This window comes from Durio zibethinus, chromosome 16, assembly GCF_047325235.1.
Source record: "Durio zibethinus cultivar Kanyao isolate XHJ-2024 chromosome 16, ASM4732523v1, whole genome shotgun sequence".
Taxonomy (NCBI): domain Eukaryota; kingdom Viridiplantae; phylum Streptophyta; class Magnoliopsida; order Malvales; family Malvaceae; genus Durio; species Durio zibethinus.
In genome coordinates this window covers 22,765,326-22,834,884 of record NC_143177.1, presented here as the reverse complement: position 1 = coordinate 22,834,884, position 69,559 = coordinate 22,765,326, and the positions used below count along the sequence as shown (strand labels likewise).

Below are 69,559 nucleotides of genomic sequence, written 5' to 3'. Positions count from 1 at the left end.
TAAAAATATGTTCTAAATAATACCAAAATAAAATAATAAAAAAAATTTAAAAGTGGAGGACATTTGGATCCAAATGAAGTATTAATTTAAGATATTTAGAATCTATTTGAATGGATGATGAAATTAAAAATAATATTTAAAATTATTTTAATTGTTATTAAAAAAATATTATTATAATTATGATTGAAAAAAATTATAAAAAAATTTATATTGAATATGAACTTTATTGATATTGATGTTTTGATTCAATTAATAATATGATGAACTCAATTGTATTATACTAAAAATATGATAAAATTCAAACCCTAATTTAATTTAAAATCTAAATGCAACCAAAAGACAAAATACAAGCTTCTCAACAATAAACTATCTCCATCTTCCCAATTAAAAAAAAATAAAAATTTTAGTTTATAAAATTTGCTTTCATTTTAAGCAACCATTCAATGAAAATTAGGAGGATGGTGGACCTAAAAAACAACCATTTATGAATATTCAAGAAATTTTTTTAGAAAGCTATGACTTATAAAATTGAGGAAACGAATCCATACATTGATTAAAATAAAGTTTATTTTTTCATAGTTGATTAGGACTTGAGTTTTGACCCCAATTTTGAAAATTACATACTTGATTTGTGGATTATTTTTTATAATAAATGTTAAACTATGAATAAAATTTTGGATGAATAAAAAAAACACTAATATATTTAATTTTTGGAATAATTGTATTTTGATTGCAAGAGAAAATGTAAGGGATAAAATTTTTTATGTTCAAAAATATGTTTAGCAACTTAAAAAAGGTTATAATTAAAAATTAAAACACGTTGAATTACACGTTTTATTTTTTTTTGTATTTTTATTCAAAATAATTAAAACTTAAATTTTAATCATTAAAATTAAAATTTTAATATAATAATAAAAAGATGACTAATACATAAAAATTTAATAAGTGAAATATCTTACCGAAGACCACAAAAATTTTGTGATAAAAGTATTTAAATAATGACGCGTTTATGATTCTAAAGTTGAAACGAAAGAACAGCCAATAAGAATCTTCCACGTAACGAAAATTTCCTTCTTCCGAGTAGCCGAGATATCCCGCAGGATAAAATGAGCAACAAAGCGCGGCGAGGGGCAAGCTCGGCAGCACAATTTTCAAGGAACTAAACTAAAAAACGCACCTCGGTCCGTCGTCATCAACGAAAATAGTATAGTAAAATACGTATAAAATCCCACAGGACTCATCCGACTCGGTCCTTCTCCCGCAAACTCACTGAGCCAAATCAACCCGATGGAGATCGCCCCTGCGGCTCCGCCTTCTCCTACCCTGGGCGGTGATAACCCTATTTCCTCCACGGATGCTGTTATTGCAGACGGCATAAAGTTGTCGCCATCAACATCGTCCACATCGTCAGAGAAGGAAGAAAAAGCGACGTCATCAACGGCGTCGTCGGTGTCGTTGGGGGAGGTGGCGGCGGCGCCGAAGTATGGTGCGGAGATGGAGGAGGAAGATGAGGAAGACGTTTGCAGGATCTGCCGGAACCCGGGAGATGCAGAGAATCCGCTTCGATACCCTTGTGCGTGTAGCGGCAGCATCAAATTTGTCCACCAGGATTGCCTTCTTCAGTGGCTTAATCACAGCAATGCTCGCCAATGCGAGGTTAGGAATTTTTTTTCTTCTTTTCTTGTAAATGATAGGTATTTTTGTTAATTAGGTTAATTTCAGTTAGGGTTTTAGGTTTTATTTTTAATTAAATTTGAATTAGGTATGATTATTGGATGATTACAAAGCTGATTAAGAAATGAATACAACTTTGGGTTTTTCTTTTAATTTTTTGGATAATTTTTATAAAAAAGAATGTGAATGAAGTTGCCAATCTTGAGAGCTTTCCTTGCCGGAGTCTCGAGAATTTGAAAATAACAACTTTTTTTGTTGAATGTGCTAAGCTATGTCTCCAATTTGATGCTATTTGTGGTCATATGGGGTGAAACACATGGCTTCTCATGGGTCCGAATGATCAGAGCCGACTCTAGCTACAACTAATTTCTTTAAGTTTGAATGAATACAGTCGACAATAATAGTTCTTGTGAACGCCGTCAAGCTTCAAATTTTTTTTTTTTTAAATGTCACTAACACATGATCAATAGGCAAACTTAATGCTGTTAGAGATTAGCCTTGAACTTTAAGTTTTGAATGCTAAAAGGTTATGTGTAAGGTACATATGTGGTTTCCATGTTAGTACGTGGCAAAGCCACTTGAATGGAGTTTATAGCTTTTGAGGTAGTTAGCAACTCTACATTAGTTTCTGTTTCCATGGTGTGAGCATGGCTTCTCATCAATTCATATTTTTGTTTGGCATTTCATTATACTGGCATGTGTCAGCAAGTCCTCTACGTCCTCTGTGTTTCTTTGTTTATGTCTGCCTCTCCCCTTCTCTCATTTTTTTCCCATTAAAATTATGCTTTAAAAGACAAATCTTCCATGCGGCTCTCTCTCTTTCTTTAATATATTTATGCTTCAAAAGGTACATTTGCTGTGTTATTTTAATGCTTTAAGTGTACTTGACTTTCTTTACAGGTTTGCAAGCATGCATTTTCTTTCTCCCCTGTGTATGCTGAGAATGCTCCAGCAAGGCTTCCTTTTCAAGAGTTTGTTGTTGGGATGGCAATGAAAGCTTGTCATGTTCTGCAGTTCTTTTTGCGCCTTAGTTTTGTACTTTCAGTTTGGCTCCTTATTATTCCTTTTATTACCTTTTGGATATGGCGGTTGGCTTTTGTCAAGAGTTTTGGTGAAGCACAGAGATTATTCTTAAGTCATATTTCAACCACGATCATTCTTACTGATTGTTTGCATGGGTTCCTACTTTCTGCTAGCATTGTGTTTATTTTTCTTGGAGCCACTTCTTTGAGGGATTATTTCCGTCATTTGCGAGAGCTTGGAGGACAAGAGGCTGAGAGAGAAGATGAAGGGGATAGAAATGGTGCCCGTGCTGCTAGGCGACCCCATGGACAAGCTAATAGGAATTTAGCTGGTGATGGTAATGGTGAAGATGCTGCTGGAGCACAGGGTATTGGTGGAGCAGGTCAAATGATCAGAAGAAATGCTGAAAATGTGGCTGCTCGGTGGGAAATGCAGGCAGCTCGTCTTGAAGCTCACGTCGAACAGATGTTTGATGGCCTGGATGATGCTGATGGTGCAGAGGATGTACCTTTTGATGAGCTTGTCGGCATGCAGGGTCCTGTTTTACATTTGGTTGAGAATGCATTCACTGTAAGTCTCTTTGTTTCAATTTTACCATCTGTGTTTAATCACGAAGTATTCTAATTGACAATCTCTTTCTGATCTTATTTAAGTGCTTGCCTTGCTTTTTTGGGGGGGGGGGGGGTGGATTTTCTTGGAAACCTTTAGGTGCTGGGACTAACTTATCAACATATCACTTTCAGAATCTGAGTGTTTAGCTCAATGGTTGGTGCCTGCTTCCCCCTGCTCAAAGAGCTCAGTACAAATCCCCAGCCCCCCGATATAAAAAAAGATGTATCACCTTGAAAAAGGAGTAATTTGTGTGCATGCTCAGTGGCATGGGCTTTGATGCTAAATTGGAATCTGATGGCAGACTTATAGTTTGAGATTTTGTTGCATGAACAAACTTGAGCAGTTTTTTTACCCTTTTCTTGGTTGGATGCTGGACAGTTGTTTGCTTCATATATATTAATGGAGGAAATATCTGCCTTGTTAATGAGTGCAATTCTTGCCTCTATTATTGCTCCCTTAAATGTTTCTACTTCCAAAATTCGGACATTAGATTGCCATGTATGGTTTTATAATTTTTGGCATTCTGGCTCTAATTATAATCTTATAATTTTGTTTTGTTGTTCCTTTATTTGGGACTACTTCAAACTGCAGGATGTTTGCTAAGGAACTTTGGATGTCCATTATGTGTAGAATTGGCTCAGTTGTCTACATATGCTAATGCTATTTTTATCTTTGAACCTTTTCTTGTTTTAGGGCTTTAAGTTGTGATGATCTGCACTAGAGTAGATACTCTGAAAAGAAACAAAATGTGAATTTATTATTTTTTCCCCTAGTTAGCACGATATTCTTTCATGACTTGATGATTGATTCTTGCAGGTTTTAGCAAGCAATTCGATATTCCTTGGTGTTGTAATTTTTGTGCCTTTTTCTCTAGGCCGCATTATTCTCTATTATGTATCTTGGCTTTTCTCTTCTGCAAGTGGTCCTGTGCTCTCAGCAGTCATGCCTCTGACAGATACTGCCCTTTCCTTGGCAAACATCACATTGAAGAATGCATTAACTGCAGTTACGAATTTGACATCTGAGGGCCAAGAAAATGGTATGCTTGGCCAGGTTGAAGAAATGTTGAAAGCAAACTCTAGTGGAATAGGTGAAGTTTCAAGCAACACTAACACATCATTTTCAGCAGATCTTTTGAAAGGAGCAACTATCGGAGCATCAAGGCTGTCTGATGTTACAACTCTTGCTATTGGATACATGTTTATATTCGCCTTAGTCTTCTTCTACCTGGGTATTGTGACTTTGATTAGGTACACTAGAGGTGAGCCTTTGACAATGGGAAGGTTCTATGGAATTGCTTCTATAGCTGAGACAATTCCGTCCCTCTTCAGGCAGTTCTTGGCAGCAATGAGGCATTTGATGACAATGATTAAAGTTGCTTTCCTGCTTGTAATTGAGCTTGGGGTGTTTCCTTTGATGTGTGGATGGTGGCTAGATGTATGTACTATAAGGATGTTTGGGAAATCAATGTCTCAAAGAGTTCAGTTCTTCTCAATTTCACCTCTAGCAAGCTCATTGGTTCATTGGGTTGTAGGAATTGTGTACATGCTACAAATAAGCATCTTTGTCAGCCTTCTTCGTGGGGTAATAATCTTATCCATCCTATGATGTGAAGTGTTTATTTCAAAATCGTTATATTGTAGCCTGAGTCTTATGCTCTCTTTCTTGTTGTGGCAGGTTTTACGTAATGGAGTTCTGTACTTCCTTCGAGACCCAGCTGATCCAAACTACAATCCCTTCCGTGATTTAATTGATGATCCAGTACACAAGCATGCACGGAGGGTCTTGTTATCAGTTGCAGTTTATGGGAGTTTGATTGTGATGCTGGTATTTTTGCCAGTCAAGCTTGCTATAAGGATGGTGCCCTCTATTTTCCCACTTGATATATCGTAAGATTGACACTTACCTTTTCCTTTTTCCTTTACTTGTGTATACTTCTTGTTGGCTTACATTTAAATGATTTGCTTGTTGCAGAGTATCTGATCCTTTTACTGAGATTCCCGCTGACATGCTTCTCTTTCAAATATGCATTCCATTTGCCATTGAGCATTTTAAATTGCGGACAACAATCAAGTCTCTTCTCCGTTATTGGTTTAGTGCAGTTGGCTGGGCATTAGGCTTAACAGATTTTTTACTTCCCAGACCTGAGAATGGTGGCCAGGAAAATGCCAATTTGGAACCAGGACGGCAGGATAGACCACAAGTTGTGCAACTAGGTGGACAGGAACAGGCCATGGTTGCACTTGCAGCTGTTGATGATCCAAATAGAGGCCTCCGTGCATCAGGGAACTCTAATGCTGTGGAGGAGTTTGATGGGGATGAACAAACTGATTCAGAGTAAGTTATATGGTGCTTTTGATTGACTTTATTACAAATAATTGGTCTGATTTACATTGTGGTGTGATAGTTATTTTATTTTATTTTTTTTGTTTGATGGTATATTTGCGTGCACCTTTGCTCTAATTTGTAGATTCATGACTGGAATTTGTAGGTTTCACTTTTTCCATTAGCATTAAAAGGATCATTTGGTCATTAATTTGCACTTACAATGAAGGTATTCTTGATGTTAGATATTGTATAGGTTCTAAATTTAAGTTCAAGAGATTTAACTACTTATTTTGTTCGGACACATTAGAACCATAAGAATTTCTTATAAACCATTTCCTAAAACATTTTTAGAATGAGTATTCAGATTGTTCTTTTATATCTGATTCATCCAAATGAAGTTTGCTTAAGTAGTTAATTGCTGAGTCGTGCTATAAAGACTGGATATCCTGTGTCTGTAAATGTGCAAAGATCAGCATTTATATTAAGTCAGTTATTTTATTATATGAATGGAGAGTAATCATAGAAGTTTTTTATGTTTTTGGTTCATGGCATCTTTTGATATTCAGCATTTAAGTCTGTTAACTATTGTAGACTTAACATAATTCTGTTTTGTTCTTTTTCATCTTCCCTTATTACATTTTGTTGAACTGGAATATTTTTCCTGGTAGCTGGCTCCACTTTATACTGGCTAATTTTATTGATGCATTCTATAGCAGGTACGGCTTTGTTCTACGCATTGTCCTCTTGCTGGTGGTCGCCTGGATGACTTTGCTTATCTTTAACTCTGCCTTGATTGTAGTACCGATATCACTTGGACGTGCACTTTTCAATGCCATTCCTCTTCTTCCAATAACTCACGGCATCAAGTGCAACGGTAATGCAGTTTGATTGTTCTTTTTTCTTGTTATGATGTTCATTTGTGATTTCAGTGCTAATTGGTTATTGTTTTGTTTCTCATTGTAGACCTTTATGCTTTCACCATTGGAAGCTATGTCATTTGGACAGCCATAGCTGGGGCTAGATACTCCATTGAGCACATTAGAACAAAGAGGGCTGCAGTTCTGTTTAGCCAAATTTTGAAGTGGAGTGCCATTGTCATCAAGAGTTCTATGCTCTTATCAATATGGGTATGTCATCTGGAGTAATCTGGTTTTCTACTTATTTCTGAGTTGCAGATATTTTAACTCATAAATTCTTATTGGCGTTGTAACGTCCAGATTTTTGTCATTCCTGTTCTTATTGGTCTGCTTTTTGAGCTGTTGGTGATTGTGCCAATGCGGGTGCCTGTAGACGAAAGCCCTGTTTTCCTCCTTTATCAGGATTGGGCGTTGGGTCTCATTTTTCTTAAGATCTGGACTAGACTGGTAAGTGTGATACCACCATTTATGATATGCAGCAGAAAGTTGTTGTGATGTGGTAATCCTTGGTATTTGCAATAAAGATGCTAAACATATAGGAAAGCTTTCGTTTCTTAGTATCTTGTAAAATGTTGATTATTCCACCACAAGGTCTAAGATTGGTTTTTCATATGCACAGGTTATGCTGGATCACATGATGCCATTGGTAGATGAAAGCTGGCGAATAAAGTTTGAAAGGGTGAGAGAAGATGGTTTCTCCAGATTGCAGGGCCTTTGGGTATTGCGGGAGATTGTATTTCCCATCATAATGAAGCTGCTGACAGCCTTATGTGTACCTTATGTTCTAGCCAGAGGGGTATTTCCTGTGCTTGGCTACCCATTAGTGGTTAACTCGGCTGTCTACCGATTCGCATGGATAGGATGCCTTAGTTTCAGCTTCTTGTGCTTTTGTGCTAAGAGATTTCATGTCTGGTTCACTAACCTCCACAATTCTATAAGGGATGACCGATATCTTATTGGTCGACGACTTCATAACTTCGGGGAAGACATAGAAGAGAAGCAAAGTGAGGCAGGGGCTTCCTCTGAAACACAGATTTCTAATCTGCAGGGCACTGGAATAATCCGGCATGGCGCTGATGTGGGGTTGAGATTCAGGCGTGCTAATTAAAATTATACTGATTAAAATATTTGTACATTGTTTTAAAGCTTGTATGAAAGCATGTTTCGACTATATTGACAAGCTGTTATACACTGTTAGACCGAGTATCTGAGTTACCGTCTTACTGCTCGTTTTTATTGTGTATAGAATACGTGTTAACTTAGCAATTAGGGGCATGTCTTAAAATGTATGCAAGTTAAAAGGAAAATAAATTTTTATTTGTTTCTCCTGTCTCTAATAGCTTTCATTCATTGAAATATACCCTTTAAGGCTGAAGGTTTTGAATGAATAGCAGAGAAGCAACATTAGACTGTAATGAAATTTACTCTACAGCCGCCATAACAGCAAAAATGACAAACTTCCAATCATTGATATAACCTTTCAAATCACGGTTCTTCTTAAAGAAAGCAACGGTTTCGACGAAATTTAATTGTAAATTAATTTAATATATATTTTTTTATACAAATTATATTTGAATTATACATAAATATAATAATTATATATATATATATATATATCAAGTTAGATCGGTGGGACCCCAACTTTTCTTCTCAAAAACTCGATTTAAAAAAATTCGATCTTATAAAATCGATCAAAAAGTGAAAGGTTCCGGTAAATTTGCCAACTCTTTTCTTCATTCTATTAAAAATCATCGTACTAATAAGGACAGAATCAGCTCAAGAATACGCCTTCTAAAGCAATGAGTACCAAAGTGATCTCAATCTCACTCAGTTAATGAGTCTGCAAAATTATTCACACAACAATTCAATTCAAAAGATAGAAGAACGCAGTGAATGCGCATATTCAGTCACAAAGCAACAAATTATCAAGCATGAAAGTGACGGTACTTAAGTACCAAAACACTCGAAATCCTGCCAACTAAGCAACTCATTTGAACTCAATAAAGGCCACACTACCATGGTATTTAAGGAGACAACTCGACAACTCTAGTATGCAGTCAAACTCAGGGGACAAGGTTGTCATTTAATGACAATGAAGCCAGCTGATCAGCAGCACCACCAGTCTGCTGCTGCTGAGCAACGTTCCTGAGAACCTCCATTGCTTCGGCAACCTTGGCTTTTAGAGCTTCCGGTGACTCCAGCAAGTGCAAAACCTCAGTCTGATCCATCTCCAGAAGCATCCCTGTAACTTTAGCTGCTGCTTCAGGCTCCAGCTGTTCAACAAGAGGATAGAGATTCTCCCCCAGCATCTACACATCCACCCAATGTAAAAATTTCAGTTAACCAGAGTAATGTAAGTTAATCATTTTCGGAAACTAGCATTGAACCTTTTTAAAAAGGATTAATCACCAAAACACCAAAGCAGTTTTTTTAGTATCACTTTAAGTAGACATTTATCCCATCCTGCTGAACATGTGTATAAGGAAATTAAATGTTACTAATAAAAGTTCACACTCGGTATGGGAACTCCCTATTTATTTTAAATATGGGGTAATTTATTAGGTATACTCTTCAACATAATTTCTGTAATTAACCCTTTTAACATTGACTAAAAGGCCTTGTATCATGCTACAAGTATAATCTAAACTTGGACAGCACAAATATACAGAACATAGAAGTAACAAATAAAAAAATCAAAGCAGTGCATACTGTTCTTTGCTGATCTGGAGTAGCATTTGCAAGTGCTGAAGCCAAGGCTCCTATTGGAATCGGCTGAGAAAGTGACGCATCACGCATTGGCATGCCAGCCATATCGTATGGAACAGAAAGCATGCCTCCAGCAACATTATGCATTGAAACATCAGGTAGGCCACGCGCAGATGGATAGCGATAGACCCGTCCTCTGGGTAGCATCTGACATTTAAGTGAACCATCAGATGAAATATTTACAGATATGTACATATGTATCAAAGATATTACAAAATCCAAAAGGTAATGAAACAAACCTGCTGCTGCATTAATGGAACTGCTTGCTGACTTGGCTGAACGGCCCCAGCCCTTCTGCCACCAGGACGCTGACCCTGATGGCCTTGCTGAACCATTGGTACGAAGAAATTTGGCATGGGAGCCCCACCAGGCCTCATACCAGGGACAAGCTGCTGCTGATATCCAAATCCAGGCTGACAGAAGAAAAATCCATAAGCAAGGCCATAAATTTCTAGAGCAGATGTATAAAATAATTACATTGATTAATTCAGGAAGTTAAAAAATACCTCATATGACTAACAATGCAAATAATTAAAATTATAACTAAATAGTTACCTGTGGAGGAAAAATAGCCGGAGGTGCTTGACCATAGAACATTTGCTGCCCAAGACCGGGACCACCAGGTGGGTACATTGTCATACGTGGTGCAACTGAAGGTGCCATTGCAAGTGGTCGCATTTGAGAAAATTGAGCCTGTAAAAAGAACAGCACATGCTTTAGCATACTAAAGAATCAAACAATCCTTATAGGCCAAAAAAAAAAAAAAAGAAACAAATAATCCTTTTGCTCCATTACAGTTTGGTCAAGGATCAAAGAAAAAATCAAGATAACATACCTGCAACCTGGCTCTCCTATCTTCCTTCCTTTGAGCTAGTGCAACATAGAGAGGTTTGCTGACAACCATTTTGCCATTCATCTCCATAAGCTGTCATAACAAGAGAAACTATTAGCTTACGGTAAGATCATGAGTTGGAGCAGCATTATCAACTTACAGCTCTAGATGCTTCTTCTGGAGTTGAAAATGCAACAAACCCTGATCCTTTACTTATTCCACTAGGGTCTCGCATAACCTGTTACATTTAAGAATAGGCTTCAGCCAACTGATTAAGAGAATTTAATCAAACTAACTATTCTAGAAAACATGCTAACAAACCTTGCATGACGTTATGGTACCATATTGAGAGAATAACTCTTTAAGTTTTTCGTCACTTATGCTGTCATCCAAATTCTTAACATACAAGTTTGCTCCTTGAAATTTATCTGCTGCCTCTTTCATTGTCTGCTCAAACCGAAGTTTCAGTTCGATCTCCCTTTCAGATTTTTTTTGAGCTTTCCCAACATACCACTCCTTATCATCAAACTGCTTTCCATTGAGGGACTCAACAGCTCTAGCAGCATCATCTGCATTCTCAAAGTTGATAAATCCAAAGCCCTTGGATTTCCCATCTGCTTCCCTCATCACCACAGCACTAGTGATAGTACCAAATTCACCAAAACTGTTCTTTAAATCTTCGTCACTTGTTGATTCTGAGAGATTCTTTACATAGACATTGTTAAATTTTGTCTTGCTTGAAGTGTCTCTTTCCTGCTTGCGAACAAAGGGGCCCACATAGACTTGCTTATCATTCAATAGCATACCATTCAACTTCTCTATTGCTTTTTGGGCAGATTCCTCATTGTCAAATTGTACAAATCCATAACCTTTTGACTGGCCAGAGGGGTCTGTGGCTATCTTGCAAGAGAGAATGTTTCCAAATGCAGAAAATGTATCATGCAAAGCTTTGTGATCGATTCCCTTATCTAAATTCTGCCAGATTCAACAAGCACGAAAAAACATACATAAAATAAACCGTATGAGATTTGTGAAGCACAGATTTTTAAAACAAAGATGAATATGAAGCCACATAATTGTCAAATTTTTATTACCTTGATAAATATATTCCCAGTGCCACTTTTACGAAGACTAGGGTCACGGTTGGAATACATAATCCGGATAGGCTTTCTATTCAGAACAGTGAAATTCAGAAGATCCAATGCCCTTGCAGCTGTAAGTAAACAGAATAGGAGATCATGCAGAATAAATAGCAAACATTTTTTTCTGGGGATCAATGGTAGAGGCAAAATATTAATAAAGTTCTTTTTAAAAATATGTACTGATATGAAAAGCCACAGCTTGAGTTGCTCTCCACCTTTCTGGTAGAGACCAACTTGGTTGACAATTTACATGGAAGCCTGAGAAGATAACAAAGAAAAATTTGGAAGTAAAGTTTATTATGCATTACTCCCTTTCCATTTGGCTATGATCCCACATTCTGGTCCTTTTTTTTAATCTTTATAAACTTTCTCCTTTTCTGCCTATTTCACAAGCACTTTTAAAATTAGATTTCCTATTTTATCTCCTGTTTATTGTTCTCCCTCACCCATTACAGTATACTAATAAAGGCCAAGATTATATTACCGTATGGATTCTATAGTTTGTTATATGAAGATACCAAAATAAGCAGGAATGACAAATCCCCAATTAAATACTCACTTATTACACCCTCAACGTTAGGTATTTATAGTTCACTTGGCTGATGAATATGGCTCACTTGGTATCAAACAAGGCTCCACGAAAAAAAGTGCTAGGATGCTTGATACATAGAAATTGAAGCCAAACTTGGACAAAATTCAATAAAAAGTCGAGTTTTCATCTAAAGAAGAAAATCATCAGTGAAAATGCATGTGAAGAACAAACATTAGAGAACACATTCAAAACTTACATCTTCATTTCCTGCCTAGATCAGCAAGGGAATATAAAATGTGCGCTTGAAAAATTTTACTGGAAAATAGGTATCAAAATATTTCTAAGGACAAACAATGTGTAAAAAATCTATATGAAATCCCTAATGTGAAAGGGACCTTACTTAACACCATACATATTCTAATCCTGCATCATCCATTTTAAATTGAACAAAATCAATCACCTTTTCTTTCCTTTTATAATTCATCCAGACTAAATGCCAAAATAAGGCTAAAACTTTAATCAATAATCAATTATGTTTATAACACCATTCAAAAAACTAATCAAACCAATATTCCATTATCAAACAAGGCAAGTAAATGAAAGTATAACAATCAAATCTACACTAAACAAAACCATCGGCAAAACGAAAAAAAAATTCAAACTAAAGTCAAAAACTGAGAAAACTGATAACTCACCATCTTGAGGGTTGCCATAGTTGACATAACCATAACCAAGAGACCTTCGGGTTGACAAATCTTTGCAAACCCGAACCGTAACGACTTGACCCACCTGGTTAAAGTACTCAAAAAGCTGAGTTTCCGTCACACTAAAATCCAAATCCCCAACATAAAGCGACGTGGTCACAAACTGGTTATTCCCTGCTCCAGCTCCATTGTTTACACTCCCGTTTTGCCCCTGAACTTGAACCTGCGCCATCTCTCCAAAACAACAGCGAAAACCCACCCCAAAAAAAACCCCTTTTTTCAAAGTTTTCTCCTTTTTTTATCTTTTTTTTGGGTTTTTTTTCTATCTTCCCTCTCCTCTTGTAACTAATCAACAAAACCTAGAGAGAAAATAAACGATATAAGCTAAAACCCAAGTGTTCTGATCAACCTTCCTAGCGAAGCAAACTTCTTTTCTTTTGTAACTTTTTTCTTTTTTTTGTTTTTTTTTTTAAGAGAGGAGAGGGAAGGGAAGGAAAAGGATATGGATACTTGCCGCCGGCTAAAGATGAAGCAGCGGCGCGTGAGAAAAAGAGGTAGAAAAAAAAAAGAGAGGTTTTGAAGGAGTAGCAGCCGCCACGGCAAATAGAACAGAAAGAGTGATGTTTACTGAAGTAAACCCTAAGGTGGATCCTAGGACGAGATCTCCGCCGTTGGATATGGTTTTGGAAATCCATTTTGTGGGCCCTCGCAAATGACGAGGTAAAAAATAATATTGGTAACGGTAGATTTTGTAGGTGGATGATGTGCAGTGAGAGGCGCGTGTATTGTCTTTTATGGTAAATTCTGATAATTATAATAAGCATAGATTTAGTGGTTTAATTTTTAACTTTTACTAAGATTCTAATAAGATCAAGGTGAAATTTATTATTGTATTAGAATTTATATTAAACTAGCTTGTAACTTGTATCATGTACGAAATATTTTTATTTTATTTAAATTTAAATAAAAAAGATAAAAATATTATTTAATTATTTATATATTTAAAAATATGTAAAATATAAATAATATAATTAAGTTATCAAATCATAATAAAAATTAATTTTTAAATTAAAAAATTGACAATTTTTAAAATATATAATAAATAATATTGAAAGAAGAAAAAAATCTAGAAGATATTATAAATAATATTATTAAGTACACTGACAAAGTATTAAAATAGAAACTAAAAGCCTATCATTTCAAATTAATTTTGTATAATTGGTATCATCTTTAGCTTCTCTTATCATTTTTATATACTTGTAAATTTATTTAATTTTAAGATAAATTTTACATATTTAAGAAAAAAATAATTTTAATGTAAAAATAATATATGTGATAATTTTCTCACACGCATATATATATATTTAAAGGGTTTTAGTAATATCATGATCTTCAACGTTTATATGACTTTTCAAATATTTATAACTTTCAGTTATTTTGAGGTTGATATCTAATGTAAAATTATGTTCTTGTAACAACTGAAATGAAATAGTTTTAAAATTTGAATAAGTAATAATATTAAACTGTAAACAATTGTTTAAGAAAATTATTAGAAAAAGATTTTAATAAAATGTGTTAAATTACTTATCTTTTGTATTTTTTAAAGTAAATATCAACTATCCTCTATATAAAATGTCTCCTGAACATGTATAATAGTCAATCTTGAACTTTCGTGAACAAAGCTATTATCATTGAGTTCTACTTCGAAGTATATGAATAATTTATTAACTCTTCCAATAATTTTTTCAGTTTAACATTTTCATCTTCATGTGAGTGAATTTTATATAAATTTATTAGTTGTCATAGGTCTCTTTGAGAATCCAATGGCTAGTAACAGCCTAGTTAACCAACTTATGAGTCAAGTAAATTAGATCTATTATGTTGTTTTAAATGGATTTGGATTATTTTCATTCATCATCATTTATGAGTGAAGAAAGAATCAAATAGACTTTACTAAATGATAACATGTTTTGAATAGGAACACAAGAAGTTAGCAATGGAAGCAATGATCAAAAGTCATATCCTTCTGAATGGTGAGTCTGCTAATAAGCCACTGTTACCCTTTTCTCAAGAAAGCAACTAACATATTAGTTGGTGGAAGTCATACTAATAACTTGGGCTATCAATGTGGAGGTTAGACCATTACATGCCAGGTTTTAGTGGCAATGATCTCATAAGTGGTACTTTTTAAATTTACACTTAAAACAACTAAAACATATATATATATTTATATAGGTTTTGTTGGCCCAAAGGTTTTGACGAATAAAATGACCCAAAAAAGCATTTAAATTTTATTATTACCTATGTTAAACTTGGTGACATGCTTGGAACTTGATAGAACAGGATATAAGAGCCATTTGATCAATTATAAAGATATCAAGCATTGAATATTTCACCATCTGAAATCAATCTAAGTGGTAACTGTCATTTGAACTATTGTGAGAATTTGCTAGTGTTATTAACAACTCTATCTCAAGGGGTTAGCTAAAATTGAAATGGATTCAGTTTGGCTGAGTTGAGTTTAATCATTATTAAAGCCTTTATTTACCATGTTTTATGGTCTCCGATATCATGGAAGAAACAATCTATCAGAAAAATGCATACCAATCTTTAATAGCTAAAGTATTATCAAATGGAAAACTTCTCTATAATGCTAACTTAGAATGATTTGATGGAATATAATCAACATAAACAGGTACCACTATGCTCTAGGTTATTAAAAATAACTTCGATTCAACCACTCAAGTTGTCTACAGTGAGAACCCTGATGCAGACTTAGTCAAGTCCAACAAATTTTCTTATGCCATTGTCATTGTGAGATAACCCTCGTATGCAAAAACAAATAGTGACAACCTGAATCTTACAATGTTTATGGGGCTATGAAATGTGTTGTTATGGTCATCTCTAGTCGACTGATTGTCATGCAAACCTATCTTTCATCAATTGTTGCATTTGTAGCTACTTGGTTTCCAATGACTGAAGGCTAAGGTGTTGCTGATGTTTTGTTTGGTGACTATGGGAAGCTTGCAAGGAGATGGTTCAAGATTGTCGACCATCTCCCTATGAATGTTGACAACCCACATTATGACCCTTTCTTTCCATTTGGATTTGGTTTTAAATTACTTAAAAATTGATTTTAAATTGAGATGAAATGATATAAAGGATAAGAATTTCATTGAAATTTACATTGATTTTTTATTTAAAATTTCAAAATTTAGATAATTCAATAAATTTTTAAATATATATTTTTTAAATAATTTAAAATTAATAAATATCTTATGTGTCATTATATAGAAAAACTTTAGGAATTTTCTTAAATGTCAAAAAATAAAGCTATCCATGTAAGTATCCATGTCAGCAAATTCTATTAACTAACTATGTATGTTGTGAAATGTGTTGTTAGGGTCATCTTTGGCTGATCGATTGTCATGCAACCATATCTCTCATCAATTGTTGCATTTGTAACTACTTGGCTTCCAGGGACCGAAGGCTAAGGTGTTGCTGATGTTCTATTTGGTGACTATAGGTTCATCAGCAAACTTGCAAGGAGATGGTTCAAGATTGTCGACCATCTCCCTATGAATGTTGGCGACTCACATTACGACCCTCTCTCTTCATTTAGATTTGGTTTTAAATTGAGATAAGATGATATAGGGGATAAAAATTTCATTGAAATTTAAATTGATTTTTTATTTAAAATTTCAAATTTTAGATAATTCAATAATTTTTGAAATATATCTTTTTTTATAAATATTTTAAAATTAATAAATATCTTATATATCATTATATAGAGAAACATTAGGAATGATCTCAAATCTCAAAAAATAAAGCTATTCACGTAAATATTCATGTCAGTAAATTCTATCAGGTAATTATATATGTTGTAATATATATATATATATATGTATATATGATATATGTGATTTTATTATTTTAATTTTATTTTATTGAATTTTAATTCTGCATTTTTAAACTTTATTGATTTTTAAATAAAAATAACAAATTAAAATATTTTACATAACATTTTGTTAATAAAAATAATAAATTCTGCAAATGTACTTTTTATTTTGTTGATGTGAAATAAAAAATCATAAAATTAAAATACTTCATGAAATATATATTATACTATAAATGCAAATAGTAAGAAAAACTTAAAATTCGTTAAAGCTTAAAGCTAATTTAGCAAAGACAGTCACGACATAAAAGGAAAGCAATAATGATGGCATTATTGATTTGCAAATTGGTTTGATAAATTAGCAAAATTCATATTATTTAATTAGATTAATGTTTTGAATAACTTTTGAATTATAGTAAAATATTTAAAATAATATTTGAAATTTTAAAATTTTTTAATATGATATTTAAATTTTTAATTTATTAATTAATATGGTATTATTCCTAAATGATTAGTTTCAATTGATAATTTATGATGAAAATTTTATTTTATAATATTAATTAATTAATTAATTCATAATTTATATATTATATTAAAATTTTTTAAAATTTAAATAACATATTAAATATTTGTTATAATTTATAGATTAATTTTAATCTTTTTAATTATATCATCAGAATGTTATCAGTGAATATTTAGAGTCACGAGGAAAAATGTTCCCAAGCTTAAAAATAAAATAACAAATAAAATAGCATTGGTTAGGGTTGATACTTTCACTTTATGAACTTGTTATTTTTATTTTGAGATTTTGATTTCAGTATATAAAAGTTTATTAAGCTTACATACATATATATACACACACATATATATATGTAGAGTTATGATTAAATTTGAAAAGAAAAGATAAATTATGATTTAATATATTTAAATTCAAAAATTATGTAAAATTTTCAATTTTTGATAGAGTTTAATTTGAATTTAAATAGTTACCCAAAATATTAAATTTATATAATTTATTAAATAAAATTATTTAATAGTAGATAAAAGTTTATTAAACATATCTATTTGGAATTATGGTTAAATTAAAAAAGAATGGTAATTTATAATTTAATATATTTAAATTTAAAATTTATGTAAAATTTTTAATATTTTATAAATTTTGATTTGACCAAATATACAAATTGAAAACATATATATAATTTAGATATCTTGTACTCATGCATAGTAAATATTCAGTTTAACTATATATATATATATATATATATATATATATATAAACATATGAACCAATTTTTGTTAGAATAAATCAAATCTAAATTTACATATCATATAATGCAAATAAACCCAAATAAAATATTTGAAGAGAGGAAAAAAATAAAAAAAGAAATAAAATATAAAAAAATAATGAACTATAACTATTACCTATTTGAAACTAATCCAAATGTACGCTCATTTTTTTTTCAGTATTGAAATAAAAAAACAAAAATCAATATTATAAAAAAAATCAAACACCATCACAAACTTATTTTTAAAACTAAAAAATAAAATAAAAGAATAATAAAGTCATAAAATAAATTTACTTGTTCATGAGTATTATGTGGTTTTCTTTTTTAAAATTTTTGTCAATTCTTGTCAAAACTCATAAACCATAATCATCAAATACAAAAAAAGTATTCTTCAATTTCTAATTCTAATAATAACAAAAAAATAACATTAGTTAGAGGATGACGCTTTCACTTTATAAGCTCTTTATTTTTATTTTGAGATTTTGATTTTAGTAAATAAAAATTTATTAAGCTTATACGTACATATATACATTATATATATATATATGTAAAGCTATGATTAAAATTGAAAAGAAAAGAAAAATTATGATTTAATATATTTAAATTCAAAATTTATGTAAAAATTTTAATTTTTGATAGAATTTGATTTGAATTTAAATAGTTACCTAAAATTATTAAATTTATATAATTTATTAAATAAAATTATTTACCAGCAAATAAAAGTTTATTAAGCTTATATATATTTACCTAGAAATTCTTTTCCAATCTGTGAGCTTATTGACTATAAAATATTGCTGAATATTGAGATACAGCTTTTATGATTATTGGGCATTAGAGAAACTATAACTGTCTATACTCACCAATATTATCCCAAAAATTTTTTAGGGTTTCAATTAGTCTTGAGACAAATCTTATTAAAATCGTATTCATCGTAACATTAGGATTATAGTTTAATTCAATAAGTCCCTATGCTAGGAACTTTTGAAATCTTGAAGACTATTTGGAAGAAAGACTATTATCAATTGTGAACACAAAAATTTTGATGTGGAAAGAGCATGTGTATGAGAAGGATGAGGTTGTTGTTGTTCAACATCCCTTGCTTCAAGGTTGTGCACTTCGGGATTATCTTCTGAAACTTCTACTGTTGGTTTTGTCATAAAAATTTAATGCAATTTTGATAGCACCAAAGTGTATATAAGTATATCCTTGGCTTAGCCATTATTGTAAAAATTCTAGAGGAATATAAAATGTAACAAAGTGCTCTTAAGATCCAGTAAGAAGAATACACTTATCAAACTTTGAGGCTTGAACTTACTTTTTTGAGGCTTGATATTTTAGTTTCAAAAGGGTTTTTATGGATCTAGAAATAGACGAAGAAGTTTTAGAAAAAGCAATATATGAATTTACAATGGGAAGATTTATTTTTTAGATTTTTTTGTTTTTTTTAAGACAATTAATTTCATACAAGAAATATAACTTAGATGAAGAAGATTTTCTAATTATAGGGGAGTGAAGATAAGGTAAAATAAATGAAGATCTAAAGGTAAAAGATTATGAACTATTAGCTTTTGATAAATCTATGAAAAAGAAGACTCATTTGGTTATCCTATCAACTCAGTATTAGAATCATAACAGAAATAGACTTTTATATAAAGTTACGCTCTAATAACAAGTAGACGAGGGTCGATTGCTTGCATCAAGGTAATACCAAACATAAGCAGTTCATAGTTCAAACATATAACCAAGGTATTATAGTCGATGTTCAAGATTTGACACCCTTTTGGTAAATTTTTAAACTAGTGGCTTGACTTTTATGAAAACATGCATTTCATTATAGTAGCCTACTTCAGTATTTTTTGGTACAATAATTTTGCTTTGTTTAAGTGAACTAATGGTCTGTTTGACAATTTTATAAAATTTTTTGATGCAAAAGATTCACAATGCTGTGGTAATTACAAAGCATACTAACTTATTTCACTGCAAATCATAATATAGAAAACTCTTTTTGATTCTAAACCTAACAACTAAAAAAGTACAAAAGAATCACCATAAGAGATAAGAGGTTTTAGAAAAACATATTTGTACAAAACTGCTTTAGGGAAAATAACTTCTAGGTAAAGGATGATCTTTCCTTATCAAAAAATGAGTTACAAATTTATGCAAGAGGAAAAGTAAACAAATAGGACCTATAATAATTATAATAGGCCCATGACTTAATATAAAAAAATCGACTAGACTTTAAGTAATTTTAATAAAGTAAAGGTAAGATTCTTTTTTCTTTATCAAAGTAGTTTTAATAAAGCAAACTCGACTGACTTGACACAAAGTACAAAGTTGCCAAAATATAAAATTGACATAAAGTTGATGTTGACGAAAACAAAGCTTGAGTTGAACTGTCAGCACCAAACTTTGTTTTATAGTTTTTGGATCAATCTACAAAGCATATTGAAATCATCACACATAATTATACATAGTTAGACTGGAATAGGAAATTTTTGACTTTAGCACCATGACTAAATTTCTGACTAGATCAACATCATTTTGGAAAATCTTCAAAGTATTGAATGGATAAACAATTGTCTATTTATGCAAATAACTTTTTTTGAAATTCTACTAAATCTTGGTTGCAGTTCTGAAATAGCTGTCTATATATTCTGGATTCAAATCTTTGTTTTATTTTTGAAACATTTTTTAAGTCCTACCAATAAGAGTTTGTTGGGAGCTGTGTTAATTTTACAAGGTTAAAAAAGTCAAAATCCACAAGTTTTTGAGATTGGTCACTCCACCAGTTGTTGAAAGAAAATTCAGGGGTCCATTTATCATGATGGGAATGTAGTTCTTAGATATATTTTGAAAGGTACCATTATCATAGTTCTCTCTTGAAAAGAAAAAATTTTCCAAGAATCTAGGAGATGCGATTAATCTTGGATAGCCTTTTGAAAATGAGTTTTTCAACTTAAAGATTGATGAAGTCATTAGGAAGGTTAAATTCATCATCAGGGTGAGGTTTTGTTGAGAGAGGAACAAATGAGTTTTTTTAAGATGAAGCTTAAGAGAAAGAAGATGAGGGTGATGGGTTTGTCATTGATATTATAGGAATAATCTTCAAAAAACTAGAAAGAGGTTTGGATAAATATATGGAAAAATATTATCCTTTCATTTTATATGTGCTATGCTTAAAAAGTACTTTGAAAACCATTAAGATCAAACTTTGAGAAAACTTATTATTTGCAAAGAAAACATTAAGAGACTTTTTATTAATCACCAATATCAATTTTTTACGAACTTATTTTGATCTTTTGTTAACATAGAATGCTTCACATGCCCATGGAGAAGAAGTTAGTTCAATTAATCCTTGACCTTGGAGTTATGAACATTCTTTAATGGCTATCTTTAAATGATTTAGATTTATTCCTGAATGACTAGTTTTTGTAAAATTGGCATTATCATCTTTCTTAAAATGAGGGAAAATGAAGAAATCAAAATTTTGTTAAATTGGATTTTTTACATTTCTAAAAAAATTCTGAATGATTGTTTGCACACAAAATTTAAATGAATTTTTGCTTGAATTCTTAGAACAAATTTGTCTAGTTTGTGAGCAAGTTTGATAGGTGTTTCTAAGGCTGAAAATAACTTTCAAACTTGATACTTTTTCTACTAAGTCTTAAACATGATATAGTAGTAATCATATCAAAACCAATAACTTGGTTTTTCTATGAAAGTGACGATCTTAAAATTATTTGGGTTACCTAACAACTTAAGAATATCTGAAGGGTTAACTAGGTTGCTGATAAAGTATGTTGAGAAAACATTCTCATCAGCGATCTTGAAAATTATTTTTTATTTTTTTTCAAAAGGTTTTAGGTGAGACAATAGGATTGGCTACAGTTTAGATAGTAACTGTGTCAAAGAAGGTTGTGACTGTTATGAAAAGAGAGTGTTTATGGCTAAAGATCTATACTGGGGCTAAAGGTACTTTTAGAGCTTGAATGGTTTAGATTTTTTAAAGTTTTTGGATTTACATGTAATCAAAACAATGATCATCTGAGTAGTCATCTGTATCTGAGTTTAAGCTATCATCATCATATTATTTGATCATAAATAATGATCACTTAGTTTGTTCATCATCAAAGGAGAAGATTGATTCAAAGTCATTATCTGAAAGATTAATATCAGAGATATTAGTAATATCTCATATCATCTTTATGAACTTTTTGTCTGACTTTAGGCTATTTTTTGCAAAATATCCTAGTTTACCATAAAAAAAACATATGTTTCCTTTCTTCTTTAGGTTTTTTTTCTTTCTACCAAATTTGAATTTTTAAAATCTTATAGGCTTTTTTGTAGCTCTGAAAAGTTTTTTATGTCCGAAAAAATAGGAGTATCTAAGGGGTCTAATCTTTTTAAAATGTTTCTTTTTCTTGTGAATGTAAATACATGAGGAATCTTTAAAAGAACATTTAATCTATGAACCTGTTAAAGAGTAAAAACATGGTTTATCTATATTTCTGGAGTTGTTCACTAAATTTACAATGTATTTATGCTCATTGTAAATCTTGTCAATAGCTCTTATCATTATCTTGTAGATATCCCTAAGATTTTTGGTTCTCAAATCAAGAGATCATAAGTTCAATTGAGTCCTGGTCTGTTGAACAAGTTCTTCTATAATAAAATTTAAAAAAAAAACTTGCTTTAGGTTGACATCTACAAATCCATCAAGAATGTAAAAATACTGAAAAAATTATTAGTAGTGTCTGTCTAGGTCTTTTGGATGAAACAAACAACATTTTAGTTTGAAAATTTATTGTCTAATATTTTTCAATCTATGAATCCATTTTTTAGTTGTGCCAAAAGGAAATTGGTCTAAAGGGGGTCTTTAGAATGGTTGTTCTGACATTGGTGTGAAAAATTGTTGGCTTTTTAAATGAGAAGGTTATCCAAGAAGGGAATGAATTGAATCTCTTCAAATTCTTTTCAAACAATGATTTTAATATAATTGAATGAAAAATTAAAATCAATATCAAAATATGATGCAAATAATAATAAATTGATTATCTTAAAGCAAATGCAAAGTAAAGAGATGGGATAGAAAAATCAAATATAAGAATTTGTAAAGGTTCGGTTCTTCTTCATAAGGCACATATGTCCTTTCTTTTTGGTTATCTACACAAAGGCTTCAATCTACTAATCTTGAATTAAAAATATAACCTTATCTTTTTATCTCTATGACTTAAGATAGAAACCTCTACCCTTTATAGTATTTTACCCAATCTCATTACAAAACTCTTAAGAGGATACCTCAACTCTTTTTTTTTTTCACCTTTATAAATTAAATGTAATTTTGCAAACAATAAAACAACCTCTCTAAGGTTAGGTGTTTGCTAAGTTTGAGTACAAGAAAATGATGAATAAACAAAAAATATGATTTTGATACAATAAATATAAAGACATATACTTTAAAGCTCTAAAACTCTTGATTTCTTTGAGAGAATAAAATATATGGCTTGTTTGATCTTGCTCTCTTGATTCATCAACTTTCTTGGTGTGTTAGAATGCTTAATATATAGAGAAAATGAGGAACTAGCTATTTGGGGATGGTTTGGAGTTGAAAATACCCGTTGAAGCTTGAAAAACTAGCATTGTGAGCATTTTTGGGCATGAAGAATCAATCCCCTTTTATGGGGGAATCGATTGGGTTAGTTAAAATTCAAACAAATTTTTGCATGAAAAAGGCACAACTAAATGATCTCTTTTTTAGGTGATTGATCCCTTAGTCTGGGTGATCAATATTTTCCCAAAGTCTAAAGTAAAGTTTTTATTTTGTATAAAAAACCAATCGATCCCTTCATTGGGGGATCAATCCTGTCTTTAAGACCTTTGAATCAATCGATCCATACAATAAGGGGATCGATTGGTTTAGCTAGGGGATCAATCCAGTCAAGTTGGTTGGTTGTCTCTTGTTTTACACTCCACTAACTAATTTAATTATATATTGAGTTATACAATTCCAAATCAAAAATCATTTGAAGATTTAGAAACTAGACTTAAAGGGCTTTCTATCCGTATAAAATTCATCAACTAATTCATTGCATTCAAATTATAGTAAATTTTCAAAAGTAACCCTTGTGTATTTTTAGACAACTACAAACTGTCTAGTAAAAATTTAAAATCTTTTCTTAAAAAATTTAGATTTAGATTTTGTTTGATCTATTAGAAAGTAGACTCAAAGACATTTCCAATCATATAAAATTTAAATGTTAAAACTTTGTGAATTAATACAAAAAAAAAGTTCAATATCAGAATACTTTATTATTGTAAAATCATTTTCGTAAATTAATCTATTTCTCAAAACCAATATTATCAAAATTGTATTAAATTCAAAATGAATAAGTTCACTTTAAACAACAATTGTACTTCCATTTAACTCAAATAAATAATGTTTAAAGATACTTTTGATTTGAGAAATTAGAAAACATAAAAAAATGTTTGTTTAAACTTTAAAAATCATATTATTTATTTAGTAAAAAAATAATAAAACTTAAGAACTTATACTAAATAAATCTTTTTCAAAATATTGATCAAGCTTATTTAGCTTAATATTTTGTTATTTCAAAATAAAGATCAATTCAATGCCAACAAGAATATTGCTGGGCCACAAAATATTGTTGAAAACTAAGACACAACTTTAATATATTTTAAATTTATAATTTAAATTAAAAAATAAAGGTAATTTATAATTTAATATATTTGAATTTAAAATTTATGTAAAATATTCAATATTTTATAGATTTTGATTTAAATTTTAATAATTATCCGAAAATAGTATATTTACATAGTTATCCAAACATATTAAATTTAAATAATTTATTAAATAGAGTTACTTGATAAATAATATAATACAAATATTATCTTACATGTCATAAAAAGAGATTATTCACATAGATGTCCATGTTAGCACATACTATCCAATAACTTTACATCATTTAATATAATGTATATTAGATTAGATTAGATGTAAATAGTAATTTTCATTGATTCTGTTGGTTTATATATAAAACAAATATTGTGATAATCATATGGAACTTAAAATTAGTTAAAGATTTAAACTAATTTAGCAAAGGTGATCGAGATAGAAAATGAAAGCAATAATGATGTCATTATTGAATTAGAAATCATATATATTATATTATATTATAACATATATAGTTACCAGGTAGTATTTGCTGATATGGCAGCTTATGTGGATAGCTTTTTTTTTATATATATAAGATAATTTCTAAAACTTCTTCTTATGATGACACATAAGATATTTATTAATTTTAAATTATTTATAAAAATATATATTAAAAATTATTAAATTATCTAAATTTTTAAATTTTAATCAAAAACCAATTTAAATTATAATGAAATTCAATTTCTCCTATATATAATCTTATCTCAAGTTAAAATCAATTTTAAAGTAATTTATCTTTTTGAATTTATATGCACTTAACATGATTATTTAAATTTATCAAAACTTTTAAAAATATTATTTAATATCTTTAATATTTTTTATAAATCATCCTTACATTATCTTTAGTTTTTGAACCTACTAGATATAGATAAAGATAATTTTAATAAATAATCCACCAGCTTTAAAAAATAAATTTAGATATATCCAAATTAAAATAAAATTTAAATTTAAATCAATATTTGTCATAGACTTTTAATATTAATATTTTAAGAAAATGTGAAAAAAAATATAAATATCAAAACAACTTCAGGAAAGCTTTAATTGTTGGTAGTTCTATATAGCTTTCCCAATGTTCCATGAAGCATACAAGCTAAATGTATTTTCCTTACTATTAATTTAATTTCTCTTTTTATTAGTCTATTATTGCTATAGGAACTAATATGCTTTTTCTAATAATAGCTACTGTTTCACTAAACATACTATTTACTTCACCAAATAAGTTTTTTTTTTCAAATCAACAGTAACATTTCATTTTTCTATTTCTTAATTCATAATAAATTTAATTAGAACTTACTTAAGCTACTATATTTTTTATTATAATTTAAAAACAAATCAAAAAATAAACTTAATAAATTTATTTCATTTATTTACACAGATGAAATCACAATGCATAACTAAATAACAGTAAGAAGAAAATCTGTATTAGTTAACTTTTAAACTCTAATAAGCCATGTTGGTCACTTTAATGGAAATTCTTAAGTCTAGAGTTATCAAGTAATTATCTTATTAGATATTTATCTTTGGAGGATAAAAGTATAAAACACAAAAATTTAAATATTATTATTTGATTAGATATTATCTATAGATAAAATTATTATTTAAATAAATTATGAATTAAAGTTTATCAAGATTTAAATGAAAAATCAATCATATATAATCCTACATGTAATCTTATGTGTACAATATATTTTGATGACACATAAGATAGTTTTAAATATATGATCAAATAAGCATTTTTTTAATGATCACTTATATGTACAATCTATACATAAGATAATTCTAAAATTTTAATTATTTACCAAATAATTTTAAAATTTTAAAAATTAAGTTTATCCAATATTTCAATTTTATATAAACTTTAACTTCATTTAAATCACAAAAAATTTCAACTACCTCTTATCATTAATATATATCAAATCTAAAAATTCAAATGCTAACTTTTAAATATCAAATATTTTTCGATTAAATCATTATAGTTTTACCAACTTTTTGAATTTTTCCTAAGTATATTACTTTAAAGATTTGGATTAATTATATGTAAAGCATACAAATTAAATAAAATTTATATTTATTTCTTTTAAAATAAAATTTTTCAATAATATACATATATCTCTTTTAAATTTAAAATTTTCAACATCTTCATAGATATCTTCGTAATCTTTTAATATTTGGTTTGTTTTTAAAAAATTCAAACAAATTAAAATAATTTATTATATCCTTTATACTTTCCAAAATTTTTAATATTTCATCGATTGAACTTGTATTGATTACAGGTTAAATATGAAATATGTATTTCCACATCTAATAATCCTATAGGTATATTTTTTTTATTCAAATTATTTTTTAATGCAAATTTATTAATATTTTTAATGGTTTGATCAATATTAGAATTAAGTTAAGGTATGTCAATTCTTTTTTGAGTTAATTTTATTTTCTAACATTATTGTTTATTTTCAACTCTTTTTTTATTTGCTTCACATTTTCTAATTATTTTAATTATTCTTATCAAGATTATAGTTTTCAAACACTAAAACAAAAATTTGAGGTTTTTTCTTTTTTTTGTTATGCCAAGAAAAAATCATTGAATAAAGAATTTGGTTTTATATCATTTATAGATATATATATATATATATATGAATTTCATTTATTAGATTTTTTGTATTATATATTGAGTTTAATTTAGTGAAAATTCTACTTTATGCGAATATCCTACTTAGGTGCCAAATAATTGGTTAGTTATTAATCCTACTATTTATTTTTTGGACATATGAAACTTTTCGATAATTGTTTTTAACATGCAAGGTTATGTTCATTATAATGTTTGATTAAATGAAAAATGGAAAAAAAAAATAGAGTAAAGAGAATAATTATTACTATTGCTACTATATTTAAATTTTTAAATATTTATCTTTTTTACTTTTATATTAACACTTTTTTTTTCAAGTAAAAAAAGTGATAATATGAATTGTATATATAAATATTAAGCAACAAAATATTATTTTTCATAAAGTTAATGATAATAAGTTTTGCTTAGTCAATAAATATTTTTCAATTCAAGAATTTCTATATTATTTTTTTACTGTTTTGTAATTTAAATAGTTTTTATATATTTTTATAACTTGAGCAAGTCTCTTTCATTAATTATTGGTTTTGGAATCACATATGTTTAAAAGTGAGAATCAACTATATTCCAAAGAAATTTTTTTTATCTATTAGTTACATAAATATTTTATTGTGAATTGATATATTTTAATATAATCTTTTCAAGTTGTTTGTAATAATAAATTTTTATTAATAATTTTACAAATTTAAAATATTTTAATTAACAAATAAAATTAATTAGTGCATTGCAAGGATCACAAACTAGTTGGTTAGATAAATTATGCAAAATTCCTATTATTTAATTAGATTAGTATTTTGAATAATAGAAAAATATTTAAAATAATATTTGAAATTTAAAAATATTTGTGATATGTAAATTATCAATTTATTAAATAATGTGATATTATTTTTAATATAATTAATTTCAAATGTTGATTCATGATGAATAAATTATTTTTTAAATGTTACATTAATTAATTCATTCATAATTTTTATATATCATATTAAAAAATTTTAAAATTTAAATATCACATTAAATATTATTACAATTCATAAATTAATTATAATCTTTTTAATTAAATCATCCAAATGTCATCGGAGAAGGTTTAGAATCACGAGGAAAAATGTTCCTAAGCTAAGAAAGAAGTGAAAAAAAAAAAGGCAAAATTGGAATGTAAATTTCAACAATTCAAAAAATCTTAATTGAGTTGGACATGCGATGTACTTGTTTCTGTTGTTAGCATTCGAGTGTGATGCAAGTTAAAGCTAAAGTGGTCCAATCTTTTAGTAACCCCAGGGGCCTGGCCCAATTGCGACAACATTTAATTTTTGATAATGTGTGTAGCACAATATCTACGTGATTATGATTAAAATTGATATCTTAAACCAAATCAAATCAATTAAATATAACAGGCAACTTCAAATCTATTGCAAAAAAAAAAAAAAAAAAAAATCCCTATATTGGAGTTAGAAAAAATGATAAGAAGATTAATTTTCAAATACATGTTTTTTTTTTTAATTTAGTTGTGAAGCTGGGACAATTATTTTTACCATATTAGCATAATAAAAGAAACATTACTAACATTAATTTCTAATGTTATACAAGTAATTGAAGTTGAAGTGGACAAAAATAAAATTTTTATTATTTTTACAACAACAACAATAATTTATAAGTTAAAAAATTTGCAAGTAAAAATTTAATAAATTTGTAAATCTCAATTAAATCGGTAATTTGTCTTGACCTTATAGATGAAATAGTCTCTTTTATTTTTAATTTTTTTCAGATAAAAGAAGTATTTACTTTTACTGAGGCAAAAGTACGAAGCCCTTCCTTGCATTCAAAAAAAAGATTGATGCTTATATTTGAGTTCCATGCAAGTAAAGCAAATTGCAATGCAATTAAATATGTTCATCCAATTTCCAGGTTCTTCTACTTAAGGATTTTTGTCCTTCAATTTGACACGCATCTAGCTGTTCTATTATCTATATGACGAATGAGATTACGTGTGGCACCGAATTCATTCATCCCATGTTCCTCATTTTTCGTGAAATGAGATTACGTGTGTGGCACCGAATTCATTCATCCCATGTTCCTCATTTTCCGTGTTCCTCATTTTTCGTGCTCGATTTGACCACTTCTTCCCCCAAGCATACATGTGTCTCTCTCAACAAAGTAAAAGTAGTAATTTCGAATTAATACATTGAAGAAACCGACATAGAACATGAAATCATATCAATTAATGGTTTTAATAGGAGGAGAAGCTGACGAATGCGAAGACGATTGTATAGTAGGATATTCCTCTCTTGATTTTGTTTATAACTGATCATGCTAGTGTTAGCCGAATGAACACAATTTCAAACCATTGCAGAAAAATTTCAAGGTCCATCTTTCTTTCTGTTTTTTCATCACTTTATCTGATTTTTAATTTATTCTCCTTCCACGGAGTATGGGAAGTGAAATTCCTCCGGTTCATATGTTGTTCTTTCCATTCATGGCTCATGGCCACATGATACCGACTGTGGACATGGCCAGGCTGTTCGCAAACCAAGGAGTGAAGACAACTATAATCACCACTCCGCTCAATGCTTCTTTCTTCTCCAAGACAATCCAGAGAAGCAAGGAATCTGGTATCGATATCGGTATCAGGACTCTAAAGTTTCCTACTGTTGAGGCTGGCTTGCCTGAAGGGTGTGAAAACGCAGACTTGATCCCGACTTCCCAAGAGGGAAGTGCGGACTTGGTCAGCAAATTCTTCACAGCCACAGCCATGCTCCAGGAACCCCTTGAACAGCTGCTACATAAATGCAAACCAGATTTCTTGGTTGCTGATATGTTCTTTCCTTGGGCTACCGACGCAGCAAATAAATTTGGGATCCCGAGGTTGGTGTTTCACGGAACTAGTTTCTTTTCCTTGTGTGCATCGGAGTGCATGAGGCTATACGAGCCACACAAGAAAGTTCAGTCTGATTCCGAACTTTTTGTGGTGCCTAATCTTCCGGGAGATATCATGTTGACAAAAAAGCAGCTGCCAGATCATATGAAAAAAGATATCGAAACTGACTTTGCCAAGATGATCAAAGCAGTTAAGGAATCAGAGCTAAAAAGCTATGGCGTAGTATTCAACAGTTTTTACGAGCTGGAGGATACGTATGCTGACTACTACAGGACTGTTTTGGGAAGAAAGGCATGGCATATCGGTCCTGTTTCGCTGTGCAATAGGGCCATTGAAGATAAATCAGAGAGGGGAAAGAAATCAGCAATTGATGAACACGAGTGTTTGAAGTGGCTTGACTCCAAAAAACCCAATTCAGTTGTTTACATATGTTTTGGAAGTATGGCCAACTTCACCTCAGCACAATTAAAGGAGATTGCCATGGCGCTTGAAGCGTCAGAGCATAAATTCATTTGGGTTGTGAGGAAACAAAAGAACAATGAAGAAGAGGAGGATTGGTTGCCAGAAGGATTTGAGAAGAGAATGGAAGGCAAGGGACTGATAATAAGAGGATGGGCACCGCAAGTTTTGATTCTTGATCATGAAGCAATTGGTGGATTTGTGACTCATTGCGGATGGAATTCAACCTTAGAAGGCGTGTCTGCTGGCGTGCCTATGGTCACCTGGCCGGTGTCCGCAGAGCAGTTCTACAACGAAAAGTTGGTGACGCAAGTCCTAAAGATTGGAGTGGCCGTTGGTGTTCAACAATGGGTGAGAACGATCGGAGATTTTGTGAAAAGAGAAGCAATAGAAAAGGCGGTGAAGGACATCATGAATGGTGATAAAGCAGAAGAAATGAGAAACACTGCAAAGGCACTGGCAAAAGCTGCCAAAAGGGCTGGTGAGAAAGGAGGGTCATCTCACTCTGATTTGAATGCTCTGATTGAAGAACTGAGCTTGCGTCGTCATTGAATCAACAGCCAGAAGGAAAAATCATATTTCATATTTTTTATGTCATTTGGTGTTCCTTGAACTTAATGCATGTTTTGGGGACTGTGAACTGGGAAAAATCAATATTTTCTTATTGCTATGAATTTTATTATTGCCTTAGATAATAATAAGATAAATTTAGTAATAATTTAATCATATTACAATTCATGGTCAAGATTGAAGAAAGAGTTTACCTACATTATTATGGCACTAATGCAAAAGTAGTGCGCTTCAAAACTAAGATCGCGATTATGTATATCTTTGACAAAAAGACTGGTGGCTGGTGCCAATCTAGTAAAAAATCTGAAAATGTTTTTGATTGATATAGTTTCTCATTATGTTTTGTAGAAACATAGGAGATTCATGGATCACAACCCTAAAATATGGTAGTAAATAGAATTTCCTTGAATTTCATTATTAATTCTATGCAAAATTCGAATTCAAACAACCACTGATATTTCTAAACCTTGGCATCTTTTTTGTTTCTTCAGTTTCTCAGGCATTTTAAATTTGTCTCTGCTGCTGTTTGACTGAAGTCTGCTCCCAAGGAATAAGGAGAGTGAAATTTATCTCTGCTTCTTTCCATTCATGGCTCTAGGCTACTTGATAAAGTCTCCTAGCGTGGAGGGTGGCTTGCCCAACGGCTGTGAAGATGCAGACTTGCTCTCTATTTCCCAAGATGGGAAGGAGGACAATGTAAGCAAAATTTTCGAGGCCAAAGTCATGCTTCAGTAACCCTGGAGCAGCAGCTAAAAGAATGTAAACCCGATTGCTTGGTTGCTAATATATTCTTTCCTTTGGTTACTTATGCAGCGGATGTATTCGGGATCCCCAGGTTGGTGTTTTCTGGAATTAGTTTCTTCCCATCCTGCGCAACGGAGTGTATGACACTCTACTAGCCGCACAAGAAACTCGAGATGAATCGTAACAATTTATGGTGCCTAACCTTCCAGGCGATATAAAATTCACAAAAATCCAGCTGAATGCCAGATCATGTGAAAGAAAACGTTGAAACAGATCTCACCAAGATGCTGAAAGCATGCAAAGATCAGAGTTAAGAAGCTTTTGTCGTGGTTTTCAACAGTTTCTATGAGCTCGAAGCCGTGTATGCTGAAAGGCATGGCATATCGGCCCTTTTTCACTGAGCAATAGGGCCTCTGAAGATAAAGCATGGAGGGGAAAGAAATCGGCAATTGATGAACAAGAGTGTTTCAAGTGGCTGGACTAAAAAAAAACCCAATTCAGTTGTTTACAAATGTTTTGGAAGTATGGCCAACTTCACCTCTTTATAGATAAAGGAGATTGCAATGGCGCTTGAAGCATCAGGCATCAATTCATTAGGGTTGTGAGGAAAGAAAAGAACATTGGAGAAGAGAAGGATTGCTTGCCAGAAGGATTTGAGAAGAGAATAGAAAGCACGGGACTTCTAATAATATGATGGGTGCCAAAAATTCTTATTGGTTTAAACGAAAGAATGTCATAGATCGAAGTGGCCCAGGGAAAGTTGGCTATCTGGATTGGAGTGCCTATTATTAAGGCCATTAATCGAACGAGGAACCATAGCAACTGATTAAAGGCAGTCAAAATTGGTTCATGCAATTAGTAAATTTAAATTTTCAATTTAAATTTTTATTATATTTTTATTTTTTAATTACAATTTTTTCAAAAAAAAATATTATTTTAAAATTTTCTATATTTTATGCACTATTTTTATCAAATTTAAAATGGATGATGCATTAATTATATTTTTTCTTGATTAATATTTTCCAACTGCTTACTAATCTAAATCATGTTTTACTTTTATATATTATATTTTCCTAGCAAACTATCTTAGCCATATATGGGAAATATTTAAATAATTTTTTTTATGTGAAATTCATAAATTTTTTATTAAAAATGATTAAATAAAAATTAAAATCAAATATCAAAACTGATAAATTTAAATATATTGTTATATAGATTAAGCATGTAAATTTTGAAAAAAAATTAATAAATTTTTATATATATTTTAAGATAGATTTTTTAGTAAAAATATTGATAAAATTTTTATTATTTAATAAATTTGATCAAATTTAAATTTTAAATAATATTTTTAATAAATTTTTTTACATATTATTAATTTTCATATTAAACTTTATCAATCTATTAGTTTTAATTTTTTATTAAATTATTTTTTTAATTTCATAACTTTTACCTTCAAAACTTTATATAAGTTTATATATAAATAAATAAATAAATAAATATATATATATAAGTTAAACTGAAATTTTGAAAAGGTGTATGGTGAGGTGCTTACAACTTTTACAAAAGCTAGCGTTGCAAACCATTAACTCCCAACTTTTTCCTCAATTAAGACAAAACTTATTGTCGAACACCATGTTTTGTTATCATTGATACATGGGTTTGCTAATGCTTAATTGAGTTGTAACAACTTAATGTCTTCTCTTAACAATTTTGATTATGATGTTTTCAAACCACCGTATCCTTGTCGAATCCAAAGTAACATGGGGTATTGCAAAAGGTAAGGTCCACAAAATATATTCAAATTCACTTATAATTTTTTTTCAATAAAAAAAAAAAAGAAAAGAGGAAAGTGGCTTTTTTTCTTTAATCAAGATTAAAGTTGCTTTAAATCAAAGGATGTCAGATATTTACAACTTGAGAATAGCTAGGGTTGGTAACAAGTTGGGTCGAAACAGGTTTGTTTATCTCGATTTTGATTCGATTTTATAATCATAAAATTTATATCCGTATTCGATTCAAATTTTTTTTTTTTTTAAATTCAAATCCGATCCGAATCTGATATTGTATAAACTGTATCCAATACTATCTGATCTAAAACTAATAAAATATTACTTTAAAATACAAATATATAAATATATATAATTAAAAATAAATTTTTATATAATATCAGATCGAATTTGTCTAAAATTCGAACTTAATCTGACCTGATCCGATTTTTCTTAATAATATCCTACTTGATCCGAAATTCGATTTTTTTTATAAAAAAAATAAATCTTATAAGATCAAGTTAGGTAAAAATCCGTCGATTTCGAGTTAGATTACCAACCCTAAAAACGACATCTTTACTTATTCATTAATTTAGTTTCAAAATACTCTGAATTTTAATTGACAACAAATAATAATTTTTATCTACGGTGCATTACAAAATTATTGCTTGAATTTTTTTGGGCAACGGTCAGAAATAAAAGCATAAATAACAAATAATAAAGATAAAAACAAACAGAACATAGCAGCGAAATTATAAAGCATTTGTTGTTAAAAATTAAAACCAATTAAAATTTTTTAAATAAATCATGAGGTCTCCTAAATGTAATTAATTTTCTTTTCGTGTCTATATATATATATATATATATATATATATATATATGGTATTGACAATTTAAATAGCTTTTGAAAAAATTCTACATAATGATGAAATCCCTAAGCTATTATTTTTGGTTTCACTTTAATCATCGATTTCTAAGTTGTTCTATTTGAATTATTAATCATTTAAAGTGGTTCTATTTTAATCATTTTATTACATTATTTTATTAATAATTGAAAAAAAAATCTTCACATAAGATGCCAAGACAATATTCACGCAATATGTGTCACATTTATAACGTGGACGTAACGTTATAAAACTAACTTAAAAAATTTAAAATCTAAAAAACAAACAATTCTAAGCTAGAGAGTAATTAAAATGGAATGAAATACAAAATTTTATTGATTTTTGGTGCACTTTACCCGTTATCACTCTTTCATTTCACTTTCTAATTTGAAGAATAAAATTACTTTGATAGCACAAGTTTATATTAGGTAATATATTAATTACTAGATGTCAGTTACACCATAGATTAGCCAAAAAAAAAAAAAAGTTGCTCTATTATAAGACCCAAATGTGCAATAATACCTTACTAACAAGTGATTGGTTAAGATTCGTTTTTATCGATGAAAAAATTTTATATTCAAATTTTATCGATGATCATTTATTAAAATTATTTTAAATATATAATTTATAATCACTTATTTTAAATTATCAGATATGGTATATTTTATTTTGATTTAAAAAATTAAAAAAAATTATCTACTTTAAAAAAATTTTCTTATCGAACGAAGAGAAAAAAAAAAAAAAAAAAGTATTTCCGGCTCGTTAATGTTATTTATGGCCACTGATGGTTTAATAGAATATTATAAGCTCGATTTGGTTAAACCCAGGTCGCCAATCTCATTATTTGATAATAATGCAAAAACAGCTAGTGCATCGATTTCAAAAGTGAAAACAAAGAGTAATCTTGCTTAGATTAGCTCAAAGAAATAGCAGGAAATATCTGTGTAATAAAAGCTCCAACTTAGCCATACTTTTAATTTCTTGCTAAAAGCATAACCAAATGTTTTCCATCAATTACCATGTCCATTTGTCATGCTCCTCGGCCTTTACTCTCCCCTCGGATGCATTGTATCAAGGTAATGTTGAATGATTTATGAATTATAAATAAATTTATAATATTTTTATAATATTTAAATTTTGAAAATTTTTAATTGTTATATTTAAATTATAAATTTATTCGTTAATATGATAAAAATTCTTGATTCACCGCATGTTAATATTTAAAGTTTATCATATTAATTAATAAATATATAATTAAATTATAAAATTAAAAATTTTAATATTATTTAAAAACGTTTCTAACATGAACACTTTAACCGATACCTTTGTTCGCACCGCGGCTCCACCATCTCTGCCCAAAAAAAAATCCCACCTCCTCTATGCCCTTTTCCTCCGGTCGGTCCCTTTCAAATTTCATAGAGATTCGTGTTTGATCTCAATTTCCTCCGTCATTCTTCCTCCCTCTCTGCTTTCCCTTCTTAACTTCCAAAATTAAACAAAACGCCGAACTGTATCATACTCTCTCAAGAGAAATGAAGAACAACCCTAATACAAAGCTAATTCTCCTTCACCCTTCAATCCACAAGTCCTCCACTTCCTCTCACCGCTTCTTCCTCTTCTTCTTCATAACTTTCTTCACTTTAGCTTTAACTTTAACTCTCTTCACGACCACCTCCACCAACTCCCCAACCCCTTCACCCTCTTCTGCCGCCGCTTCCTCGCTACCTTCCTCCGTCACCATCGCCCTCCTCCATTATGCTTCCACTGCAACCATCAACACCACAACCCACCACATGTCGTCCTCCGAACTCTCCGTCGTTGCTTCTGCTCTCCACAACTGCCCCTCCTCGCCTTGTCTTTTCCTTGTCTTTGGTCTAACCCACGAGTCCCTCTTGTGGCACTCCCTCAACATCCACGGCCACACCGTTTTCCTCGACGAAAGCGAGTACTTAGTCTCATCATTTGAGCGCAACCACCCCGAAATTGAAGCATACGACATCCAATACACCACCAAAGTAAACCAAATGTCAGATTTATTATCCCTAGCCAAATCCAACATCGAAAACGAGTGCAAACCAGTCCAAAACCTACTCTTTTCTGATTGTAAACTCGCTATCAACGACATGCCCAACCATATCTACGATTTAAGTTGGGATGTAATCTTAATTGATGGTCCACGTGGTTACTTCCCAGATGCTCCAGGGAGGATGGCTCCGATATTTACGGCGGGTGTTTTGGCAAGGAGCAAGAAGAGAGGTAGGAAAACGCATGTTTTTGTGCATGATTTTGAGAGGGACGTGGAAAGTATTTTTAGCGACGAGTTTTTGTGTGAAGAAAACTTGGTGGAAACTGTGGATTCTTTAGGACATTTTTTAGTGGAAAAAGAAGAAGCGAGTGATGGTAAGAAGTCTGGGTTTTGTAAGAATTCAACATCATCGTCGCCTTTGTCTGTTTCTTTATCATCTGGAGAAGATGATGATTGAGTGATTTGGATGGGGTTTGTCTCTTTGTATCACTTACAACTTTTTTTTTTCTTGTTTTTTTTTCAGTACGGAGTGTTAATATTTGTATAGGTTTTAAAAGTTTAAACCATTGGAATTTGGAAGTGTATCCAGAAACACTATAATCAAATTTTGCAAATTGTGAATGTTTATGGTCAATTAGTTTTGTTTGGTGGCTGAGAAAAGGTTGGAAACGAAAAAATAGGCTTTAAATTTGAAATTTTTGCCTTCGAAGTTCTTGTTCCGTTTGGTTGCTTAGAAAAAAGGTGGGAAAGTGTAGAAAATGATATGTGAAATATCTTTTAAAACCTCCGAATAATCTTTGCTAATGTTTCTTAAACGATAAACTAGACAAAAACACAAACTGAATATTTTACTAAAAAATTAGAAATCCCTTGCAAATTGAAACTTCAGTTTCCCTGAGATTTTCCTGGCAACCAAACGTTAAAGGAGCAAAAATTCAAGAAAAAAACAATTTAAAAAGAAACTGATTGAGGTATTAGTAGGCGTCGGTGGCGGATTGGGAGTCAAGGAGGGAGGGTGAGAGACAGAATTCGAATCTGGGAACAGTGGAGTCGGATTGCTACGCGTCACGAAGCACTGTGATTGTCAACTCTGAATATAATTGGCTTAGAGGCGCGTGCGCAAAAGAATCTTAGCGGGGATTTTAAATAACAACAGTATCTAAGGTACGGCTTTTTATCCGGTTGGTCACTGGATTCACGTGAATAAAAGCGTGCGTTGTGACTTACGACAGAAGACTGAAACAAAGGTGTCGGTGTGGCCATAACACAAAAACTGTGTCACTTACGTCCGTTGTAAGTTACCACGCATATAAATAAAAATTAAAAAATTCTTGCTTTTTTTATTTCTATTTTTTTATGAGAAAAAAAGAAAAAAACAACTTCTAAATCAAAATACTTATCTCCAAAATTATTTTCTCTTATAATTTAAGTTCACGGTTACAAGTTAAGATCATCCAACTTTATAATTTGAAACCTAAAATGATGTTAATTACTAGTAATTTTTATTTTAATTTGCATTATACTGTAAATTAATATTGAATTTTTGTTATTACATTTTAATTATAATGAATTTTATCAATATATTATTAATTTTGTTGATTTTTAGATGAATATAATAAAATTGACGAAAATTTATTATTTAAATTAATAAAATATTTAATGAAATATCTAAATTTTGTTATTTTTTGTTAAAAACAATAAAATTAAAAATACGATGATAAAATTTAATAAAATTAAAATATGTGACAATTTCAAATATTAAATTATATTACAGTGGTAAATTGAATCTTAATCCATTTTAAATTCTTATATAATGAATATGAAAAAAATTCATTTGAATTTGAAAAATTATCCCAATACAATTTAAATTGTTTATTTAACAACGTAAGATGGTATGGACAGAATATAATCAACTTGAAACTTGACAAAAATTATCAATGTCTTTGGTTTAAATAATAAGAAGTTTAATTTTTCTTAAGTAAAATTTTACTTTTGAACATTGTGAATGAAAAAAAAAAAAAGGTTTGAGAGAATTTACTTTATTATAAATATCGATTCGATTTCATTTTAAATTAGTCGAGACTTAAAATAATTATCGAATGTTAAAATATTTTAAAAAAATATTTAACAAAAATTATATATGATTGAAATCCTTCTAACTTAATTAATGTCTTAAATTTTAAATTTATTAAATATTATTTATTAAGAGTTATCATCGCATAAAAAAATTGATTTAAATTATTTCCAAACAAAAAGAGAGGTTATTATTTTAATAAATGAAAATGATGGATTAAGAACAATAATTGTGAAAAGCTAATTGATTCTCCAAGGCATCTACATTTGGTTTTGCCATTGGTATAATAAGATTTGGCAGCACGAGACATTGAGATTTGAGTGAACTGAGCTAGAAAGTGCAATGAATATTTATTTATTTAACAAAAAAAAAATGCTGTTGTACATATATATATTTTTTTGATTTGATGGGGTTACTATGTCTTTTTGGTACACAACAAAATTATCTATCAAAATAGGGTTGCTAGGGCTGGGAGTTTGGTAGATTTGGAATTATGGAGTTCATCAATTAATACAAGTAGAAAGAAACTTTGGAAATCATGTCAAATCCATGGTTTGTCTCACAAGTTTTTGAGCAACTCCAGCTAAGTTTGACCTGCTGAACCATGAATTTATTTCAAGTAAAATATTAAAATTTATATATTTATATCATATTTTATATAAAAATTATATGTTATAATTTATCTTAATATGAAAATATAAATTTATATATAATTATTATTAAAATATTAAAATTTATTAATTTCGTATAATTTTTTGTATCATATTTGTGTTAAATTATTTGCTATATTTTAGATTATTAAATATGAATTCTTAGACTTCATTTGTTTAGTAGAAAATGAATTCCAAAAAATAATTTTTGCATTTTTAAGTGTTAATTTGATAGAAAATTAATTGGTTAACAAAAAATGATTTATTGATCAATAGAAAATAAAGTAATTTTTTAAAAATTATTTTACCTTAAAAGAAAAAGATAATTTTTGAGAAAAAACTATACATGAATAAAAATATTTATCAATATGTTTAAGCATAATTTTAGATATACTGATTGAAAATTTGAGAAGATTTAATACTATGGGATATGAGAATGAATATTTGTTATGAATTATTATTTCATAAAATTTAAAATTTTCATCAATAATTTTTTTTTTTTTTAAAGAATCCAGAGGTGCTCAATGGGTCATGTCATATGGTTGGATTTAAAATTTTAGATCATTAGGTAAGGTGGGTGATAATTACCTTCCTATATAAAAACAAGAAAAAAATGAAAAAGTATAACAAAGAAAAGTCCAATCAATAATATTCCCAGCTAAAAAACAAAACTTGATGTTATGCTTGCATGTGATACACATTAATATGTGAAGATTTCTTTGCATTGCACACGTTCCAAGTTTCATATAGAAAAGGAAAGGAATTGGGGAATCTGGTAGAATGATAACTTTTACTTATAAACCTCGGAAGAGAACATCAATCGGATCCTGGTTTTTTGTTTATATGTTGCAGATCTTTGTGATGAATTGTTGGGTTTTAAATTCTTCCGTAGGCTTTTGCCATGACGCCATCTCAGGCCTAGGCGTGCAGCTTGCACTCCAAGCCCAGCAGTAAAACGATTTCTTATGGGCGATGATAGTACATCCAATCCATGTTTCTCAACCTTCCAATATTTCTTCAATCCCACTTTTTGACTAATTATAGCTTTCTGATTTCTTCCAATAGTATAAATTTCTCTTTTTTTCTGTTTATATTTCTTGTCTTGTCTTGATTCCTAGTCCTCACTGACCCATCGCAGCAAGTTAAAAAATTCTTGAATTAATTAATAAAGGCCAACAACCAAGATTAATAAATAAAATCAAACAATTAATTAAGTTTAGTTGGTTGGATTGACACGAATGATTAAAGAAAATTTGATTGATTTTAAGTCCATGTTTTGTGAGTTATTGTCGGATCAAATTTTCTAAAAAATTTGGATACTTGATAGAACTTATCATTATCTTTATTTTTCATTGCAAAGTTGGAATTAAGGTGTATGAAAATGAAATTCAGAATAGGACTATTTTGTTCTTGTGTAAATCATTAATCCAAAAGTGAAGGCTGGAAAGCAAAAGATTGAAAGAAAAACCTTGGACACTCCTTTTTTAAAAATCGATTATCCCAAACGTTGGAGAAAACTATTGTTTTGGTTTGTTAGGGTATGCAGATGAGACAGCAACTGGAGCTTTCAAGCAGGTTTTTCTGCAATTATGAACTGGATTGTACCAGCAATAACTTTTTTAAAACTTCTTTTCTTGCAAGCAATTTACATGGATGATGTTAGCAAATTTACATTTTTTTAGTTTTATAAACTGATAAAAACTACATTTTACCAATAATTGACATTAAAGAAAGGTGAAGGTAAACCAATTTGTATTTTTTTTTAGTAAAAGAGGCGGCAGATTGGGACAGAAACAAGGTTGGAAATTGATTGCTGTGATCTAACTTATATTTGTTAGCCACTTTACTAATTTTGTAGTACAAAGAATTCTTGCAAGATAGGAGACAAGGCTTCTCATTTCTGAATAAGGAAGTTGATTTATTCACTATAAATTCAGTACATTGCAATTCAAGCGTAAATACTATCAGCACAAAGAAATAAACATAATTAAACTGCCAAAGACACACCGTAATTTTCTTGATGAGGTTATCTACAGCATAATGGCAATCACAACCGATGATGAGGAATGAGAGTGCTATAAGTTCTGGGGGATGGGCCAGGGGCAGTCGATTCTTGATTAGATTTCTCAGCGGAATTGGAATAATAACCATCTTTTTTGCAAGGAACCCACATAAATGATTCCTTCCTCTCGCAATAGTACTTATTTTTTGAGAAAAATGCATCACACTTAGCTTTTGGCCTTTGGGACGGCAGATCCCAAATGCAGTTATTCCTGACATCAAGTTTCTTTTTCAATATCAAATTCCTGCAAGCGGGGCCAACCCAAGTGAAATAGTTGTTTGATAAAGAGAAGTTTTCGAGCTTAGGGAGCTGGCAGACTATCTCCGGTACTTCCCCATAGAACTTGTTGTTGGCCAAATTGAGTATCTGAATCTTTTTCAAGCACCCAAACGAGTATGGTATAGGGCCTGTTAACTCGTTGGAGCTTACATCAAACACAGTGGCTTGACTCAGGTTCCCAATCTCATATGGCAAGCACCCTTTAAGTTTGTTATTGATGAAAAGCACTTCCAGCAGGTTAGGAGCTCTGCCAATGCTTGGTGGGATTGGACCAGTGAACTTGTTGTTGGCAAAGGTGAGATATAGGACTGGCGTGTCACCAAGATTATCAGGAAGCCTAGCTTGTCCGAAGTTGTTGTTGTTGATGAAGAGCACGTCAAGAGTTAAGTTGAACACTTGTGGTGGAAGGACCCCTATAATCGAATTGTACCTTAAGTCCAGAAAGGTTAGATTACTGGCACCAAGAACTTTCATGGGGAAATTACCAACCATCTTGTTGTTGCTAAGGTCAAGCTCATACAAATATTTAATTTTTGATACTCCAGATGGTACTGTTCCAGTGAAGTTGTTAGAGTTGGCATGGAATATGGCTAGATCGTCTAACTCATCAATGAAACCATCAAGGGGAAGGGAGCCATTACACCCAGCAAATTTAGCACCATTGAAGTCAACTGCAGCAACTGCTTTTTCCTTAACGTCAGGACGAGTGTCACATTTGAAGCCTTTGTAGTGGCAAACGTCGTTGCCTTCCCATGTCTTTATGTATTGGATGCTATTAGCATCAACTTTGATTTTCTCCTTGAACTTTTGGATCACGTCGTAAGCTTTTGCAAGTCGCGCGTTTTCAAAGCAACCGCTTGCACTCCAGAACTTACATGGAGGTTCGGGTGGATATTCGGATTCAGGCGGAGCAGCAGCTTCCCCACCCCCACCAATGATTATTTCCAATGTTTCCCTGTTTGTCCCAATCAATGGATCATAACTAGCCACCTCGTGATGCAAACATGAATGAAAAATGATGGTGAACAGAAAAAATGAAGTAGAGAAAGAGATGGTGCGCATTTTCTTTCTTTTTCTCTTCACAGGATCCTTGAGATCAGAGTGCCCAAATGGCAGGGAGCCAGGAGCATATATATATATATATAAGAAAAGGATCGTAGACCATAATTGAGGGAAGTCAAGCTTCACGAGCAAATAATAATACTACTCCTGCATGTCTTGGTTAGGGGCTGTTGCCCCATCTCTGTCACATGATCTGTCAACTACTGCTTGTTAAGTGATTCCCTGCATAGTTGCATTATATAACTTGGCTGATCTATAACCTTTTGGTTGGTCGTTTGAAAAATTATTCTGTTGATTTATTCAAATTTTAACCGATTCAAATTTTATCTCAACATACGACTTCTTCTATAAAAATTTACCAAGTTTACGATTTGAAAATTATGAATCAGAAGCATTAATAATCTTGTGAAGACGTACGCATAAATTATAAATGCTACCACTGTTTATTAAATATTTTAGAACTACGACTCATGGAAATAGTAAACGAGTACTAATCAAATAACAATATTTGAGGGAAAAAAAAGAAAGAGACGAATAGGGTAAGCGTTGATGAAGACAAATCTATCTAACTTCTGTACTCTTTGTCCTTTTTTAATTACTAACCTAACTACAGTTCAAAGTTTTCATATCACTGAAAGCTACATCTCCCTTATAAAATATCAACTTGGGTATTATTTATTATGAAAGACAAGAAGATCCCAACGTTATTTTATTATCATCCAGAGTTTTGCAAATTGCTTAGAAGAGAATTCATTATTGCCAACTAAAAATATTCTAAAGTTATAAAAATTGAGCTTCAATCATTGATAAATGCTTCGTGGTCCGTGAATGGGTTTAGAAGGTAGCATAAAGAAATGTTTGATTTAATGAGAAAACCAGAATGATAGTAATATTTTGCCACCCCATTCAGAAGCATGTCCTCGCTCGTTTTGCCGATCGAGGATGTTCCCTGAATGTCCTCCATTGTTGGGGTTCCCTGTTGGCATTAGATATGCCACAGGTGAACCAGAAAATTCAACCTGGCTGCAACATTTCTGATATAACTATATATTTTCTTTCACCCAGCTAATACAGTCGAAAGAGATTTTTGTTTTTTTTAAGCAACAAGAAAAAGGAAGCAGCTGGAATGCCTGGCGTATTGTATTTGAAAAACCGTAATTGTAAAATCGTCATATGACAAGTTTCTCATTATTTAAATAACAGAATGTGAATTCTCAAAAATTTCTTTTTTTCTTTTGGCCAACTGAATACTCAATTTCAATGGTAAAAAACAAGTTAAAGAAAAACACCCACACTTACAGTTGGATAGACAAATATGTGAAAGCAATGGGTTAGCGGTTGAACTCTGATAAACACTGAATTGGTGATGACTGATAACGCCCATGTTTGAACGCATAATATTTAATCTGCTCAAAGGACCTTAAGTCCATACCAGCTGAACATTTGTTCACAATGTTCACATGCTTGTACTCTAAAAACCAGCTTTCATTATTACATGGACCTTGTCTTATATCTTCTAGAGGCACGCTGGGTCTACGTTCTATTAAAATATTTTTTCACACTTGAAAACCTACATTTTAATTTATTTTTGTATAAAGAAATCATGTTTGTGTTAGAATTTAAATAATTGTCATTAAAGATGGTTATATAAATTAATTCAAATAAGTTTTGAATTTAAAAACCTTAGGTTTAATTTAGTGGTAATTGCATATATTTTCGACTTGAGTACTAAAAAAAAGTTAGTTTGAATTAACTAACCAAAAAAAATATGAGATGACGTCCCATAATTGAGTTTCAGTCTTTGATTATAACTAGTTAACTACTAAGGCTTGGTGGTCGATGACGGTGTTTAACAGCTAGCATTAAGAAATGATCACAAGAAGTCAAATAAGAAACCAGAAGAAACGTTAATTTATGAGAAAACAGCTAAACTGCAAGCAATGAGCCAAGGAATGATATTAATTTTTCGCCACACCACTCAATCAAAAGCACGCCCTCACCCGTTTTGGCCAACCACTGTTGGGGTTGCTAGTTGGCATTAGATATCCTATATATGAACCAGTAAATTCTGCCTGCCTGCAACATTTCTGCTATATCACATGCTATATCATATGATATAGATGTTTATTTCAAGCAGCTAATACAGTCGAAAGTGAGTGGGTGAGAAGAGAATAATGTATGTAAATTGCTTAGTTCACTTCAAAACTTGGAGAAAAAAACGCAGTTGGATTTTGATAAATTTGGGTTAAATTAGTGGCCATTGTCTAATAAGCAATAGCATATAGACAGATGATGACATGCTCAGTCACGCCCATATTTTATATGACATAACATCCCGCTTAAAGGACCTTGGAGCTCAGTTGCCAACTGGAGGTTTCTTCACAGTTTTATAATTAAATTTAATAATTTAAAATATGATTTGATAGCATAATATAAATATAAAAATAAGATACATAAATAATATAATTTAAAATTATAATAATTATTATATATAAATTTAATAAAAAAATTATAGTTTATATTTTTATGTCGATATGAATTATAATAAAACTTTTATGTAAAATATAAATACATAAATTTTAATATTTTATTAAAATAAATACATAAATCGTTGTATATATTTACAATGATAAGACGTTTACAACTCAGAAACCCAGTTCTCATCAGTGACAAGGACCATGTCTCAAATCTACTTGAGGCCAATTGGGCCTACGATCATTCTGAATCCAGATGTTGGATATACCTTTTTCTCAAGGAAGACTGGGGGTGCTCGTTCTGAATCCAGGGAGCAAAGATGAAATGGACATTAGGATATAACACAAAGGTTACAACTCGGCTCCTCTTGCATAATTCTAATCTGGATCCAATTAAGGCTAAGTGGCACCAAAAAGAAGAACGCTTCATGTCCTTTTTCTTCCCTTTCCTGGCCCATGGACACAGAATCCTTTATTCGGTGTTGAAATGAGTACCCGCACAATAAAATTCTCTTTGGCAGAGGCAGCCTGGCCGGAGAGATTTTTGACCGTCTAATTTCCATCACTTCACCGGTGAAAATGCTTCTTCGGATATTTATATTGTATTAAATATTATATTTATATATTTATATTATATTTTATATAAAAATTATATATAAAAATTTATATTGATATAAAAATATAAAATTATTTTTTATTTTATTAAATTCATATATAATATTTATTATTATTTTAAATTATATTATTTTTATATTTTTATATTATATTTTATTATATTCACGATAATCATATTATATTTTAAATTATTAAATCGCTTAACAAATTCAACGAGGCCATTACCCTTCAATAGAAACTGCTTGAGCAGCTCCTTGAACAATGCCACCCTCAATGCCTGGTGGTGGCAGACCAGGAGATTCAACTTTTCCGCACGATACAAATGCTGCTGACAAGCTTAGGATTCCAAGCCTGGTTTTTCATGGAACCATCAGTTCTACTGTCTTGATTGGCAATTTTAAATATTTATATCTTTAATAAATTCAAACACATAATTTTAAAAATAATAACTATTAAAAATTTTTTTTGATAAAAAAAATTGAAAGTAGATAAATTATTTAATATTTTAAATCAAAATAATATATGTTATACCTAATAATCTAAAATAAGTGACCGTAAATCGTATATTCGATATGACTTCAACTAATGACTACTAATAAGATTCAAATCTAATAATTTTTTATCGAAAAAAATGAATCTAATCGATTGAATCAACTAATTATTAATAACTATTAAAATCTTGATTCGTAAGTTCAAGCACGTAACTCAATTTTTGTATTAAAGAATAAAATCATTGAAACAATTGGATTTAAACAAATGATATCATTATTAAAAAACAATGGTTTTAAAGTTTGATGATAATATTAAATTAGTATCTTCAAAAATAGTACTCTTCGTCTCAAATTATTTAATTATCATTATCTTTCATGGAATTTAAAAATTTTGAATTTTAATGTATTTAATATTAAATTTTATTTTTTATAAAATTAAATTTTCATAAATTTTAATGTAATAAAATAAGAGTTTTAAATGTTAAAAAAATATAATTTTAAAATATCCTAAAAAAATGAGATGAAGGGAATATAAAAAGTTTTAAAAAAAGTATACAAAAAAAATGTTAAAAAAATAATTCAAACTACCATGTGATTTACCATGGGAAACCTCCAATTTGTTGCAAATTTGAAATTTATTCTTTATCCACCTCCTATTGTAATTCACTAATTCTAAATATATTTATACTTCTAAAACAAAATTATTCAAAGAATTATAGTTTAACAAAGAACAGCAAATTAACTTTAAATAACATATATGTTCTCCCCAACTTTATTAATTTTAGTGATTAAAAAAATTTAAAATAACATGTAAAATAAAAATTTAAACCCTACCATCCCATCGCTTATCCTCTATGCTTATCTAATAGCTGTATGCTAAATAGATTTTTAGAGGTTACGAATTTTGAGACATTTAAACAAGCAATGTTGGATTAAATACACAAGAATAGAAGATTTAGCGTAAATGAGGCATTTAAAAAATAGCAAATAATAAATGGGAGTTGACGTTGCCAATTCCTATTCGTCAAGATAGAGAATCCAACTCAATGCCTAAAATTCATCCTCTAAATCCGAGTTCCGGTCAAAACAAACTTTTTTTAAACCACGCACTTCTCTGAGGTCACCTTTGTCCCATTACCAAAACCTGGCAGATACAAACTCCAACTCCAATTTCAACGCAGTTTCATTCTCTTTCCTTTTCAATTCTTCTATAAATGCCAACAAATTGACCCATCATCTCTTACTACCTTTTCATCTCCGTTTACCACAAAAACCATGGCTCTTTTCAAGAAACCTTCCTGTTTTTCCTTCTTCGTGTTTTTCTTCTTGTTCATGACTCTGTCATCAGCGTTGGATATGTCCATCATTGACTATGATCTCAAGCATGGAGGACAACAGCAGAAAGGAAATGAGACCCAGATTAGGAGAATGTACGAGACTTGGCTGGTGAAACATGGCAAGGTTTACAATGCCTTGGGAGAGAAGGAAAAACGTTTTGAGATCTTTAAGGATAATCTGAAGTTTATTGAGGAACATAACTCGGCTAACCGCACGTACAAGGTTGGTCTTAACAGGTTTGCGGATTTGACCAATGAAGAATACAAGGCCATGTATTTGGGTGTCAGGGTGGATGTGAAAAGTCAGTCACATAGGCTTGCAGGGAAGGAGAAGAGAGGCATGTATGTGTTTAGGGTTGGTGATAAGCTGCCTAACTTTGTGGATTGGAGGGAGAAGGGTGCTGTCGTGGCTGTCAAGGATCAGGGTCAATGTGGTAAAGTTTTTTCTTCTCTTTTTTCTGACGTTTTTGTTGTTTTTGGATTATGGGCAATTTTTTTCTTTTTCAAAATTGTTGGTAAAAGTTTGACTAGGGAAGATATGATTTTGACGTTTGATGTGTGTCTGTTTCTGAGAAATTGTTTGTTTTCTTAGGATTTATCTTAACTAGAAAATATAGGGGAGTTGGTTCTGTCTTGTATCTGGTTTTATATTTTTGTTTGGATTCATCTGGTTGGAAGAGAATTCTAAAGAAGTCCTGGATTGGGCTTGGCATTACTTATGGTTTATTGGTTATTGTGTTTTCAATCGATTAGATGTGCCAGAAATTGATTTAGCCTGGAAAATGGTAATCTTGGAAAGAATTTGTGGATCAATACAATAATCAGGGCATATAAATTGTAGATATCAATTTTGACAGGCCCGATTAACTAGACAAATCAAGGCTTTTAATCGTTCATAATATATACTATGAGGGCATGCAGGGGATGTACAATTATTTTCCTCTGTAATAACTCATTGAACGATTAATTTGATTTTGAATAAAGGAAGTTGCTGGGCATTCTCAACTGTTGCTGCAGTGGAAGGGATAAACCAGATTGTCACTGGTGAACTCATCTCCTTGTCGGAGCAGGAGCTGGTAGACTGTGATGGGCTGTATAACCAAGGGTGCAATGGAGGTCTGATGGACAATGCCTTTGAATTTATTATTAATAATGGTGGCATTGACACTGAACAGGATTACCCATACCGTGCTTCTGATAATACATGTGATCCAAACAGGGTTAGTGGGAATTCGGATCTTTTTCTTTTATGCTGGTGTCAAGTGTCCTCCATTCAGATTTGTTAATATCTTCTATTTTTCTTCTCCTTGTAGAAAAATGCACGTGTTGTTTCCATAGATGGATACGAAGATGTCCCTGAAAACGATGAGAATTCTCTGAAGAAGGCTGTGGCAAATCAACCTGTTAGTGTTGCCATTGAAGCTGGTGGGAGGGCCTTCCAGCTCTACCAATCGGTACATAGTTGAATCTTCAAGCATTAATTTTCTGGTTTCCTTGCCATGAATGAGAAATATCATACTATTTTCTTGATTATATCTAGGAGAAACAGATTTTCTTTGCAGTGACTAAATTTTCAAGCATATAACTTAGCTTTTGGTATTCAGGGTGTATTTACTGGTCTCTGTGGAACAAGCCTAGACCACGGTGTTGTTGCTGTTGGATATGGCACGGAAGATGGTGCAGATTACTGGATAGTGAGGAATTCATGGGGTCCTAACTGGGGAGAGAATGGATACATCAGGATGGAGCGCAATGTTGCTGGCACCTCCACTGGCAAGTGCGGTATTGCAATGATGGCCTCGTACCCCATAAAGAAAGGACAGAACCCCCCTAAACCTGCCCCCTCCCCCCCTTCTCCAGTGAAGCCCCCAACCGTTTGTGATGATCACTACTCATGCCCTGAAGGAAGCACTTGCTGCTGCTTATATGAGTTTGGTAAATACTGCTTCGGCTGGGGATGCTGCCCACTGGAGTCTGCAACCTGCTGTGATGATCACTACAGCTGCTGCCCTCAGGAGTATCCTATATGTGACCTTGCAGCTGGAACTTGCCGATTGGTAATTATTATCTGCATTGGAATTTCGCCACTTTCATTACTATGTTAAAGCCTAGATTTAATTCCTCCTGTTGTTTACCAACGTTGTTAATGATGCAGAGCAAGGACAACCCACTAGGCGTAAAACTATTGAGGCGAGGTCCAGCTACAAGTACCCGGCGCCGAACCAAGACAAACATTAGCAATGCTTGAGAAGCAATAGATTCCTGCCGGGTCGAGGAGGAGAAGCCAACAAAGATTGCAATCGGGGGAAAGCTTTTCCTTCTTAATGACCCAAGTCATCAGGGAGGGAGGTTGCAACTTACAAGAAAATAAGAAAATTTTGTTTGTTTATATTCAGCTGCCTCGGTGCACTCCCTTGTTTATAAAATCAGCATATTTAATCTTACAGTGCCTTCAAATGTGTGGTCCTTGCACTAAAGATACAGAAGATTTCCAGTGATTACCTTTCACCAATTCTGTATTTTTTTTCCTGCCATTCTCATTCATCCGTGGTTAATTTTCCAGATTACCGTTACTGTTCTTGATACTTCTGAAAATATTAGGAGTTTTTGGTGATAAAAGCCTTCTTAACATTTTTTTACAACGAAGGTCGTAATTGAAGTAATTTTAAAATTTAAATATTAAATTTATTATTTTTTATTTTTTAAAAATAATTATATAAATTAATTAAATTAAATTTCGACTCAAAATTTTTTTATCCATGTTTGCGCTTTAATATCATCAGCATTAACAAAACTTGCCTTATTTTCGTTAAAATACTCGTACTAAACAATAGACTAGTAAAAAATGAACTAATTTATTATTTGTAAAATGGAAAACAAATTGAATTTATACCAATTTTAAATTTATATTTGATCATTTTATATTATCAAATCTACACTTTCTTTTTATAATTTAAAATTATCAAAATTTTAAAGTATGATACTTGTAATGATAGAGATAAATGTTGGAGTCCATCTAACAAAATTCTAGGATTAAACATACAAAAATGTTTGATTCAAATGATAAGTACATATATTTTTGTGTTTAAAGGAGTCAGATTTTAATCTTTATTTTTAAAATTATATATTTGATCCAATGATTTTTTTTTTATAATTTTTAAAAAGTTTAATTAGAAATATTTATAAAATATATAAAGTGTGGGGCCATAAAAAAATCTAAACGAGATTTTTTTTTTTTTTTGAAAAGATTTAGATCAAGCGGACTGATCATATCTCATTGGACTTACCGTCCAATTTCGATCTTACAAAAAGTTTCTGCCAGATCAGCGGTCCACATGCGTTGACCACCCAAAGTACGTGAACTGACGCAAAAACCAAACACCAAACACCAATACCTTCAAATTACGAAACGCCAGTCTCAATCTCTCTTTCTCTGTCCATTGCCGTGTTAAATCTTCAAAGTCGAAACCCTAGGTTTTTCTTCCCCATTGCTGTGTTATATCTTCAATTCCGCAGTTTCGATTAAGGTATGATCATCGCCTTAGACCTTAATCTCTTTAATCAAATCTTTTGAAGGCGATCAATGGTTTCATTTCATTTTATCTTTAAGTTTTAAACTGGTTGGGTTTTTTTAAGTTGGATTTGTACTCTTATCTTTATGTCTTTTGATTGGTTTCTGATAATTTTGTTAGTTGGAAGCTAAAATTGGGATTTGATTTTGATTAGATGCTGAAGACTTAAATGTACATGTAGATACCAATTGAATGTAGTCTTTTAATCTTTAGAGTGAAAAATCAGTGACTAATAATTGTTGATTAGCAAGTAATCGGAGCGCTGAACAGATAATTTGTTAGTCCCACACTTGAAATTGTAATAGTAGTTGCTGTTTTACATTATTTTCTAATTTCCAAATCAGTTTTACTGATTTAGACCATTCGAATTAACACTTTACATAAATTAGTTCTCCTTTTAAGTTGGTTAATTTGGTTGTGGGATGTAATAATTTTCTCTGATGATGTGTGAACATTGGCTTGCCTGACATGCTGTAACTCACTACCTTTTGTTTCTTGTTGGTATTCGCCAGTTGAAATTTCTTTTGGAAATGAATGCATGAATTAAAAATGCCACGAGTGACTCACGCTATACCTTGGGTTAATGCAGTTATGTTTTTTGGCGCCTTCTTTGTTTCTCAAGAGAATAAGTGATAGACATGCCATGAATTGCAAGGCGGAATGTGGACTTGTGAAAACTAGTATAATCGCATGGCTATTTTACTATATGCCATACTTTTCGTTCTCATTATATACCTGCTTTTGGGCTTTAGGTCAAATCATTATGGTATTTAGCAATTCATGATTTTTGTTTGCTTAGGGCAGAAAGAAGAACAAGTCCATTTTTCTTATGGCATTTATTATTTATTGGCTGAAATTATACTTTATGCTTGCAGTTGTAATTTTGAGGATAAAAAGGTGGTGTCTCATTAGCTGGGTCTTTGAACTCTTGACCTTCTATTATTATTGAGACCTCTGAGCAGCGGAATGGATAATGGACCTGCTGACTTGTCAAGTTCACCTCCTGCTAAAGCTTCTGATGTACAACCTCCTGCAGCTACAGTTTCAGGACCAAATAATCCTACACATAATGCACCATCAAAGCTGTCATCATGGGCTAAAACTTTAAAAATTCCTCAGCCATTTACTGCCCCGCAAGAGGACTCACCAACAGGAAATGCTGGAAAGTCATCTTTTGCACGGTTTACCAGTGGGCTAGGACTGCACTCGTCCCCAAAATCTCCCCCAGCTAATGATAGTTCTGATGGAACTTCACCAACAGCACAACCTGGTTTTTTTGGATCAATTACAAAAGGCATAGTCGACTCATCTAAAAATGCTGTGAAAGCCGTACAGGTCAAGGCTCGGCATGTTGTTTCACAGAACAAACGGAGATACCAGGTGGGATTATACTATTTTCTTCAGTATAGAGATGTGTCTCCAACCCCCTTTTTGTTCTAAAAAGAAGAATTTGATATGTGATATATCTTGTAATTGTTGTTTTTTTACAAGGATTTGAATCTCAATAGTTGTAAACTTACTTGTGCACCTTGACTGCAGGAAGGAGGATTTGACTTAGATATGACATACATCACTGAGAACATAATTGCTATGGGGTTCCCTGCTGGTGACATGAGCTCTGGGTTTTTTGGATATGTTGAGGTAGCTAAACTAATCCATAGTTGAATTTCTCTATCGTCTTATAATTATCCTAATTTTCTATGATTGTGAGACAGGGGTTCTATCGAAATCACATGGAAGAAGTGATTAAGTTTTTTGAAACCCATCACAAGGTAATGACATGTTTGTTGATATATAATTTGCCACTCCCTGCATCATTTGTTTTCTTCTTTGGTTTTCTCCGCATTGATCTGTGTGTTTTTATTTAATAATTTTTTACATCAATTTTTGTCGTATGATTTTTGTGAAACCATTTCATTGTCGGGATTTTACCATCTATTTCCTCACAGCCTGCAAGAACCTTGTGCTGACCTCATAAGTTGAATGAAAATAAAAACTTGGTCTAGTTTTTGTTGGGTTGGTCTGTATTTATGATATATTAAACATCTTACTGGACAGTTTGCAATGATGATAAGATCAACTTTCTGGCCTGTACCTTTTTCCTATTACATCCACCTCTCTTTCAATATGAACCTTGTTGGTTGAGGTTGCTGGAGCAGTTAAAGTCACTGTGCCTGAATATTTGGTTGTATTACTCAAAAGAATGTTTGGGCTTGAAGGGATCATTTTGTAACTAATTCATATGTATATGTGTATGTTTCATCCCTGCATATTGCTATGCATTGTACTGTTTGGTCCTATAATCTGTTGACTTTCTATATGCAGGACAAGTACAAAGTATATAACCTTTGCTCTGAGAGACTGTATGATGCTTCATTATTTGAAGGAAAGGTATGCTATGATTTGTCAAGGGAACTAACTTGCTGATAAGTTTACTTCATATATCTCACTTGAGCTTATTTCTTAATTTATGGTTAGCTGGTGTCTCTGTGCCATGTGCCTATTGTTTAGCTTTGATAACAAGAAACCTTTTTATCATCTCAGAGATCTCTTAACTAAATAACCATATTGTTCTATGTTAGCATCTGAAAAGAGATTAAGACTTTCCATTTGGTTGGACCGTGGAGCTGAAGAAATTAGCCCCTAATTTCTTTTTAACTATTTGCTAATGTAATCCATATGGAGAGGTTGGGACAGAGTCTATTTTACTCAATGATGAAAATCATTGGCAGGGGATAATTCCACCCATTCCCATTTGATATTGTTTAGCTACCTTTTGTTCTCCACTCATGCATGCATAACAGCAGATACAGCCTGTTGATAAAATTAAATTAACTAAAACTAACTGCAGGATGACCAATGTGACATAAAGTTGTACCATCTTATAATTGATATTAAACTTTTTCTTCAGGTGGCTAGTTTCCCATTCAATGACCATAATTGCCCCCCAATCCAATTGATAATATCTTTTTGTCAAAGTGCTTACTCATGGCTGAAGGAAGATATTGAGAATGTTGTGGTTGTGCACTGTAAAGCTGGGATGGCAAGGACAGGGTTGATGATCTCTAGTCTTCTTCTATACTTGAAGGTTTGACCCAATGAACATGTTCTTGAAGAAATGCTAGTGAATTTAATGTAGCTACATTTTTCTTGGTCACAATGATTGATACTGTTTTTATAAATTATTATGCCTTTGCAGTTCTTCCCTACTGCTGAAGAGTCAATTGACTACTACAACCAGAAAAGATGTGTGGACGGAAAAGGGCTTGTTCTGCCAAGTCAAATTGTGAGCAATTGATTTCTAGTGATATTCTTTGAGGAGCTGTAATTTCTGGATTCGTTCTGTGTTCAGCAAGCTGTTTATATCTTATCTGATTGCCATGTGTTGTCTTGTTATGTTCTGTAGAGATATGTCAAATACTTTGAACGCACCTTAACATACTTCAATGGTGAAAATCTGCCTGGGCGCAGGTATTCTCTTGGCTATGCAATGTTTATATTGCATCTTTGATCTTTGTATTAGTGCTGACACTACATTTTATACAGGTGCATGCTTAGAGGATTTCGGCTTCATCGTTGCCCTTATTGGATCAGGCCCTCCATTACTGTCTCTGATCATAATGGTACAACACTTTTTTTGGTCTGCAAGTAGGTTTCTTTGATTTCATTGATTTGTTCTTCCTTATTGTTCTTTATTTCTGTGCTTCTCAGTACATTTGGGTGTTATTAGTGGATAATATACATTTGATACACAGAAGAATTCCTCAGGATGTTAAGATGAGATTTTTCGTCAAACTTTCTTGGCCGCAGGCACTCTTAAGAATCTCAAAATTATATTTATTGTGTACCGGTGTTGTTTTATGGTATAATACTGGCTAAGCATGTTTAAAATACATAGCAGTAGTCTCAAACTCCTATTTTTTATTTGAATCTTCCTTCTAACAACAAAGCGAGCAATCTCCTAAGGTCACCCTTGACTTTATTTGCTTCCTTATGTTTTAAGGTGCAAACCCACAGTTTGATGCTATGGTCGTCTCTGTTACAACTCTAGCACAGAGGCATTTTCATTTGAATTAAGCTACTTAATCCAAGAGGTAGAATACATATATAATTATGTGAAATGCTTCACTTGAAAAGACTTTTTTATATTGGCTTATGTGGCAGCCTGCGGTGGAATGCTTTAACGAGCAATTGCTGTAATTCTAGGCTCTGACCTTTCATTGCAATTAGAATTTCATATGCCTTATTTTCCTTTTAGCACTCCAAACAAGTGAAATTGATTTGCAGTCATTGTATTGTCATGCTAAAGCTATCGTGATCTTCAGCCTAGATAAACATCATAATCTTCAATGCTTTGTCTGTGCACAGGTGTTCTCTTCTCCACAAAAAAGCATCTACGTACCAAGGATCTTTCGGTATGTCACTTTGGTTGTTTTGTCTAATTATTATGGCCGCCACCTATATTTTTTTAAAAAATGCCATTTGAAGCACTGGAGCATCCTTGTACCAATTTGAAGTATTGTGCATGTAATTATTCTTCACAGCCAGAAGATTTTTGGTTTAGTGCACCAAAGAAAGGAGTTATGGTCTTTGCTTTGCCTGGGGAACCTGGTCTGACTGAGTTGTCTGGGGACTTTAAAATTCATTTTCATGATCGCCAAGGAGATTTTTACTGGTCTGTAAACCTCCTTTCTGATAAAATTAGTTCCTTGACTTGTACATATGAATTGTAACTGATCTCTCTGTGATTCTTTCCTTTTGATTTATCAGTTGGTTAAACACAACAATGATAGAAAACAGAAAAATTCTGAATACTGGTGATCTTGATTGGTTTGACAAGGTAAAACATGAAACTAGTTATTATGATCTGTCAACATGACTTGGTATCTTCAATTCTTTCTCCTGGCTGAAATAGAGTTCTCTGATGTTTCCACCTCTTTTGGGTAATATGCACAGAGGAAATTGCCTTCCCCCGGTTTCCAGGTTGAGGTCGTGCTAGTAGATTATAATGGCACTGTTCCAACAAAGCGACAGACTGAAACTGCTACAAATAAGCCAGATGAAAGCTCAGGCACCAGTACTGGATCCACTGGTGGAGCTGCAGCCCCATCAAACAAAAACAAAGACTCGGGACATAATGACAAAGATGATGTGTTCTCTGACATTGAGGCTGAAGAATCTGGATCAACAAAGAGCAGACAGCATAAGGCAGCATCCGCAGAGGGAGCAGCTGCCTCCTCAGCCACCTCCAAATCCGAAACAAACACAAATTCAGATGAAGTTGCAAGTTTGGTGCATTCTACCGAACAAGTTTCTTTAGGAAGTGCAAACTCCCAACAGATCCATGCCACTAGTGAGCCGAGAAAAGATGCTGCTGGGAAAGCTGCTGCTGCTGCAGGTGTTCAAGTTTCCAGCTCAGAAAGTGAATTCAAGGCAATGGCTGCCGATGCATCTGTTTTCACTTTTGGAGACGATGAAGACTATGAAAGTGAGTAAACTGGGGGCAGATGTGAAACTTTCTGTACATAAATTGGGTTGCAAGTTATATGCATTGCTGCTACTGATGTTCAATCCTATTCGTTTCATTTGTGTCATCATCACGGTCCGGTTCTTTCTATATGGGTGTTGTAATCAAAAAAAGATGCCATGGCTGTTAGAATAATCGCTGCATTAACTAGTGAATCAAAGTCGATGGAATTTGTTTCATTACTTGTTTCTTTTTAAGTTTTCCTAGTGCTTTGTCTCTTCCTTTTTTTTTTCTATTTATTTGGTCTAGATTTACGCGGAAGCGTTGCTCCTTGAACAATCAACACCTAGACAGCAGCATTGACTCAGTCAAAGAGTCACGTGGTTATTACGTTTTTCTCATCAAAATTGGATCATCAGGATGTGATGTGTAACGTCAACGAATTTATATCTTAATAATTTTTTCATGTTCGATGTAAAATCTTACTAATTTTTTTTTTTGAAGCGTTTGATATCATTTTTTTTTCATTCAATTTCGTGGCATTCGATCTTTCTCGAAGTGTTTAATGTAAATCAAAATCGAATGATTTAAAATTTATTTTGATATCATTTATCACGTGATGATTATTTATTTTTTTTAAAATTAATTTATCAAAATATCATCAACGTTTTTATATTCTATTAATTTCAATAATTTTTTTATGATGGACATGAGATTGAAATATTTTATTTATTTTTTCGAGCGTTTGACGTGACAAAAGCAGGAAGCATCAGCAGATATGTCTAATCAGTCAAAATTTTTTTCTTGAGTTTGACCTTGTTCTGGGCCCCCTTATTCACGTGGATTGCGCTTCTGTTTGTCCTCACGAAAAGGGTTTTAACTATTTCTCACGTGAATTATGTGTAATATATATTTTTTTTACATTTTTTTTAAAGAAGAAAAACGAATGCTCGATTTGATAATAGTTACGTTAACAAATCTTATAAAAAAAAGAACAGAGGAATTTACGCTGCAACAATTAATTTTTCTTTAAGTTCATTAGTATTTGTTTTGGAAATTGCAACCTCCAAGAAACTGCAACAAAAGCGAGACCGAAACCAGAAGGAAGGAACTGTGGCCTCAAATTCAATTAAATTCCCCTGCATAGAAAAGATAAACAAACCCACGGCACCACCATTAATGCCGTTCAATCAAATAAATAAATTATACGCGGATTATTTAATTCGAGTTTCTGCGGTTTGCTCGTTGTTTCCTGTTCTTTTCTCACTGCTTTTTTTCTATTCTTTTTATAAAAGCGAGACCCCTTTAAGAGTCGGTAAATGCACCAATTCTCATCTCAAGAACATCCATCTTCTCCTTACTTTTCTTCTTCTTATTACTCCATGTCGGTTTCGGGTATTCAAGGCCACCTTCTTGAGGTCACTGGTATGTATGTTTCTCAAAATTAAATTAATTTTCTTTTTTGTTGGGTTCTTCTTGTTTCTTGTCTTTTTTTTTTTTTTGATGTTGGATTCTTTTGTCTTTTGGTTGTGGCAGTTGTCGGGTGTAATAAATTGAAGGATACTGAATGGATTTCAAGGCAAGATCCCTACGTTTGTCTTGAATATGGTACCAACAAGTACCGTACACGAACCTGCACAGGTAATTTCTCTCTTTTAATATATACATTGTTCCTGATCTGGGATTTGGCATCTAAGTGAAAAATTAGCTTCTGGGGTCTGAAATATGATTTGGGTTTTTTTTAGATGGTGGCAAAACGCCCATATTCCAAGAGAAGTTTACGTTCACGCTGATTGAAGGGCTTAGAGAGATAAATGTGATGGTTTGGAACAGCAACACTTTGACGTACGATGATTTCATTGGCAACGGAAAGTAAGAATTCGCCTTTTTAATTATTTAATCTTTGCTTTTGAGAAGATATGTTCTCATTTTGGTTTTTGGTTTTAATGTTTTTTTTTTTATTATTATTGGGATTTTTGGCTTACAGGGTTCAATTGCAGAAGGTTCTTTCTCAGGGTTATGATGATACTCCTTGGCCGCTTCAGACTAAAACTGGCAGGTAAAGGAATTGAATCTAATGGTGGTTTTTAGCTTGTACTAGAATAAGATATGTTTTGATGAAAAATCTAATGGCACTCGAGATGGATATTTCCACCATCTTATAAATTAGATAGTCTAGTGATCACTTTGAATGCTTTAGCAATATTGGCTATGAAATCCTGTTTAATTTCTCCACATAACTCTGGAATCTCTGTTGTTTCTAATTTGTCTTAGTCTCCTCTAGAGCTTAGAGGTGCAATAATGTTAATGTCTTTTATCCTATAATTACTGTTAAAAGTTAAACATTATTGCTTCTTATTTCCTGTGTGCTTCTTTTTTACTCACAGTTTATGAGGAAGAAAATAGGTTGTCATTCATGTATGCATGTGTAAGTTGTCCTCAAACAGAAAGATATTTCTTAATATAGCTTCTATTCATGGACATAGACACATAGTTGCTGTCAAACATGTATTGCAGCAATGTCTTGCACCATAGATGTTATAATGCTGTTTTTTACATCAAATAGATTTTCTTTTCTTTAGGTTTGTGGTCATTGTGAGATACCATAATTTAGGCTTTGACAAATTAGATTCATTATAACTTCAAGCTGTGTTCTGCTTTATTTTTTGAGGTTTCATTAACTTTCATCAATAGCAGTTGAGTTTGTCAAAACCTTATTTGTTATTTCAGTAAGAGACATTTGGTTTCAAGCTCAATTGATGACTTTTCTAATTTATTGATATGAAAACAAGAAGCTAAGTTTGGAAGGTAACCAAATATATCTAATTTAGTTTTAACTTTTAACTTGTAAATTGATTTCACATCATATTCCATACTTTTGGGGCCAAAACCATTTTATATGTCTTTATTTTCATGGTTTCTCATATATGGTGATTTAACTTATAACTTTATTGGAATCCCATAACATTTTCTTGGGAGGTACATGTATGATAGTAAGAATAGAAATTCAAATACCATTTGTTTCTAGAAATATTGGTATAGTCTAAATTTAGGTATTAAACAGAACGAACATCTGTGAAACACATAATTTACTATTTCGAGTTTTGTTAATGTGATTTTTTCTTCAGATATTAGTGTTACATAAGTTTTAAAAAGTGTTTTTAGCAAAACATTCTTGAGCTTCTACTTACTCTTCCTCTTTTTCAAATTGCAGATATGCTGGAGAAGTGCTGCTCATTATGCATTATGGAAATGCCAAAGTAAGCGCCATGTATTGTACTTTATTCTCCTTCTTCATTAATATTTTTCAAACAAGTGGAACTAAATAGTTTTTTGTATTGCTGCAGCACCCAGCCGCAACATATACTCCATCAGCACCACCATATGCAGCTCCTCCTCCTCCTCAAGTCCCTCTATATTCTGCCCCTCCAACACTTTCAGCTTCTTATGCACCACCAGCTATAACATATCCAACTACATCACCATATCCTGCATATCCTTCGTATCCTTCATATCCTTCATCCACATATCCTCCTCCACCAGCTGCATATCCTCCTCCACCTTCTGCGTACCCTCCACCTCCCCCACCTTCAGCATATCCTCCAGCTACATATCCACCAGCCTCAACCTATTATCCCCCAGGTAACTTAGGTCATATATTATATATCTTTTGATACTACTATTTGCATGTTAAATATAGTACTGAAGTTCTGTTTTGTTTTTCAAGCAGGTCCTTTTCCGGGTCTTTATCCACCACCACCATACTAAAATCCCAGGGAGGAGACATTCCAACTTTTAGAACGTAAAGAGTCTTTCAAATTAGAGGGCCTAGAGGTCCGAATCTCTTTGCAGGGGGTTGGGATTACGGATGGGAGAGGGTTACCTCCCGCTGTGTAACCCAAATGCATTGGGCTTATGTGACCCAAAAAAAAGTACTTAAATTCTAGATATCCTATTGAGGAAACAAAAATTAGAACTTTCGGTTAGCCATTGTATAGAATTGACTGTTCATGATTTTCTAGTCAAGGGACAGGGCTGATGTGGTTTATTTTTTCTTTTGAGTTGGTGGGTGGAAGTTTGTGGTAGTTGTTTGTTCATTTGTTCATTCTTATTAAACCAGATAATAATACTATGTGCTCAGGTACTTGATCTTTTTGCAAGGGAGGGTGAGATCCTCCTGCTTTGGAATTGGGTTGGCCTGTTAACGCCTTTTCTTTGGGATGAGCTGTGGTTCTAAATATTAATAGGGACTCAATAGAAGGCCCAACTTTCTACTTGCCCTTTACGTGATTTCCTCTTTAAGGCCTGTTGGACTTGATGATTGGGCACTGCCTCTCATCTCAAACTTTGCAAAGGCCTTGGAAATGGCTACTCTTCTATCGGCTTGCTAGTTGCTTCTGCTCTTGGTCTCAAAATTGACCCCAAATATCCGGGGAATGTAGTTTACGAGGTGAAAGTGCAGATTGGAGGGTGTTCTGTTCTCCCGATGAATAAGCAAAGCACAAACTACAATGTGTTTGATGTTAGATATGATTCTATACCTTCTTGCAAAATAACATGTCTACTACAGCTAAATACTATGTTATAATGTCATAGATTCGCCTATGTACAAGAACTGTCTCCCAATTATTTTGCACAAGTTTCACATAGTGGAGAAATTTTATGAGTTTGTCATGTGGGGAAAGCTGTCCCTCTGAGTTTTCATGGTAACCATCTGTCTTTAAAAAGACAAAAACAGCTATGAAATAGATTGGGTTTACGTCTATTGTTGCTAGGATTAATCACTTTTTACCCTGTAACGATATATATGTTTTAACAAGCAGTAGTTTCCACAGCTGCATGCATGATAATCTGTTTTTACTTTGTACTTCCAGGAATACAGTGTTATGTTTTTCTTTTTTTCATTGGTTATGGCAATTCTGACTTACTCGTCTGACCAGGCTGTAACTCATATGCTGACCAATGAACAAACTTGAAATCTTCCACAACTGTTGCCATTATGATACTGATGAATTTTTTGGGGAAAAATGGTTAAATTAATTGAACATGTCACATTCAAGCACTAATTATGCTAACCCACTAAGCAACTGTGGGAGCCATGAAGTCAGTTCCACAACTTCCATTCTACCATGGATGCCATTTCCATGGAGTGGTTGGAGCTTGTTTTATTTGATAAGTTGAGTGTCAGAATGTCAAAAGCTCGAGCTGGTTGGTTTTTTCACCCTTTCATTAGTTCAAACTTAATTTCAAAGCTATGTAAGACATAATTGGGTGAATTATATAGCTAAGAGGTTGTTTCTTTCGGAGCACAGATGAATTGACTTCTTCTCTTGTTTCTTGCTTTGAATTCTTGAAGCAATTATGTCTATAATTCCACTGTGATCATAACAGAGACAATCGAACAACAAACCAGACTTACTGAAAAGTCTGAGTAGTTGAAGAAGTTTGACATGTACTTCTCCACCTTTTTATCAGTCTTTGACTACTGGATAACAGTACTTGCATTTAATTATATAAATAAATAGACTAAGCTAGGTCAAGTACTAGCAGTGATTACAAATATATCAATATCATGCAATAAATTAAGAACAAAGAATTTGGACTATCTTGGTTCCAAGTCTTTACCTTTGGATGGTTCTTAGTATAGTTATTTATGTATTTATATTATATAAAATATTAAAATTTATATATTTATATTATTTTTATATAAAAATTATATATTTTAATTCGTATAGATATAAAAATATAATATTTTTTAAAATTTTATTAAATATATATAATTATTATTAAAATTTTAAATCATAATATTTTATATTTTTATTTATATCGTAATTATATCATATTTTAAATTATTATATTTTATAAATTTAATATATATTTTTTATCATACAAAATTTTAAGATTTTTAAATGTTGAATCTTAAAATCCAGCTTTTTTTTATAATGTATATATATTAGTTTCTTGAATGGTTCTAATCATTGCTGTCAGATTTTTTTCATTTTTAGCCCAAAAAAATCCAAAAAAATTCAATAAAGCAATGAAAATTTTCAACAATTTTTTTTTTTTTCACAAAGTCAACAAACTTCAAAATTTATCTCAAACATCCAAATCAAAACATCAGTGATGTTATCGGCATCATTGCCACCACATTGCATGAAAAGGAGAAATAATAATGATGCAAAGCTAGATTAATTTGTTACTTCGATTAATAAAGCTAATAATAATGTTAAATCACATTTAATCAGACAGGTAGTTGGGTGGGGATCAGTAACAAATCATTCACTTTGATGTTTTTGTTTTCCAAAAATGGATTTGGTACGTTTTATGATTGAGAACCAACTCCACAATAATAAAAATGAAAAATATTCTCTTTATTTGATTTGAAAACTTAAAATATAATATAATAATATGATATAAAAATTATAGGGTTAAATAAAATAAAAATAATTTAATTTAAATTTTTAATATAATCATAAATAAATTTAATAAAATTAAAAATATATATTTTATATTTTTATTAATATAAATTATAATATATAATTTTTATATAAAATACGATATAAATATAATATTTTATATGATATGGTGACATAAAATGTCCGACATTATAAATTTTGTTACTAAAATCCTTTTTACTTTGGTAACTCATGGAGTGCTAAAAATATATATATAATTATTTAAATATAAAAATTATGTCACTCTAATTTTAAATTTTAAAATTTTAATTTGACAGTTTCACATTTATAATTTACAAATTAGAAGTCAAAATTTAGTGAATGAGATAAATTATTTTTCATCGCATGGTTCAAATTTAGTATTTAATTTCAGTTAATTAAGATTTTTCTAAATTTAATTTATTATTATTAAAAACTACTATTATTATACAATTGATTGCTCCAAAAACTCAACTACATTAAAAAATGAATAGTATCATGTATTTATACATTTCATAATTGCGACATTTTCCCACTACAACCAAAAAGTATACATTTCATACGTTTATGCTTCAATCCTCAAATTAAAAAAAAAAAAAAAGAGAGTAAAGGAAAATAATTAGATGAATAGATAATATTTTAATGATTTTATTTATAATTGAAGAATAAAAATTTTATAAAATAAAATAGTAAAATAATTAAATTAATGTGATATTATATAAATTAAATTGACTTAACATATTAAATTAATCTAAAAATAAAAAATAATTTTAATTATATGTTGACAATCTCTATTAAAAAAATAACGTATTTACTAGTTGGATTCAAAAATACTCCTTAACCCTATCCTATACACAGTATCATTATTTTTATCCATTTATGTCCCTTCCAAAATTACCTTTGCATTAAAAAAATCTAACCATAATTACCTTCTCTTGACTTTTCAACTATAATTTTTAAGTAAAAATTTGTCGTTCACTCTTTACTTTTTGGCTTTTTCCACTTCTATTACCCAGCATATACCGTTCTAGTCAAACTCGTGCCTTTTACTTTAAACTTTTATCATTGCATAAACTGATTTGATACTTCATAAATTTTCAAGTTTTGAACAATTGAGCTTGGAAACCAGATCCAAAATATTCTACTATTACTATACATATTATCAATATTTTTATTATATATTTTTTAGATCTAGAATAACTAGCGATCATTTTCTAAAGTCTAAATTAATTTTGGTATTGTAGAGAGATAAGAATGGATAGAATAAAATAGTTATTTTAAATTAAAAATTATTTCATCATAAATTATTTATCATATATTAATTTTTCAAAGTTTTAAAAAAAATTTTAATTCTAATATAATTAATATTCGGGTTTCAACGTTAAGTGACTTTATAGAATAAGAATTATGATCCCCATGTAAAACCTGTAGTAATCTGAAATTTTAATGCAAGCTCCACTTCTCGCTTTTTTCTTTCTCTTTCTCTCAGTTTTTTTTTAATGAATTCCGCAAGAATCTATATGCTAAAGCACAGTGCGTCTTTATGTTGGTAGGCAAAATAAGAAGAGTTGTTTTCATGGGGTCAGGCTTGGTGTGTGTGCCGTTACAGTTCTCTGCCCGCCAACGAAACATAAAATCCCAACTCAATTCCATTCAGAAACATGCAAATATTTTATTGATTAAACTAAAGGACAAGCGTGAAACCCACTCTTGTAAAAATCAATCCCTCCTTCTCTTTTTTAACTTTCTTTTTTGTTCACTGCCTCTTGCCTTTCTCCAATCTCTATCCCATTCCCCATCTATAGCTCTATTAGCCATTCTACACTCTTTTAACACTTACCCAGGTTGATAGAGAGAGAGGGGTATCTCAACCAGCTTTTGTTTATGGATGTTTTCTTTTGTATTATGAGCTAAGGGTGGACTCGAAACCCTCTTCTTCTTGGTGGAAGAAGATGGCAATACAACAACATGAACAGCAATATTCACAACAGCAACAAGAACAGAACCAGCCTTCTTTCTTGCTTGATGCTCTCTACTGTGAAGAAGAGAAATGGGAAGAGGATGAAAATGGTGTTGGGGAAGTTTTACAGGAAGGGAGTTCCAGGGGCTGTAACATTAATGGTAGAAACCCATCTCTTTTTCCACTTTTGTTGTTGGAGCAAGATTTGTTTTGGGATGATGAGGAACTTCTTTCACTCTTCTCTAAAGAAAAACAGCAGCAGGCGGCTCGTCATCTCAATCCCAACAACGTGGAAACTGATGAGTCTCTAGCAGTGGCTCGCCGTGAGGCGGTGGAATGGCTGCTTAAAGTCAATGCTCGCTACGGATTCACCACTCTCACTGCTATACTTTCGATTAACTATCTGGATAGATTCCTAGATAGCTTTAATTTCCAAAGAGATAAGCCCTGGATGATCCACCTTGTAGCTGTGACTTGCATCTCTTTGGCAGCGAAAGTTGAAGAGACGCAAGTGCCTCTTCTTCTAGACCTACAAGTACGTTCAAAACAACAATCTTGACAAATATGCTCCATTTAAATTGTCATCGTTTCATGTCTTCGAGAGTCAATAACATGCATTGATTTCCTTTCGTTTTAGGTTGAGGAGACAAAATATGTTTTTGAGGCCAAAACTATTCAAAGAATGGAGCTTTTGGTTCTCTCCACTTTGAAATGGAAGATGCATCCAACTACGCCACTTTCATTTCTTGATCACATCATAAGAAGGCTTGGATTAAAAATTCATCTCCATTGGGAGTTTCTCAGGAGATGTGAGCGTCTCCTCCTCTGTGTAATCTCTGGTAAGCACTCCATGATTGCTCTGCCAAGTTCCCTTTGAAATTAACCTTAGATTCATTGAGAACAGTTACTAAAAGGACAAAAAGGATACCCACTGTGTGTGTTTTTCTTCCCTCATCATTTGGCCTATGTTTTCTTTTGGGTGTTTGTAGATTCAAGATCCGTCCATTATCTTCCCTCTGTATTGGCCACTGCAACAATGATGCATGTTATAGACCAAGTTGAGCCGTTCAATCCCATAGACTACCAAAACCAGCTTTTGAGTATTCTTAAAATAAGCAAGGTTTGTCCCTAATCATTAAAGCAGTTTCTCCATAATTGTTTATTTATGTCAAAATTTTGAAACATTCCAATAAAAGCAAAATATTTGCGCATTATAATTTATTGCTCCACTGCTTTGCAACAGGAAAAAGTAAATGACTGTTACAAAGTCATTCTTGATCTATCAACGAGACAGCAAAAAAATGCATACAGTAATCCTTGTCATCGGAGCAAGAGGAAGCTCGAGACGGTTCCTAGCAGCCCTACTGGGGTGATTGATGCTGTGTTTAGCAGTGATAGCTCAAACAATTCTTGGGCTGTGGGGTCGTCAGTCTCAGTGTCCTCATCACATGAGCCACACTTTAAGAAGAGCAGAGCCCAAGAACAAGGAATGCCTTTGCCATCACTCAACCGAGTCTTTGTTGACATCGTTGGCAGCCCTTCTTAATATCTCTCTCTCTCCGAAGAATATCTATATTTATTATGCTTATGTCACCTGTTGGTTCAAGGAATCGAGTTTCAAGTTCAAAAGTAAAAGAAAAAAAAAAATCTGCTTGGAATTAGACCAAATAAAAGACAAAGTGGCTTAGAGAAAAAAGAGAGATTGAGCATTGAAGAATGTATGCATTTTGGCACCTCCATTTTTCCATCTGCAACTGTCTTTTTCAAAGCATACTTTATGTGGACATATTTTAATATTTTACTATCATCATCATATAAAATAAATTCAGAAACAATTTTGTTTTATGCAATGTTTGTGTCAAATCTTCTCATTACCCATTTAACTAGAATCAATGGCTGACAAAATCATTTTATTACTTACTCGTTGAGGAATGAACATAGGAAAAAAAAAAAAAAAGTAAAAAGAAGGGTTTGTTTTCATGTGCAGGGGGAAAGACTGATAGAGGATGTTGGCCGGTGGGATTTGATTTAAGACTTTTGGATTAGGAGATTTGACCTCATTTTAAGTGCTGACCTTCCCCTTTTTTGAGGTGATCCATAATCCATTCCCTCTCATTCCTCAAACAAAACCCAGTCGTGGCCTTTGGCCTTGAAAACACACCGTCTATTGGTCGTAGTTGTCGATTATGGATAATAGTAAAAAAAGCTACGGAAATCTAACATGTTCCACTCGCTACGCGCCTTACTAGGAGCGTTAAGTAAGCCGGTGAAAAAAACTTGAATATGATTGTGCAGGGCCCTTGAGCCATTGCCTTTGTCCATGGCTTCATGCTTATTGCTCAAGTCAATTGTCATTTAATAATTGAAAAATATGCAGATGAATTTTTACGCAAAGCAGTAAACGACAGGCAAAAACAGTGCTCACAAACTGCTTTGCTTTTACTGTTCTCAGTCTTTTTTTTTTATAAAAGAGTTTATATTTTGAGAATAAAAAAATTATAACTTTTTATATTTAAAATTTATTTTTAAAAAATAATAATTCGAATCAATTAAATTAAATTTGAATTCATCTTCACACTATAAACAATTTGGGATGTTTCCTTATTTTTTTTTTTAATTTGATCGAATCTTCCCTTAATCAGATTAGACAAACTCCCATTTAACTCACCATAATCCTTTCCAGCTTTATAACCAAAAAATAAAATTAATAATTAATATTATTTCCTTACTATTACTCCGTAAACTTTCCATGTTCTTCGTTTTTTTTTTTTTTTTTGCTAATCTGCGCATGTTGAATCTGTGCGCATTTTAGCCAATTCAGCATGTCTCAATACTTTAAACTATTATTCTTTTTCATTTTTAAAATGAAAGAAATAGTATCTAATCTTTTATAAGGGGGGAAAACAAGTTCTTTCACCTTTTTAACATGTTGTAAGGTTTTTTTTTTTTTTTTTTTTTACAAAGAATATCATAGCTTGAAATTAAAAAAAAATACAGATATTAAATTTAAATTTATTAGATAGTATTTTTTATAAGAATAATTGTATGAATTAATTAAATTAAATATGTAATTCAAATTTATAAAATAATAAAAAAAAAGAATTGCTTATCCACTTTTTGATGGGAAAAAAATTAGACTCCTTCGGTTTATCTACCAAAGCCACCTTTTTTCAAATTTAATGTTGCATTTCACTTCTTTAAATTGGGTGTTATTACTATTATAATTTGAGAATTGAAATCTTATCACAATTTCCATCTTAACATGCACCAATTGCCACACATCAATTATTATACCTAGGCTTTTTTTATAAAAAAAAAAAATAGAAAACTTGTTAATTTAATTGTTAAATTTTATAACAATTTTTTTATTTTATAAATTAATCATTAACAAAATTTTCATTATCACTTTTTTTCATCCTTTTAACTAAACAAAACTTTAAAGTGAAAATTTTATCTTTTATAAACGTAAATCTAATTAAGGTTTCATTTGAATGAATGGTAAAATTAATTTTGATGAAATTAAAAATCATAATAAAAGTGATTATATCTTCGATTGAAAAAAAAAAATAAATTTAATGAATTTTATTGAAATAGATATTTAGATTTAATTTGTGGTACAGTAAATTGAATCGTATCACATTGGAAATGCAATACAATCCAATTCTAGGCTAAATCCTTTATAAAGCACCAAGCTGGGTGATGGCATTAAATGGATAATAATAATTTTAACAACGTGGTAAAAAAGTTAAAATGATTGAGTATGAAAAATAACACTACTATTTGCTGGAATTAATTAATCATTTGTTTTATATGGTAAAGTGTAAATTGGTCTAACTCTTATACTTCATCAATTGTTTTTAAGGACTTCAAACCCTTAGATAGGGTTAAATTACTCTCGTACGGAGGCAATAAAGTTAAATCATAATCTTATGGTTGACAATAAAAGAACCACACATTACATTGCTTGTCTAGACCATCTTACAAGCAAAGGCAAACTAACGCGTAATTTAGATTCCATTGCACCTAAATCCAAAACCCTTTTTTAGGCTAATTGCATCGTGAAATGCATTTAGATAACATTTTTTTTTAACAATAAAAATTTAAAGATAAATAAATTACTTAATTCTTTATATTAAAATGATATATATTATATTTGATAATTTAAAATAATTGATTACAAATTATATATACGAAATGATCTCGATAAATAGATAAAATTAAAACTAAAAATATCTTCATAAAAAAAATAAATATTTAGATAACATCACGTAATATAAATGGCTCCAATGCTCCTTCGACCTCTAATTCAAGGAAAAAATGTTATTGGGATAATCTATTGTTTTAATATAAAAATATAAAATATTTGATTATAAAAGTTATTTCTCATAGTTAATCTTATAATTTTTATTGTGTTTGGATTTAATTGTATATTTTAATCATTGATTTTAATTTTATTATTATAATATTTAATTTTATATAATTTTATTAAAATTAATCTTATCATCTATAAAAAAAATTATCCACGATATTTTGGTAAAAAAATAATTAAAAAAATGATGAAAGAGTAATATGGAAAACAAGGTTGTGGCTGTAGTTTAAGGGGGTCTCCCACTCAACCCATATAAAAAGGTGAAAGAGAAAAAAATAGATTGGGAATTTTGACATTGGGAGACAAAAATCTTTGGTGTAATAGG

At 31.3% G+C, this 69,559-nt stretch overlaps 8 protein-coding genes and 1 pseudogene across 12 annotated transcripts; 7 read left to right on the top strand and 2 right to left on the bottom strand.

The window, feature by feature from the left end:
• The first annotated feature begins 1,132 nt into the window (after window positions 1-1,132).
• On the top strand, window positions 1,133-7,886 carry LOC111296120 (putative E3 ubiquitin ligase SUD1). Of its 2 annotated transcripts, none has more exons than XM_022890202.2 (9): window positions 1,133-1,656; window positions 2,575-3,267; window positions 4,126-4,893; window positions 4,987-5,198; window positions 5,284-5,646; window positions 6,354-6,511; window positions 6,601-6,764; window positions 6,855-7,001; window positions 7,174-7,886. In XM_022890202.2, exons 1-9 carry the CDS (start codon window positions 1,288-1,290, stop codon window positions 7,660-7,662), a joined length of 3,363 nt encoding a protein of 1,120 aa, XP_022745937.2. In that variant the 5' UTR covers window positions 1,133-1,287; the 3' UTR covers window positions 7,663-7,886. The 2 variants fall into 2 exon arrangements, with proteins under 2 accessions (XP_022745937.2, XP_022745930.2); XM_022890195.2 differs by having other exon boundaries at window positions 6,351-6,511.
• Window positions 7,887-8,354: 468 nt separating this feature from the next.
• Window positions 8,355-13,131, bottom strand: LOC111296114 (polyadenylate-binding protein 2-like). Its single transcript, XM_022890181.2, has 9 exons — window positions 12,522-13,131; window positions 11,247-11,365; window positions 10,474-11,127; window positions 10,313-10,390; window positions 10,156-10,245; window positions 9,876-10,013; window positions 9,560-9,733; window positions 9,264-9,467; window positions 8,355-8,863 (listed from the first exon to the last, which is right to left on the bottom strand). Exons 1-9 carry the CDS (start codon window positions 12,760-12,762, stop codon window positions 8,618-8,620), a joined length of 1,944 nt encoding a protein of 647 aa, XP_022745916.1. The 5' UTR covers window positions 12,763-13,131; the 3' UTR covers window positions 8,355-8,617.
• Window positions 13,132-29,390: 16,259 nt separating this feature from the next.
• Window positions 29,391-31,124, top strand: LOC111296108 (scopoletin glucosyltransferase-like). Its single transcript, XM_022890167.2, has one exon. It carries the CDS (start codon window positions 29,493-29,495, stop codon window positions 30,948-30,950), a length of 1,458 nt encoding a protein of 485 aa, XP_022745902.2. The 5' UTR covers window positions 29,391-29,492; the 3' UTR covers window positions 30,951-31,124.
• Window positions 31,125-35,685: 4,561 nt separating this feature from the next.
• LOC111298701 (protein IRX15-LIKE pseudogene) lies at window positions 35,686-37,681 on the top strand (annotated as a pseudogene). Its single transcript, XR_016328497.1, has one exon. The product of XR_016328497.1 is annotated as a protein IRX15-LIKE pseudogene (transcript).
• Window positions 37,682-41,023: 3,342 nt separating this feature from the next.
• LOC111298700 (uncharacterized protein At4g06744-like) lies at window positions 41,024-42,700 on the bottom strand. Its single transcript, XM_022893428.2, has one exon. It carries the CDS (start codon window positions 42,513-42,515, stop codon window positions 41,160-41,162), a length of 1,356 nt encoding a protein of 451 aa, XP_022749163.1. The 5' UTR covers window positions 42,516-42,700; the 3' UTR covers window positions 41,024-41,159.
• Window positions 42,701-47,121: 4,421 nt separating this feature from the next.
• On the top strand, window positions 47,122-49,999 carry LOC111296099 (cysteine proteinase mucunain-like). The gene is made up of 5 exons (XM_022890155.2): window positions 47,122-47,866; window positions 48,417-48,652; window positions 48,746-48,886; window positions 49,037-49,489; window positions 49,588-49,999. Exons 1-5 carry the CDS (start codon window positions 47,371-47,373, stop codon window positions 49,678-49,680), a joined length of 1,419 nt encoding a protein of 472 aa, XP_022745890.2. The 5' UTR covers window positions 47,122-47,370; the 3' UTR covers window positions 49,681-49,999.
• A 679-nt stretch (window positions 50,000-50,678) lies between these two features.
• On the top strand, window positions 50,679-56,710 carry LOC111296067 (phosphatidylinositol 3,4,5-trisphosphate 3-phosphatase and protein-tyrosine-phosphatase PTEN2A-like). Of its 3 annotated transcripts, none has more exons than XM_022890131.2 (14): window positions 50,820-50,959; window positions 51,594-51,684; window positions 51,880-52,384; window positions 52,544-52,645; window positions 52,720-52,776; window positions 53,330-53,395; window positions 53,916-54,092; window positions 54,204-54,290; window positions 54,411-54,475; window positions 54,551-54,627; window positions 55,373-55,419; window positions 55,549-55,679; window positions 55,775-55,844; window positions 55,961-56,710. In XM_022890131.2, exons 3-14 carry the CDS (start codon window positions 51,971-51,973, stop codon window positions 56,498-56,500), a joined length of 1,833 nt encoding a protein of 610 aa, XP_022745866.1. In that variant the 5' UTR covers window positions 50,820-50,959; window positions 51,594-51,684; window positions 51,880-51,970; the 3' UTR covers window positions 56,501-56,710. The 3 variants fall into 3 exon arrangements, with proteins under 3 accessions (XP_022745850.1, XP_022745866.1, XP_022745858.1); XM_022890123.2 differs by having other exon boundaries at window positions 50,832-50,959; window positions 51,594-51,770; XM_022890115.2 differs by lacking the exon at window positions 51,594-51,684 and having other exon boundaries at window positions 50,679-50,959.
• A 774-nt stretch (window positions 56,711-57,484) lies between these two features.
• Window positions 57,485-60,695, top strand: LOC111296092 (uncharacterized). The gene is made up of 7 exons (XM_022890149.2): window positions 57,485-57,896; window positions 58,008-58,112; window positions 58,217-58,343; window positions 58,459-58,530; window positions 59,686-59,731; window positions 59,819-60,113; window positions 60,202-60,695. The coding sequence occupies exons 1-7, from the start codon at window positions 57,791-57,793 to the stop codon at window positions 60,237-60,239; spliced, it is 789 nt and encodes a 262-aa protein (XP_022745884.2). The 5' UTR covers window positions 57,485-57,790; the 3' UTR covers window positions 60,240-60,695.
• Window positions 60,696-64,495: 3,800 nt separating this feature from the next.
• LOC111296084 (cyclin-D3-3-like) lies at window positions 64,496-66,550 on the top strand. Its single transcript, XM_022890140.2, has 4 exons — window positions 64,496-65,400; window positions 65,503-65,704; window positions 65,855-65,985; window positions 66,109-66,550. The coding sequence occupies exons 1-4, from the start codon at window positions 64,858-64,860 to the stop codon at window positions 66,409-66,411; spliced, it is 1,179 nt and encodes a 392-aa protein (XP_022745875.2). The 5' UTR covers window positions 64,496-64,857; the 3' UTR covers window positions 66,412-66,550.
• The last annotated feature ends 3,009 nt before the right edge of the window (window positions 66,551-69,559 follow it).

Coding starts and splice junctions, on each gene's coding strand:
- LOC111296120 (XM_022890195.2), top strand. CDS start 1,288: ATGGAGATCGCCCCTGCGGCTCCGCCTTCTCCTACCCTGGGCGGTGAT. Junction 3,268..4,125: donor TGGTTGAGAATGCATTCACT/GTAAGTCTCTTT, acceptor TGATTCTTGCAG/GTTTTAGCAAGCAATTCGAT. Junction 6,765..6,854: donor CTATGCTCTTATCAATATGG/GTATGTCATCTG, acceptor TGTAACGTCCAG/ATTTTTGTCATTCCTGTTCT.
- LOC111296114 (XM_022890181.2), bottom strand. CDS start 12,762: ATGGCGCAGGTTCAAGTTCAGGGGCAAAACGGGAGTGTAAACAATGGA. Junction 11,366..12,521: donor CTATGGCAACCCTCAAGATG/GTGAGTTATCAG, acceptor GTTTACTTACAG/CTGCAAGGGCATTGGATCTT. Junction 8,864..9,263: donor CTCCAGATCAGCAAAGAACA/GTATGCACTGCT, acceptor GTGGATGTGTAG/ATGCTGGGGGAGAATCTCTA.
- LOC111296108 (XM_022890167.2), top strand. CDS start 29,493: ATGGGAAGTGAAATTCCTCCGGTTCATATGTTGTTCTTTCCATTCATG.
- LOC111298700 (XM_022893428.2), bottom strand. CDS start 42,515: ATGCGCACCATCTCTTTCTCTACTTCATTTTTTCTGTTCACCATCATT.
- LOC111296099 (XM_022890155.2), top strand. CDS start 47,371: ATGGCTCTTTTCAAGAAACCTTCCTGTTTTTCCTTCTTCGTGTTTTTC. Junction 47,867..48,416: donor CAAGGATCAGGGTCAATGTG/GTAAAGTTTTTT, acceptor TTTTGAATAAAG/GAAGTTGCTGGGCATTCTCA. Junction 49,490..49,587: donor CAGCTGGAACTTGCCGATTG/GTAATTATTATC, acceptor TTAATGATGCAG/AGCAAGGACAACCCACTAGG.
- LOC111296067 (XM_022890115.2), top strand. CDS start 51,971: ATGGATAATGGACCTGCTGACTTGTCAAGTTCACCTCCTGCTAAAGCT. Junction 54,093..54,203: donor GTCTTCTTCTATACTTGAAG/GTTTGACCCAAT, acceptor ATGCCTTTGCAG/TTCTTCCCTACTGCTGAAGA. Junction 54,476..54,550: donor GAAAATCTGCCTGGGCGCAG/GTATTCTCTTGG, acceptor CATTTTATACAG/GTGCATGCTTAGAGGATTTC.
- LOC111296092 (XM_022890149.2), top strand. CDS start 57,791: ATGCACCAATTCTCATCTCAAGAACATCCATCTTCTCCTTACTTTTCT. Junction 57,897..58,007: donor CCACCTTCTTGAGGTCACTG/GTATGTATGTTT, acceptor TGGTTGTGGCAG/TTGTCGGGTGTAATAAATTG. Junction 58,531..59,685: donor CTTCAGACTAAAACTGGCAG/GTAAAGGAATTG, acceptor TTCAAATTGCAG/ATATGCTGGAGAAGTGCTGC.
- LOC111296084 (XM_022890140.2), top strand. CDS start 64,858: ATGGCAATACAACAACATGAACAGCAATATTCACAACAGCAACAAGAA. Junction 65,401..65,502: donor CTCTTCTTCTAGACCTACAA/GTACGTTCAAAA, acceptor CTTTCGTTTTAG/GTTGAGGAGACAAAATATGT. Junction 65,986..66,108: donor GTATTCTTAAAATAAGCAAG/GTTTGTCCCTAA, acceptor GCTTTGCAACAG/GAAAAAGTAAATGACTGTTA.